At 45.8% G+C, this 72,089-nt stretch overlaps 1 protein-coding gene, 2 non-coding genes and 2 pseudogenes across 3 annotated transcripts; all 5 read left to right on the top strand.

Annotated features, from left to right (window-relative positions):
* The first annotated feature begins 33,565 nt into the window (after positions 1–33,565).
* LOC109741418 (uncharacterized) lies at positions 33,566–34,436 on the top strand. Its single transcript, XM_020300505.1, has 2 exons — positions 33,566–34,189; positions 34,320–34,436. Exons 1-2 carry the CDS (start codon positions 33,566–33,568, stop codon positions 34,434–34,436), a joined length of 741 nt encoding a protein of 246 aa, XP_020156094.1.
* A 5,087-nt stretch (positions 34,437–39,523) lies between these two features.
* On the top strand, positions 39,524–43,331 carry LOC109741419 (protein FAR1-RELATED SEQUENCE 5-like; annotated as a pseudogene).
* A 10,099-nt stretch (positions 43,332–53,430) lies between these two features.
* On the top strand, positions 53,431–53,524 carry LOC120965678 (small nucleolar RNA R64/Z200 family). The gene has a single exon (XR_005758706.1). It is a non-coding gene; the product is annotated as a small nucleolar RNA R64/Z200 family (small nucleolar RNA).
* An 84-nt stretch (positions 53,525–53,608) lies between these two features.
* LOC120965654 (small nucleolar RNA Z199) lies at positions 53,609–53,693 on the top strand. Its single transcript, XR_005758693.1, has one exon. It is a non-coding gene; the product is annotated as a small nucleolar RNA Z199 (small nucleolar RNA).
* Positions 53,694–53,867: 174 nt separating this feature from the next.
* On the top strand, positions 53,868–53,946 carry LOC120965659 (small nucleolar RNA Z199; annotated as a pseudogene).
* Positions 53,947–72,089: the final 18,143 nt, after the last annotated feature.

Genomic DNA, 72,089 nt, shown 5'->3' with positions numbered 1-72,089 from the left:
CTCTCCTTCAATACCATTCTCCTTCATGTGATCTTCCATGTTCCGTATCCAGTGTGCTACCTCCGGTTGTGTCATCAAACTCGGAAATACTCGTCCATCTCCATTCGTCATCTTTTGGGATCCAAGGGTTTTAGGGTGAGATAAGAGAGATCGAGAGGGATGCACACAATACAAACAAAAAATTTGAAAAGACCGATTTTTATTTGTGGCTGTCGGAAAAACATCAAACAAAATGACAGCTCACAATCGTCGCATCTAACGTAGGTATATAACAGGGGTTTGGTCTTCTAAAGGTCAATAAATCTTCAAAGTCGCCAAACTCTTCCAGTCTTGTTCATATCTCCGATGGCTACTTCCGATCGTGCTTGTCCTTCTCAAGTTCTTTTGCCAGATCATCTCTGTTGCCGCGAAGTCTCTCGTGACATCCTTTAATTTCTGGAGTTGCGTTCCAAACTTCTGGGTTTTCAACATCCTTGGCATGAACCATGGTCCTACTGTCCTTCAGTTCCTGATGAATCTCCGGTATCTCGAGGTTTTGCTCCTCCAGCTTGGCTACTTCCAACTTCTGGGTCCTAAGTTCTTCACGAAATGCTTTCTCGTCAAATACGGCTTCCTACAGGTCCATCTTAAAAACTCCTGATGTAATTCTCCAGATCCTGGTGATACACCAGCTAAGGTTAAAACTACATCCTTTGCTGACAGATGCTCCATCGACCTTCTACCATCCAATCCTTCCATGCATAGGCATGCTTAACTAAGCACGGTGACCATAGCATCAGCAGGTGATTACATCACGGATAACCGTGTTTCTGCCCTTGTCATTACCATGAGCTATCATTCCATAATTGACATCTCCTGCCTTGGGGTTTTCTTGACAAAACTGTGAGTTCTAATGCTCCATGTTCCAGTCTTTCTCCGATACACCTTGATCTCGGGTATTGACAACTTCAATAGTCTGGCAAATTCCATAAGATTAACCTTCCTAGGTTTTACCAATCTGGAAATTCTTCGGAGCCTTCACATTCTCCTAGTCTTCGGAGTCTCCAACAGTTGTAGTTTCCATTATTATAAAGCACGGTAAAATCCTCTTCATTCCAAAATGGTCTTAGTTGTCCGATATCTTGTACTTCTTGGAGTGGTCTCATCAGTCGAATCTTCGTGTGGTCAAATGGGGAAAGGGGTATAGTCTCACTTAAAAGCGAAATTTTGAATAAGCTCAGAAGAGAAGAGAGATAAAAGATCTTTTTGAAAATGAAGTTGTAGAGAAAATCTTTCCTATGGGCTTGCTAGTTTCTAGGGGTCACGTCCTACAGTCCACATGTGCTCTGATACCATCTTGTAGCAACCCGACCTCAGACGGTCAAGTCTCTGTGCTTAAGTGTCACTCCTGGATCGGTATGCTGACACACACAGTACTCGAGGATTTATAACAGAGGTAAATCACATGTATAAAGTAACATAAATACTATTACCTAATTCCAAATAGCGGAAGTAACAACAAGGTTGTGGATTCCCATCAACACCAACGGCAAACTTGAGTGTAGAAATCGTAACCTAACGTATCACTTACTCGTCTTAAGAATCCTGCAACATGAGACGTTGCAGCCACAAAGGGTCAGTACATTGAATGTACTGGCAAATTCACACCATAGGATAATGATGAATAATAGCTATCACTACATGCATATATGGCTGGTGGAAAATCTCTATGGTTAATATGTTTTTGCGAAAAGCCAATTTTTCCCTACTGCAAAGGAATATATTTTATTTAACTACAAAGTTTGTCGAAAACATTGAGAAGGTATATCCCCAACTCAATCCCAATTAAAAGGTAATTAGTAACCCAACAAAGTTATTTTAGAGTAATGAGATCAACATGATAATCCAAGGACCAGATACTCAAGATGTCCATAACCGGGGACACGGCTAATCATGACTAGTTTGTACACTGAAGTTTGCACAATTTTCCCCACAAGACTCGATCTCCTCCATTGGATTTCTCGCACTCCAGGGTGTTTGAGAAACGGATGACCGAGACACAGTCTTTCAGAAGCATTAACTCTTTACTCTGGGTGGACAGTTACACCTACTTTCCCTCTACATCTGCTAGCCCACCACTTAAAGAGGTCACACAACATACTCAACTATGCTAGAGCCCATAATGGCTTGTGGCTGCAAACAGAAGTTTCTAGCATGAAATATCTCATGGTATATCCCCGGGATCTCCTAGGACAACACTGGATTCCCCAGGTGCCAAACAAGCAATCCACCCAGATGTGCATTAAGGTTGCCACCTTAAGTTGAACCATTAATTAACTGTCATGGATACACTCAAACCCAATCCACGTCTACGAGCATAGCATAGCAATATAAGCATAACGTAGAAGTAACTCCCAAGGGTTTGATAATAAACAGGGCAATAGGATCTACCTCATCATCTACTTCCCAAACCCACAAGTTAATCACATCCTAATCATGCAATGTGTGAGGGTTGTAACTAATGCATAAAAACTGGGTATGAATAGAGTATGATCAATGTGTTACTTGCCTGTACTATTGATGAAGATGATTCGCACTCAAAACTCTTGATAGTTCTACTCGTCACACTCCGGTCACTCTATTGTAAGCTAGCAATAGTAACCACACATAAGTAATCACTCAAAAGATAGGAAAGAACGAAGAACACAATTCGGAAAACATCAAAACCAAGCAAATAACTGTTGCAACATAAAACAATTTCTAATAGTACCAAAATTATGTGAATTTGGCCTTATCAGAAAGTTTAGGTCAAGAGCTTCGAATAGCAAAAATAATCAACTAAATCGGAGTTATAAAACTCAAGTTATGATTAAACGAAGTTTGAATTCAAATCTGATCTAATCCACATTTTAAAATTTCAAAAAAATGTTTAAGTTGTTTTACTGGATAGAGGGGTTCATAACGAAGAAGTGGGCATTGGTTTCGTCTAATTCCGACTATCGAGCAAAAAGTAGTCACCAATTGAAGTACAGGGACTAATCTATAAATAAAGTATTCAGGATGGGTCCCTGGCCGAAATTAAAAAGAAAAAGGAAAAATCTATCAAGCGAACGCTCGCTACAGAACGCTAACGAACGAAAACCGTTCGCTACGTATACTAACGGACGAACGTCCGCTAATTAAACTAACCAAAAGAAATAAACCGGGTTTTAAAACGAAAACCGAAAACCCTAGAAAAACGGATCGGGGTCGGCGGCTATACCGGTTCGGGTGAGGGAAACCGGCGGCGGGGCGAGGCGAGACGGCGGCTCCGGCGCGGTAGCAGGCGACGGTAGGCGGCGGGGTGCGGCGCGGTGACGGGAGGGCCGCGCGGCGCGGCAGGCGGCGGCGCGGCAAGGGGCGGCTGCAGCGGCGGCGCAGCGGATCTCGCCGGCGGCGGGTGGCGATCTTCAGCGCGGGGCGGCGGCGTGATGCGGGAGGGCGGCGGCGCGAACAAAGAGAGAGGCGGGGCCCGGGGCCGCTTTTTAAGGAGGGGAGGAGGCGCGAGGCGTGGGCGAGGGGGCAGAGGAGGCGGCGGTGCGGCGGACTCCGAGGGAGGAGTCTCCGTCGGAGACGGCAGGGACGGCGGTGGGGAGCTGGGCCGCGGCCTGGCGAGATGCTGGGCTGGCCCAGTCGGCGGCGGGGATCCCTTTTTTAAAAAAAAAGTACAGTCAATAAAATAATAATTCAAAAGAAAATAAAATATTATATAGGTATATAATATATCAAAATTTTCAGAAAATATTTTCTACAATATGGACATTTTCGTCAAGTCAAATAAAATCGAGAAAAATTCAAATAATTCAAAGAGTGCTACTGCCCTACTAAAATCCAATAAAAAATCATTTTAAAAATACCAAAATGATTTCAAATTTATTTATCTCCAATTTTCTGATGTAGGGAATCATGTTACCCTATTTTCCATATATTTTTATTTTGGAGAAAAATAATTTGAATAAAACCAAATAACTCCAAATTGAAGATAATTTCAAAGGGGCTTTAAATTTGAAATCTTTGAAACTTCCAACTCATATTTCATATAATTTGAAGAAGTCATTTTATCTTCTCTCGTGAAAATCATTGAGTTGCATAAAGTTTCTGAGTTTGAAATATTTCCAAATGAAATTCAAATATTTTCAAATACCCTTTCATTTAATTAAATGGAAGAAGTCATATCATCTTCACTCAAGGGTTTTGTATTTGAAAAGAATTTGAATTCACGAAGATCATAAAAGCAAAACGAAAGTTTGGGAAAGTCTTAGGCCTGACCTAGACACCCTACCCAAGGACACTACACAGGAGTCCAAGGCCTAAAAGGTTCTACAGAAGATACCGACTGAAATCCTCATGAAGTGCAATACACTCGACAGAAGATTCCACTCGGGTTTCCCCATTCCACTCGCCCATGACTATTTTCACTCGACCATACAAGAATCCACTCGGAGTACAAAATACCTAGACCCACCCCAGGATGGCAACGGTCAGGCATTCACTCCATCGTCATAAAGACCATTTAATATGGGCGTTACCAGTAACGTTCAGGACTTAACTCTCACTGAACCTGTCGGGGATATACCCGCGGCATGACCCGACCGGAAGTATGACCCGGCCGGACATGGCATTTCACCGATGACCCGGCGGAGGACTAGCGACTCATGGGTCTGGCGGCTCATTGGTCAGACAGCTCATGAACCAGACGACTCATGGATGGCCCCGACGGCGGGTCAGACAGAAGACTAGGCCGAAGGCCCAGAAGGCCGGCTCATGTTATGGTGGGCCGGCTTAAGAGGAAAGCGTAAGGAATATTCCCTTACAAAGAAAGCAAGACTAGGACTCCACTTGTAATTGAGTAATCCTAATCCTACTAGGACTAGTCATGTAACCCGCCCCTTCAACTTATATAAGGAGGGGCAGGGCACCCCAAAGAGGGACGAGTAACAAGAAACAATCTCAAGGGCTAGACACCGAGAGCCGGTTCCCAGCGACTCTCCCGCGATCATAATGAGACCTAGCCTCAAACAGCATGTAGGGTTGTTACCGGATGATGTTTCCTGGGGCCCGAAGCTGTCTAAATCCTTGTCTTATGTTGCGTTTCTCGACTCCGCCCAACCCCTCTCAAGCTACCACATAGATGTGTTGGCCTCGCGACTAAGTCCTGACAATAAGGACATCTGCCGTGATAATTCCACGACAGTTGGCGCCCACCGTGGGGCCTGGCGCACGGTGGTGTTGAGTTTTTTGGAGGGATCTTTCACAACGATCGAGAAGTTTGCGATGAAAAATAGCCTGTTTGGAAGGATCTGTGTAAGTTTTTGCGTCTATTGTTTTTAGATCTTTCCTATCCCAAAACAACCAAAGGAAATCTACAGTTATTGGAAGCGATCCACTGTTATGCTCAAATGATGTATACTAGCACATAGACTAGCACACATCACGTCAAGAGAGAAAGGTCATAATTAGTGGCGATCAGGAAGGTGAATCGGACAACCATCACGTCAAGGCGTGTGCCGATCCCAACACAGAGATCAAGGACTACTACAGATACAGGATCAGATCAACATGGGTCTCCAGACCAGCGACGACCCGGACACGGATTAATTAAACCAACCACGATGTGGAGGAAGACTCGGATTCTGGCTTCTCCGCGGTTTCCGTCCCTACTGCAGCTGTGCCTCGACCCGCTAGGTTCGTCCACACCGTCAACCTGCCGGTGTGCGCTAGCGGTTGGACTCTAGCACTGGCCCGCCCGCGGCCCCCGGCTCGTCTCTGTTTCTGCTGCTCAAGCCGTTGCGCTGCCGAGTCGCCGTCACCGTCATGTATTCTTTGGTTCCAGGTCACGGCCTTGCTCCCGCCTCTGAGTTGCCGTCGCCGTCTGAACGAGTCCGCCTCTGCTGTGGCTGGATTGTGAGCCGTTGCAACCCTTGCGGCCTCCAAGTCGCCCTTGCCGGTGTACCGAGTCGCTGCTACGGTCGGCCCGCTTCAAGTCTTGTGAGCCGCCCGGCCTTGAGGCGCCTCTGTTCCCACCCCATGGGTTTCGCTGCTGTTGCCGGATTACCCCCCATTCAACGACCTTGGCCTCGACACCAAGTCCGCTTCGACCTTCAAGTCGCCAAGCCCCTCGCTGGCTCCGGCTCTTGTACGCCGTCGTATGTTACCTGGCAGACGATCGAATCCGAAAAGAAATCAATTTTGGGCCCGCGTCAGTGCATGTGGCCTTGGTGCATGAGGTCAGCAGTCACCGGCGAATCGGCCAGAAGCCAGTAGCACCAGGATCGCGTGTGCGTGTATTCAAGGCCCACATCTCATCTCCCGAGGAAAAAGAAAAGAAACAACCATGAGAAAACGGTCAGAGTATTCAAAGTCGCTGCCTACGGACGTAATCAGGTGCACTCATCTCCGTTAAATTGCTCTGGGTATTAAATTATTATTATACAAGACAGTGCTATTTTATGATTGCAGATCTATTTAACTCAAGAGTTGATCCCTAGACCTCCTTCAAGGACGGATGGCAGGGACGTTAGCCACTGAGCTACAACTGGTGTTGGCACTGTCCAATGGACACGACTGGAGCCTGTCGGCAAAGAAAAAGGAAAAAAGAAAAAGAAAAGACGTTATATACGGATCATTTATCGTCCAGGCGAATCAGGTGAAATCTGTACAATCAATTTTTATTGATACGTTTTTATTCTTTATAAGAACAAATTACTCTGGCCTGTAATATTTTTATGCAGGACGGCTATTAAAAGAAAAAGGGGTGGTATTACACCACGGAGGCATGTTCGGTTGTGCCGCACAGCTTCACGGACACGTGTATCGCGGTCCGGTTTACATCAAACGCGCCGGCCGACTCGCCCGTCCGCACCACCGTACAACGCCACGGACGACTCGCCCGTCCGCCCTCGCCGCCGGTTCGTGCGTCCGCGCCGGTTTACAACGTGGAGGACAACTTGCTCGTCCACACCGGCTTACAAACGCCGCAGCCGGCTCATCTGTCTGCTCCCGCGGCCGACTCGGCCGTGATTGATTTCAGCTTCACCGTGATGATCATCAACTCCACGGTGGATAATTTCTGGCCTGACATATCAGGTGAAATCAATCCAGTAAATTGTTGTATATTATATATTGTTTTCTTTAAAAAAGAGCAATTACTCTGGCTTGCGATGTTTTTGATGTAGGACAATTGTTCACTACATCGACACGACGTGGTTGACTCGCCCATCCGTGTGGCTTACCGCACCGGCGATTGACTCGCCCGACCACACTGGTTTACAACGTCGTGACCAACTCATCTGTATATACCACCTCTGATGCTACGGTTGTTTTTACCATCTGTCTCTCGCGGCCTGGTCTATATCAACATACCGGGCCACAACCGTCTGCGTGAGCTGATTATTGAGTATGAGCAAGTCACTGCTTGGGAAGCCTGGTTTTTTCTTCCAACAAAATTGGAGGCAAATTATCATGTATTATCAGCCGCCGTCTGCACTGGATGGTTCAAATGGGCAGGCGCACAAGTCGCCGCCACTACAGTTTGGTTAACTTCAAACTGCCAGTTGGAAGGGACCGTTGGCCGAGTTGCTGACACGGCTCATACGGGATCATTTATAACCCGCCGCAGTCACTTCAACCTTCTATGGATTCACATCGCGCTATCAACACCAATGATATACACCTTATGCTATGGTCAATATGGAGAATCTCAAAGCCAACTCCTCGAGTCGTCTTGAGACTCGGGGGCTACAATGATATGACTCGGCAGCATTGGTCGGTTTCAATGCATTCAAGAACTCTGGGTCATTGGAGGGAAAAATAACCCGGTCCCAGAGGCTACCGCCATATTGGTAAAAAGTTTAAAGGCCGTCAGAAAATTTCTGGCTTAAAAAGAAGGATTCTAGTTTAGATCCGGCTCAAGAGACTTGACATCTCCCGCAAAGCACTGAAGCTCTTAAATATCCAGTTTAAAATCCGGTTCAAGGGAAATTTGTCTGCCACAAAGTTTTGAAGCTCTCAAATCCGGTTCAAAATCCGGTTCAAGTTCGAGTTCTTAGGAAAAATTAAAGGGACCAAAAGAGTCTGATACAAAGCACAACCCAAACATAGGTACCCTGCTTTAATGACCATTGGGAGCTGATCGTATTCGAATTTAGCTTAACCCTTTTGGTGTGACCCTGATCGTATTCGAATCAAAGTCGTTAAATATTCTCATGATCACTAGGGGGCTTCCTGTTCAAACATAGGTCGTATTCGAACCAAAGAGAACATAGCTGTCGGTACCCTCTTGATCGGCACACTGCCGAGCTCACTAGGGGGCTTCTTAATCATATTCGAATCATAGCTCAACCCCTTTTGGGAACCGACGTGGATCGTATTCGAATCAGCGTCGTTAAACAACTCTCAAGGTCATTTGGGGGCTTCCTGTTCAAACATAGGTCGTATTCGAACCAAAGAGAACATAGCTGTCGGTACCCTCTTGATCGGCAACGCCAAAGCCACTGGGGGTTATATGATCGTATTCGAGTCTTAGCTTAACCCCTTTGGGATGGTTTTCTGATCGTATTCGAATCAGAAGCCTCAAAATTTTTGAAGTCTCTTTTTGCAAATAGTTTTTGGATTTTTTGAAGCTCTTTTGATCATATCTAAAGTGTATATGAGTGGTTGCTATTTAACCCGGTTTGACTTTGGATGATAAGTCGCCATCATATGACAATCATAAACATTTGGAAGTCTTGATTTCCAAAGATTGGGTTATCACCCTTACTGCACAGGTCATGTAAACCGGCAGTACAAATTCAATATCACAATGGTTATATGTGAGATATTATGACCCACCCTGTGGTAAACCGTCAAGGGATTTTGTGATCTACTTGTGTGCAGGATAAGGCTACATTTGGGTGGTTACCCGTCCTGGCTTTTGACGTTAAGTCGCCAGGGCATATGTTGTTTAATCTCTGTGCAGGATTTATCAATTCTTGATTTTCTCAAAGGTTATAAGCCGCCGGGTTGTACAAATTCCGGCTTACAATGGAGGCGTATTAAATCGCCATCGGCCAAGAGCCGCCGGGTATTTAGACTCCGGATTGACTTATCAGCAGATGAGGTATTCAAAGTCGCTTTGGCTCAATGGCTATTATTTTATCAATGGATATGATTTATTCTACAATGGAAAGAATAGTCCCGAGTCGCTGCAGGCTTATGACCTGGCACTTGGGGCTACATTATTTAAATTGAGATCACATCAAATATGCAAGTCCCATGTCATTGCTAGCATGCACCATGGCACTTGGGGGCTAATGTAAAGACATTTTTTGCTCAGCTTATTAAAGATCCGACTCATCACATTGTAATGAGCCGACCCTTGGGGGCTACCAATTGCTCCTGTCGAAAATTCAAGGTACACAAGCCTTAATCTATTATATTGAAAGATCCACTACTCAGTTGGTAGAGTACACATCTCTTAACCTTGTGGACGTGGGTTCAAGCCCCATGGTGGAGATTACATCATATGATGTTATTATCAAAGAATCATATACAAAGTCCCAGCTCGGTAATTTCTTACTGACCCGGCCCTTGGGGGCTACACGTTGCTGGTCAAGTTTACATGATCATATTTACAAAGTCCCTGCTCATTATTGCATAATGACCCGGCCCTTGGGGGCTACACTGGTTGAAGTTTTTATGAGCATAACACAATTACAAGTCCCAGGTTGCTGCAAGCATGACAACCCGGCACTTGGGGGCTACATATGTGGAATATTCAGTTTATGACTAATGATTGAGATGAATAACCCGGATTTCTTCAAGGTTGCAACACTTATACTGAAGCAAGTCTTAAGTTATCACTATGTTCTCCTCTTAAGACTTGGGGGCTACAGGTGATATGCATATAAGGGAGAAAAAATCTTCAAATTCTCAGTTTGGAGCAGACCAGCTTAACCCGGTGTCTGCAACAATCATAACCCGGCATCATTTATTTATAACCCGACAATTTTGGCAATCATCGGCAAGATCTACATCTTTAAACTGGCTGAATATCAGTTGAAATATTTCAAGACCAATATTTTTGTCAAATCAGAGCGTTGAAGGCCGACTCAAATGGATTATTTCTTATAATATTTCTTTACAAGAGCCAATATCAGCAAATGGATTATGAAGCTGGCCTATTGACCCGGATATTCCAGGAGAAAATGTCAAGGACTTAAGGATGATCAGGTGCCGGTTTACAAGAATATTTAACCCGGAGCACAGCCTGTCAAATTTGTTCTTGATTTTATGTTGCAGGATCAGTTTAACATGGATAAATCCAAATTAAACTGGGGGCTAATGTCGGGGATATACCCCGCGGTATGACCCGGCCGGAAGTATGACCCGGCCGGACTTGGCATTTCACCGATGAACCGGCGGAGGACTAGCGACTCATGGGTCTGGCGGCTCATTGGTCAGACAGCTCATGAACCAGACGACTCATGGATGGCCCCGACGGCGGGTCAGACAGAAGACTAGGCCCAAGGCCCAGAAGGCCGGCTCATGTTATGGTGGGCCGGCTTAAGAGGAAAGCGTAAGGAATATTCCCTTACAAAGAAAGCAAGACTAGGACTCCACTTGTAATTGAGTAATCCTAATCCTACTAGGACTAGTCATGTAACCCGCCCCTTCAACTTATATAAGGAGGGGCAGGGCACCCCAAAGAGGGACGAGTAACAAGAAACAATCTCAAGGGCTAGACACCGAGAGCCGGTTCCCGGCGACTCTCCCATGATCATAATGAGACCTAGCCTCAAACAGCATGTAGGGTTGTTACCGGATGATGTTTCCCGGGGCCCGAAGCTGTCTAAATCCTTGTCTTATGCTGCGTTTCTCGACTCCGCTCAACCCCTCTCAAGCTACCACATAGATGTGTTGGCCTCGCGACTAAGTCCTGACAATAAGGACATCTGTCGTGACAATTCCACGATAGAACCCTTGTGTAACTGAGAGTTGCGAGGGGCCGGCACACTCTATATAAGCCACCCCTCCCCTCTGGCACAAGGGTTTGCACCCCCTGTAACTATTCTACATTCTAATCGACAAGCCACCGCGGCACAGAGACGTAGGGCTGTTACCTCCTCCGAGAGGGGCCTGAACTCGTAAATATGTGCGTACAACCTCGTCGTAGCTAAGACACTGCCCTCTCCTACGTACCCCCTACTTCTACTGTCAGACTCGTTCCCACGACAGCTAGGCAGGCCTCTAGGGCTGCCGCCGGCCACTTGGGGGCGCCCTACGGTCTGCCTCCTCCCCCCCATATATATATATATATATATATATATATATATATATATGTGTGTGTGTGTGGGGGGGGGAGAGGGGCAACACACACCATGATTCCCTAGCCGTGTGCGGTGCCCCTCCCTCTAGTTCATCCTCGATCGTATTTTCGTAGTGCTCGGCGAAGCCCTGCGGAGATAGTTGCATCACCACCGTCACCACACCATCGTGCTGCCAGAACGCATCTACTATTTCGTCCGTCTTGCTGGATCAAGAAGGCGAGGATGTCATCAAGCTGAACGTGGGTTGAACGCGGACGTGTCGTATGTTCGGTACTTGATCGAGCGGATCGTGAAGGCGTATGACTACATCAACCGCGTTGATAAACGCTTCTACTTAACAGTTTACAAGGGTATGTAGACACACTCTCCCCTAACGTAGCTATGCATCTCCATGGATAGGTCTTGTGTGTGCGTAGAATTTTTTTGTTTTCCATGCAACATTCCCCAACAATCGTATGTGGAGAGGCCTTGGTAACGCGGGATCAAAGTTTTGCTCGTTGTAGGCTATTGGACTCGTTGGAGATGTGGTGTGCTTGTTGGCCCGCAGCCACGGCATCCCCGAGATCAGTGACGTGACGCTGCAAATCGGGCCGTCATGCCACCAGATTGACGAGCCGGACAGTGATCGCCGGCCGCGGTGTTGGCCTCCATCGTGGACGAGAGCTTGTCGAGGTAGGTCTTGACAGCCAGATCTATGTGCTCCAGATGTACCTGCACCTGATGAAGATTGCGCGTCTCGATGAACTGCGCCAGAGCGCGAGGCACAGAGGGGTGGTGGTGGCTCCTGATACAAGATGTAGGGTACGACTCACTACTTCGCTCTATTACTCTTCAATAGTGCCAATTACAGAGTAATTACATGAATCGGGAATTGTGTTGGGGAAGAAGAAGATAGTAAAGTAGCTAGGTAGCTTCCAGGTTTTTCCGCCTGATCCTCTAGATACCCTAGACAAGTGAGGTCGCCTGCTTAAGTACTCTTCGCAGCTGGGCCAGCCATGTGCACCCATTTTGGGACGAGGTAACGTGGGTTGCTCCCAGCCACGCGTTCGTTTCCTCCGATCTTCTGACTGGTGGGGTCGTGTGGTCAGGGTCATTAACAGGGTTATGTTAGCTATGTGGGGTGCAAGGCGAAGGAATGGAGGGGCAGAGATGGAGTTGCAAGGAAGACACGACAGGGGGACGAATCTGATCGAATGGCTCTACGCGAGTGCAACTAGCGGTGCGCGTGGCGATAGGCGTCTAGCACCGGCCTTCATCTCTACCTAATATTAAAGGGACTATTGTTTTTCCAGTTTTTTTCGTCATCTTCGTACGTTATCTTTTGTTTTCCGGGTCACCGCGCGGTGGTACGTCGCTAGAGTTGTCCGTTCCCGACTGGGTCCTCTTTTTATTTTTGAGACATACTCGATCGGATCCTCTATTCGTATGTCATCTATCTATAATGGGCTAAGCCGGGCCTTGGCCTGTCACGAGAGTAGGAACAATTCAGGCTCAGAAAAAAGAAAGAGCAAGATGCATAGGAATCGAATCAGGTACGGAATGTATACAGCACGCGTCCTCGTCATACAAACAAACTGGAGTAACGCAGGTTCATTGGTCTCGACTCTCGAGTCGCTCACGGGTCGTCCACTCCGGCGATGTGACAATCACGTCCACACGGCGCACGCGCAGTCCGCCCCCGATCGAGATCCGTCGCCGTCGGGATACTTCGCCCCCTCGTAATCGGTTGATTCCTCGACGCCTCTTAAGGAAGTTTGCCCATGGATCCGCCGCCGCCGATCTCAAGTCCTTCATATCCCGATTGATTGCAAGTTGGGTCCCCAGTCTCCCCATGCCCCGATCGATCGCAAGCCAGGGCGCCGAGGTGAAGGAAGGGCAACGGGAAAGGCAGTTGTTGAGGATATAGACCTTAGAGTCACCCGTCAGGAGGGGCCGGGTTACTCATGTTGGTCATTGTCAGAAGCCCGGCGGCAAGCTTGAAGACGGTGGGCCAAAGATGGGCTTAAGACCCGGATATGGCTTAAGGCCCGTAGTTACAATCATTATTATGGTAGAACTTGTAGTGTAAGGCAAGAATAGTTGAGAGTCCGAGCCGGACACTCTTATGAGCCGGCCGGGACTCTGAGAGCTGCTGGGCGTCAGCCTCCCTGTATAAAGGGACGACCCGGCAGCGGTTTAGAGACAAGAAAGATCTGATCGAGAGCCAGGCATAGGTTTTTAGCTCCCTGGTCATCGAAACCCTAATCAATACCACCTCAAACAGGACGTAGGCTTTTACCTTCACCGTAAGGGGCCGAACCAGTATAAACCCTCGTGTTCCTTGTCCCGCTTAACCCCTTCAAGCTTCCTAGCTGCGATGGCTCCACGACTAAGTCCTAGCTCGAGGACATCTGCCGTGACAATTCCACGACAGTTGGCGCCCACCGTGGGGCCAGCGCACGGTGGATTTGAGTTCTTGAAGGGCAGCTTCGAAGGGCTCAAGGGATACGCTGTGGGCCGGATGACCAAGAGTCGTCGCGGCAAGCTCTACATCGACGAGCAAACTGGGGCCCCGACGCCGGCTCAATTGAGTACGGGTACCGGGTCCCCTTCGGTGGAATTCATGTTTTCACTAGCAAGATTGGTGAGCCGGGCCCTGAGCCAGATCTCTGCACCGACCTCATCGAGACGGCTCAGCGTGCACGACCCGCCCGGTCCCGGCCTGCTTTAAGGCATGCTTTTGTGGGATGTATCCATGGAGGGCTCTCTGATCGATCTGGACCTGGTGATGAGACGGCCGCCGACTCTGACGGCGAGTCGTCCACCGATGAGTCAAACTCGTTGTATCAACTTCAAGATGGCAGGCTCATGGGTTGTTCCGATGGTGACAGTATTCCGGACCCGTTTGAGCCGCCAAGCCGGGTTGGAATCTTTATGGCCGGTGCGCAGCCTGTTCGGAACCTTGCTGCTGGAGCGGGGAAACCCGGTGCCCTCGCCGGCTCAGGTGTTAATGGATCTCACGGATAAGATGACGGCCCTGTTAACCGCCACGGTTGACCCGGCGGATCAAGCTCAGCATGATGCGGAGATGGCACAGTTAAAGTTGGATCTAGTGAAAGCTAAGGAGGATCTGGCAGCAGAAGGGATCAGGATGGCTGCGGAGAGGGCGGCTCTCGATGCCCAAACCCAATTGATCCAGGCGCAGTCTTTCCGGCTCACGATGGATCAGAACGCGTCCAATGAGGTGATGAGGAGGAGGCATCAGAAGGCCCAATCCCGGCTCCCTCCGGTTTACGATCCACGAAACCTCTTCAACACGCCAGGTGCAGGGTCTAGTAGCCCGCCAGGGGTCATAGTGCCCGGGTCAGGGACCCCTATTCAGCCACACGTGATGGGGCCTCCCCAGGTGCCCCCTGCCTCGCCTCAGTATGTACCAATACCACCGGGTCATTATGCTAACCCGCTGGAGAACATGGTCGCCGCAGCAGCACGGCTGGCGGCTCTCCCAATTGACGGCGACTCTCCGACGGCTATCGAAACCCGCCGGGTCAGGGAACTCCTCCAGACAGCACTGGCGCAGCAAGAGGCGTACTCCTACAGCCGGGACAGGATCCACTCGACCCCTCGTCCAGGCAGGAGCCCGAGTTACAGCAGACACATGGTCTCAGCGACCGGCTCAAGTAACGTCCGACGCCATGACCCGCCCCCTGGCCATGGCCCGGCTCATAACGGAGCCTTTCACGCAGCAGACCAAGACAGAGCACGGCAGGAGGCAGAGCAGGTGCCACAGTTGACGGCTTACCAGACTCCCCCGGCTTATCCGATGGCTTCTGTCGACGTGGGTATCCCTACCAGGACTGGGGGTGTCCCTTGTTTAGTGCCAGCTATCCGCAATGAACGTCTGCCCAAGGACTTCAAAGGCCCTAGGAAGGTGCCTAATTACACGGCAGACTTACAACCCGCAGCTTGGATTGAGAGTTATGAGATGGCTATGGAGCTGCTGGAGGTCAGTGAGGCGGCTATGGCCAAGTACTTCACCATGATGTTAGATGGGACTGCCCGCACTTGGTTGAAAGGGCTGCCACCGAATTCCATCGGTTCTTGGGCTGAGCTGAAAGCCCGGTTCATCCAAAACTTCAAGGATACCTGTAGGCAGTCTATGTCAATTATGGATTTGACTAACTGTAAGCAGCAGGAGGGTGAATCCACGACACATTGGGTTCGCCGGGTCAAGGAGATCATACATTCATCAGATGAGATGGATGCCGGCTCTGCAGTCTTAATGTTGGAGCAGAATTGTCGTTTTGTGCCCCTGAAGATGAAACTTGGGCGGCTTAAGCGCGACTGCAATGATATGGGTACACTGATGGCGGCTCTTGTCAAGTACGCCGATTCTGATGGTACCAAGGACCCCGCTTCAGATGATGAAAGGACAGGGAAGGGAAAGAAGAACGGCAATGGCAAGGGTCCTCAGCACCGGGGAACCAAGGAGGAGGCAAGCGCAAGGCCAATGGCAGCCTAGAGTTTGTAGCCAACGCCAGCTCACAAGGTAATAACCAGCGACGCAAGGGGAGGCCCCCTCCCTGAGGCGGCGGGTCAGGTCCGACGCTGGAGCAGCTGTTGAATGAGCCTTGTCCAAGGCATGGCTCTAGAGAGAAGCCAGCGACTCATCTATGGAAGGATTGTGCAATCATGAAGGCCTTTAAGAATTACAATGGCCCGAGCGGCGGCTCAGGCGCCGGTGGCTTTCATGGCCCGGGCGGCGTCTCAAATTCTAATCCTCAGAACGGTCAAGGGGGTTTTAATCAGCAGTCTGGCCAGGGTCATCAACAGCAGCAGGGGGTTATTAGACCAATCCAAAGCAGCTTAGCGGTGGACAGTATCATGTGTTTACCACCAGTCTGTGTAAGCGAGATCGGAAGCTTCATAAGAGGGCTGTGAATGCTGTTGAGCCGGCGGTTCCACGCTACTTGCGGTGGTCTGAGCAGCCTATAGTGTGGAGTAGAGAGGATCACCCTCCCCGGGTGGATAATCCGGGTCACCTGGCCTTGGTGGTGGCTCCTCAGGTGGGAGGATATAAGTTCACTAAGGTGCTCATGGATGGAGGCAGCAGCATCAACATCCTTTATTATGAGACATTTCGTCGTATGGGGTTGATTGATAAGAATCTCAGCCAATCAAACACTATTTTCCATGGTGTGGTACCTGGTAAGTCGGCTTATCCAGTCGGCAAGATCGAGTTGGAAGCGGCCTTTGGAGATGAGAACAACTACAGGGTGGAAAAATTGACCTTTGAGGTGGTCAAGATAAGAAGTCCGTACCATGCCATATTCGGGTGGCCGGCTTACGCCAAGTTCATGGCACGACCGTGTTACGTATATTTACAACTCAAGATGCCGGGTCATAATGGAACCATTACGGTTCACGGCAGCCGGAAGGTGGCCCTGGAGTGTGAGGAAGGCGATGCAGCTTATGCAGAATCTGTTTGTGCAACAGAGGAGTTAAAGTTTTACAAGGACAACGTTGACCCGACAGATATGACCTCTCTGAAAAAGCCGACTACGGAGCATGAGCCGGCAATGAAATTTAAGTCGGCTGATGAGACTAAACTTGTTGATTTCGTTCCAGGAGATTCATCTCAGCAGTTTAGCATCAGTGCCAATCTGGATCCAAAATAGGAAAGCGCGCTCATCGAGTTCATCCGTGAGAATAGGGACATCTTCGCATGGAAACCTTCTGACATGCCAGGTGTACCTAGAGAACTCGCTGAGCACACTCTCAACGTTGATCCGAAATTTAAGCCAGTCAGGCAGTTCCTTCGGCGGTTCAATGAGGAGAGGCGGAAAGCTATTGGTGAAGAGGTGGCCCGGCTCTTGGCGGCCGGGTTTATTGTTGAAGTCTTTCACCCAGAGTGGTTAGCTAACCCAGTGCTCGTACTCAAGAAGAACGGCACTTGGCGGATGTGTGTGGACTACACGGACTTAAACAAGGCGTGTCCGGCTGATCCTTTTGCCCTTCCCCGTATTGATCAAATTATTGATGCTACGGCAGGTTGTGCGCGCTTAAGTTTCTTGGATGCTTATTCCGGATATCATCAGATTAAAATGCCAGTTAAGGACCAGGAGAAGACGGCGTTCATCACTCCCTTTGGAACCTTCTGCTATCTATCTATGCCCTTTGGACTCAAGTGTGCACAGGCGACTTATCAGCGTTGCGTGCAGAACTGTCTTCATAAGCAGATTGGGCGCAATGTTCATGCTTATGTGGACGATATTGTGGTTAAATCCATAAAGGAGGAAACCCTGATAGATGATTTGAGAGAAACCTTTGATAATCTCCGGGTTTACAAGATGATGCTTAACCCGGCCAAGTGCGTTTTTGGTGTTCCTGCAGGCAAACTCTTGGGTTTCTTGGTTTCTGACAGAGGCATTGAAGCTAACCCGGAGAAGATCAAGGCCATCACCTCCCTGGCTAAGCCAGCGTGTATAAACGATGTTCAGCGCTTGGCGGGTCGCATCGCTGCTTTAAGCCGGTTTATAAGCCGTTTGGGTGAGAAGGCCATGCCATTATATCAGTTGATGAAGAAAACTGATAACTTTGTCTGGAATGATGCAGCTAATACTGCCTTCGAGGATTTGAAGAAGCAGCTGGCAGAGCCCCCAGTCCTGGCTGCTCCAGTTGATAAGGAGCCCTTATTACTATATGTGGCGGCGAACACACGAGCTGTCAGTGTGGCTGTGGTGGTGGAGCGCAAGGAAGAGGGTAAGGAGCATCCGGTTCAGCGGCCGGTTTATTATGTCAGCGAAGTGCTCATTGAGTCCAAGGAGTGGTATCCGCATTGGCAGAAGCTTGTTTATGGTGTGTTCATGGCGAGCCGGAAACTTAAGCATTATTTCCAGGGTCATCCCATCACTGTGGTCAGTTCTGCCCCTCTTGGTGATATCATTCAAAACAGAGAGGCCACAGGGAGAGTGGCTAAGTGGGCTATAGAGCTTGGACCTCATGGTCTCAAATACGTGCCACGCACTGCTGTTAAATCTCAGGCCTTGGTGGATTTCATCAATGACTGGACAGAGTCACAAGTGCCCGAGCAAATGCCGGATAACACATATTGGACTATTCACTTTGATGGGTCCAGGCAGTTGGAGGGCTCGGGGGCTGGAGTCGTGTTGGCTTCCTCTAAGGGGGACAAGTTCCGTTATGTGCTACAATTGATGTTTCCTTGTACTAACAATGCGGCTGAGTACGAGGCCTTGCTCCACGGTCTTCGGATGGCTAAGGAGATGAGCTTGAGCCGGGTAAGGTGTTTCGGTGACTCAGACTTGGTGGCTCAACAAGTATCAGGCAAGTGGGACACTAAAGACTCTCTCATGGCGGCTTATCGCCGCGAGGTTGATGCCATTGCGGGGCACTTTCAGGGCTACCAAGTAGAGCACATTGATCGCAGGAAGAACGAGGCGGCTGATGCTCTAAGCCGGCTGGGCTCTCAGCGAAAGCCGGTGCCACCTAATACTTTCTTGGATGTCCTGTATAACCCTTCTGTTAAGTTACCTACAGAGGAAGACTTGGCTGTCCCTGACCCGGAGGCACGACTGGTGGCGGCTCTCCACGTCATACCGGACTGGACAGTACCTTATCTGGCATACATGACCCGGGGAGAGTTGCCTGAGGATGAAACTTTGGCCAGACAAATAACCCGGCGGGCTAAGTCAATGATTGTTATCAATGGCGAGTTGCATCACCGCAGTGTTACGGGAGCGTTTCAGCGTTGTGTTTCCCCTGAGGAAGGTCAAGAGATCTTGCGTGAGATTCATGAGGGGGGTTGTGGCCATCACGCCGGCTCAAAGTCTCTTGTGGCCAAGGCTTTTCGTCATGGTTTTTATTGGCTAACGGCTCATGCTGATGCGGAGGACTTGGTCAGTAAATGTGATGGTTGCCAAAGGTTCTCACGACGGGCTCATGTGCCGGCTCAAGAGCTGAGGATGATCCCAATTACTTGGCCCTTTGCGGTCTGGGGGCTTGATATGGTTGGGCCTTTTAAAAGGTCCAAGGATAAGAAGACACACCTTTTGGTGGCAGTTGACAAATTTACCAAGTGGGTTGAAGCGGAGCCAGTTAGCAAGTGTGATGCAGCCACGGCGGTTCAGTTTATGAAAAAGGTGATCTTTCGCTTTGGTTTTCCACACAGCATTATAACTGACAATGGCACCAATTTATCCAAAGGCGCCATGGAGGAGTTTTGTCAACGAGAGCATATCCGACTTGATGTTTCCTCGGTGGCTCATCCTCAATCCAATGGTCAAGCTGAGAGAGCTAATCAGGAGATTCTGAAGGGCATCAAGCCCCGGCTTTTGGTCCCTTTGCAACGGACGCCGGGTTGTTGGGTGGAGGAGTTGCCCTCCGTGTTATGGAGCATCAACACTACTCCTAACAGGTCTACAGGTTTCACGCCTTTCTTCATGGTTTATGGGGCAGAAGCAGTCCTCCCTAGTGACATCCGTCATGACTCGCCTCGAGTGGCGGCTTACGTTGAGGCGGATAATGAACAGGCGCGCCAAGATGCTCTTGACTTGTTAGACGAACAACGTGATGTGGCAGCAGCTCGCTCAGCAATTTACCAAGAGGACCTCCGCCGTTATCATAGTCGCCGGGTTAAATCCCGGGTCTTCCAGGAAGGCGATCTGGTGCTCCGGCTCATCCAAGATCAAATAGACGTGCACAAGCTCCCCGCCTTGGGAAGGGCCCTCTGTGGTCAGCAAGAATTTGCACAACGGGTCATATTACCTCATTGACATTCGGGAGCACAAAGATTCACGTAAGTCGGAGGAAGAGACCCGTTGGCCGTGGAACATAGCTCAGCTTCGGCCTTACTACACTTGAGCCACCGGCTCTCATGATGTACATATTTCTCTAAGCCATGTATATATTATGATAAGCAATAAAGCAGGACCTCTGTCCTTTTTTCTCCCCCAAATGTGCACGTGTTGTTTTCATTGCAAGATTACATGATAACTTGAAGGAGGATCCGGCTTATGATCGTATTCGAATCTAGCCGTAAGCAATAAGGTCACTTGGGGGCTTCCTGTTCAAACATAGGTCGTATTCGAACCAAAGAGAACATAGCTGTCGATACTCATTTGATTGGCAAAATGCCGAGCTCATTGGGGAGTTTTCTTTGATCATATTTGAATCTTAGTTTAACCCCTTTGGGAACCGACGTGGATCGTATCGAATCAGCGTCGTTAAACAATTCTTAGTCATTTGGGGGCTTCCTGTTCAAACATGGGTCGTATTCAAACCAAAGAGAACATAGCTGTCGGTACCCTCTTGATTGGCATCGCCACACCCACTGGGGGCTATATGATCGCATTCGAATCCTAGCATAACCCCTTTGGGCCGGGTCTCTGGTCGTATTCAAACCGGAAGCCCCTAAGTTCTTCTGCTTTATAGCAAGTTTCTTCTGATTATTTCAAAGTATGTACAGCCAGGTCTCACTTTACCGGCTTAACGTTGATTTACAGTGTTAACTGTTAAGACAGGTAAATCGGAATTAAGGTACCAACCTTATTACCCGGGTTATCTAAACCGGAAGTATGCTTGCAGACCGCTAAGTGTGTTATTGCGGTTGTATTAAGAACATAATTGAGGACCAGTCTTTTTTGATTCATATTCCGGGTTATATATCTAAAAATATGATTCTCAGTGCGGTAAGCCGCCTAGAGACTTGTGATTTGTCCTTTTATGCAGGATAGTTAAAGGCAACTATTTTGAGCTTAAGGAAAATGAATGATCAATTATGACCTGGAAAAATATAAAGGAGACAACTTCAACGGACTTCGGCATTCAACGTATGCATGATGGCACGGCAGAGTTAAATTGTTGGTCCTACTCTATTACAAGACTCATTGAGTCCAAAAGGGTGGAGCATTGTTTATAAGCCGCCTGCAGAATTAAGACGCTTGCTGGGTTGAAGTCTCCGGCTCGTCCTCTCTTCTCCTCCGGCTGTTCCCAAGGCTTGGAAGGTCGACGACTTCCAGTCGATGCCTCTTAGAGCTTCGGATTGAGCCTCCTCGTCAATTAACCCCGCCGGGTCAATCTCCGGGGCGAAGGTGTGCTGACGAGCCGGCGGGATTAAACTGAGGGCTTCATAGCGCGGGGTCGGGATCCTCTGATTTTCCGCATTATAACCCGGTTGGTACTTGGTCAGATCTGTGTCGTTTCCAATGAGGGTGGCCACCGGGCGCACGATCTTCACGCAGGCGGCAAAGTCCCTTTGGTCGAAGGCTGTGTCGTCTTCCTTCAGACTTGGATAGCCGAGAGCGATGTCCGCCGGGTCTAGCTCTGGAAGGAACGCCTTGGCCCGGCTTAGAGCCGCTATGGCTCCGGCTCTTGCAGAGGCCCGTCGCAGCTCTTGAATGCGTTGAGGAAGAACGGCGAGCCGGCGAAGAACCTCAGCCAGGTGAGTCGGCACCTCGTTGGATAGGGCCACCACAGCCAAGGCACGCTGTGACCCGGTGTAGAGCTGCTCCACCAGGGTGTACACGGCCTTCAGCTTGGTTACCACACTCTGGTTGAGGTTGGCACTTCTGGGACCTGTTTAACAGAATCAGATAAGCCGCCGACAAGGATGAGTTATGAGGTATAAAGATTCTAAACATGATGTAAGCCGGTAAAATGGCTTACCGAAGATTGCGGCAACCATCTGGGACACTTGGCGCTTTAACCCGGAGAGTTCGGCGGTCTTCTCTGCCAAAGCCTTCTCCGCCTGTTCAGCCCGGTTCACCAGCGCGGCCTTCTCTTCGGCCCAGGCTTTCCGTTCAGCATCAAATTCCGTCTTCAGCTTTTCTTGAGCGGCAATGTTGGACACGAATTTGGCATTGGCCTTCTGGGTCTCCATTTCTTGTGTCTTCAGCCGGGTCTTCAGGTCGGAGATGTCAGCTTCGAATTTCTTGCAAGCAGCCTGCATAATTTCCGGGTTAAGGATGAACAGTTATTATACAATTTTCAAAGTCCCAAGCACTTTACAAGCAAAGACACTTGGCACTTGGGGGCTAATGCATATTGAACGTTTCTATCTACAAATTGCCGGTTCAATTGGATAAGCCGGAACTTAAAGTCTACAACATATTCAGTTATAAGTCGTCGACTTGGGGGCTAGCATGGTAAAGGTAACTATGCAGTAAGTAAGAAGACAGAAGAATAATACCTCAGACTTCTGCTGAATCTGGTTCACCATCGCAATCTCTGCATCCCGGCTCTTGTGCACCTGGCTGACGAAGCCGGAGACGATCTCTCCGATTTTCAAATTGGCGTAGTCAGTGAGGTCCAGGCTAACCCGGCGGGGCTGTAGCAACTCCCCCTTGGCGGAGCACTTGGCCAGTGCAGTAGGTCTCCCCGGCTCAACAAATTCTGTCCGGGTGATTACCACGTCCGGATCATCTGCTGGTTGAGCCGAGCTGGAGGCCTCCGGGTTAGCAGAAGTTTCTGCTGTTGCTTTGTCGGTTGGAGCAGCGGCCTCAGGAGCAGAGGCAGCTGGCGGTTCTTGAGAGGCTGCCTCTGGCTTAGGCAAGTCCGGCTCATCAACTGGCCTGGTCTTCTTCGCCCTGTTGGTGAGCTTGGCCTGGGCACTGAAAAGACAGAAAGGTTAAGCACAACAATGTAAGTAAAGACAAGTACAACATGAGATGGTCATCATTACCCGGGCACGGTCTTGAAAGCCGGCAGGCTTGACTGCATAGAGTCGCCAGAAGAGGGGGAAGTTTCCTGATAATTTGAGTCAGAAGAGTTGAGCGGTTGACGTATAACACCCGCCAAAGGATGAAAAGGGTACAAATTTGAGATCACCTCGGTCCGGCGTTTCCTCGACGCGTCCGGTAAGCCGGAAGAGAGGTCGGCGTCCTTATTGGTCCGGGTGTGCCGCCGGCTCTCATGAGTCTGTCGCTTCAAAATAAATTGAGGATCTTGATAAGCTAAAGGATTTGAAAAGCTTACTTTCCGGGTTACCCTTCGGATTTTCAGCCTTGGCAAGGGCTCCGAGTCGGAGGAAAGTATCATTACCTCTTCAACCACCGGGTTACTGGCTTCGGTGTCATCCTGTTGATGAACAAGTGTTGGTAAGGCGGACAGAAATAAACAATGAACATAACAAAGAGTTTACAGGTTCAGGGGTTACCTCTGACTCGGAGCTGTCGCTTAGTTGCATCAGCTCCGAAGCAGTAGGCCTACTTCCCTTCTTACGGGGAGCGGCTCTCTTGGCGGCTTTCTTTGCCTTCCTGGCCTTCTTGGCCGCCTCGTGGTCATATTTGACCCGCCAGAATTTGTCAGCAGCTGAAAAATACAATGATGATTTCTTAAAGCTTCAGACGAAAGTTATATACAGAAGAAGATAAGATGATCAGATCAGCGGCTTACCGCTGGGGCTGGGTTGGTCTTGCAGAAGGGGGCTAACCCGGTCCTCCCGCAGTCTGCTAGGCTCTCGTTCAAGAGAGCCTTGGTCATATCCTCTGCAACATCTTCAGGAAGATCGTTGTGGCTATGTCGCTGGGGGTCATCCTTTCGGCCCGTGTACTCGCACATTAAGCCGGGGCGGCGGCTCAATGGGATCACCGGCCAGGAGATCCAGACCCGGACCAGATCGATTCCGTTGAGACCATTGCCCAGGAGAGCCTTGATCTTGTTGATAGTGGGGAGAAGAGGTTGGCGCTCCGCTTGGGTCAGCTTGTCTGACAGTGGGTGTGTTGGTTCCAGACGCGAGGGGCGAAAGCCGGGCAGCGGACTCTCGTCAGCCGGCGACGTGTCTTGGCAATAGAACCACGTCTGGTTCCAGTCTTTGGGGTGGCTCGGCGGCTCTGCGTAAGGGAAAAGGCAGTCCCTCCGCCGCTGAATGGAGATGCCACCGAGCTCCAAGCTTGGCCCATTGGCGCACTCATTCTGCCGGTTCAGGTAGAAGAGCTCTCTGAAGAGCAGCGGGCTGGGCTCCTCTCCAAGGTAGACCTCGCAGAACACTTGGAAGTTGCAGATATTGGACACTGAGTTGGGTCCTATGTCTTGAGGCCGCAGGTCGAAGAAGTTCAGCACGTCTTTGAAGAACTTTGAGCCGGGCGGTGCGAAGCCCCGGCTCATGTGATCCGCAAAAATCACTACCTCCCCGTCCTTTGGCTGTGGTCTCTCCTCTGACGGGTCAGGGGCACGGTAGGACGTGACGTCATTCTTGGGCAGGTAACCCGACTTCATGAAGTCCGTCAGGGTCTCGTCGGTGACGTTGGACCTCATCCAGTTGCAAGTGATGGGTGCTTTGGGAGCTTTGGGAGGCATGGTGAAAGTCGGAAGCCTATCATACAGGGAAAAATGTCCGGTTTAAAAATGAGCCGGAGGAGACTTACAAGTCAAGGTTTAAGGTGGCGGCTCATGGAGGGGCCTAATGATATATATCTGAGTGCATTGGGTTATCTAAGCCGCAGAAAATATGTCAAGAGTAATTCAATTTGTCTACGGCCTTATCACAGATGAGTCGGAAAATTCTATGGCGCATGGTTTCCTTTGAGTCGGAAGGTTCTACGGGGCGTGGTTTCTTTAAGCCGGAAATGTAAACCGCCATGACTCAATGAGTGCAGTTTTTTACTAAGTGTGATGAAAACAGGTTTCACATATTGCGGTAAATATTTTGGATCAAAATGGTCGGGTAAAAGGAAAATTTATAGACCTAAAAATAGACGCAGGGGAATTCTTGAGTTCGAACGAGGCCTTTATCCAGCGAAAAGAGGTCTACTTGCGTATGAAATGGGTGCTAAAACATCTACCGCAGTGGTTCTATACAGGGCTAAGATCAGAAAAGGGCAGTAAAAATAAAAACTACCGGAGCTTGTGGGCGATGGCGAAGAACATGAAGAACACGGACGAACCCTACGGCAGATCTGTTCTACAGGGCAAGCAGGACTTACAGGGGCTGGTGAGTCGCGGAGGTCGTCGCGTTTCTCTGGTCAAATCAGGGTGATGCAGCGGCCTGAGTTGGTGACGGCGAGAAGACCCACGGCGGCGGCAGCAGCAGAGCTCGAGCAGGGGAGCAGTGGCGCGAGGAAGAAGACGAAGAAGAGAGTAGTGGCTGAAGGCCCGTCAGGCTGGCCTATTTATAAGGATGAGCTCATAAGTGGGCGCGAGAAACGAGGAGACCGCGGCGTGGTTATCTCCCCACAAAACGCCTCGATTTTCAGGATAACAGTAAAGATAAGATCCGTTGCGAATCTGGCGGAGTAAAAAACGGACTTAATGGAAGATGACGTCACGGCGGATTACCCGGAGTCCAGAGGATGACGTCACGCCGGGTTATGGCCTTCACAGAATTGTAAGCCGGAGATTTTCTGTCGAAAGGATTGAAGATTGACATGAGGCGGCTCAAATCAATCTGGGGCCTAATGTTGAGGATATAGACCTTAGAGTCACCCGCCAGGAGGGGCCGGGTTACTCATGATGGTCATTGCTAGAAGCCCGGCGGCAAGCTTGAAGACGGTGGGCCAAAGATGGGCTTAAGACCCGGATATGGCTTAAGGCCCGTAGTTACAATCATTATTATGGTAGAACTTGTAGTGTAAGGCAAGAATAGTTGAGAGTCCGACCCGGACACTCTTATGAGCCGGCCGGGACTCTGAGAGCTGCTGGGCGTCAGCCTCCCTATATAAAGGGACGACCCGGCAGCGGTTTAGAGACAAGAAAGATCTGATGGAGAGCCAGGCATAGGTTTTTAGCTCTCCGGTTATCGAAACCCTAATCAATACCACCTCAAACTGGACGTAGGCTTTTACCTTCACCGTAAGGGGCCGAACTAGTATAAACCCTCGTGTTCCTTGTCCCGCTTAACCCCTTCAAGCTTCCTAGCTGCGATGGCTCCACGACTAAGTCCTAGCTCGAGGACATCTGTCGTGACAATTCCACGATAGCAGTCGAGGTCTATGAGAAGGAGCTTGAAGCACGGGCTCGCAGCCTCGCACAGGTCCGCTTGATCCTCCCACGCCGCCCGATCTCCGGCGCAAGTTGTTTCACTGGTCGGACCTCTTGAGAAAGATCGCTTCCACCTCCATCACGTGTGCTTACCGCGAACACCCCGACTTCATGCAGACACTGCACTTTGTGCAGAAAAACCCCGACAATCTCAGCAAGTACCTCTCCGACGGTGCAGGTGCTCAGCCTCATGATGGGCCAGCGCAAGTGTAAAAGATGAGTGGGATGAAGAAGAGTGAAAGGAGAAGAAAGGGGCTTGCACAGAGGAGAATTTTGCATGGTTGTGAAGTTCCACTCTGAGTATATACGTATATGCTCCTATAGAGAGCCTCTCAAGGTCTCCCTAATTCTGTTGGTCTCCAACCTAGCTTTGATTCTCATCCTCTTCCGTCATTTATTTTTAGTTTCTAGCCGGAGGCAGCTGTGCCATCTTCATCATAATCACCTCCGACACATGTTGGTTTAGTCTACTTTTATGTACATACCAGCTACATCTCATGCCTCCAGAGATTGGCATGTACTGCTTTTAGATTTGGGTATTGCATGAAGTTCCACTCTGAGTATATACGTATATGCTCCTGTACAGAGCCTCTCAAGGTCTCCCTAATTCTGTTGGTCTCCAACCTAGCTTTGATTCTCATCCTCTTCCGTCATTTATTTTTAGTTTCTAGCTGGAGGCAGCTGTGCCATCTTCATCATAATCACCTCCGACACATGTTGGTTTAGTCTACTTTTATGTACATACCAGCTACATCTCATGCCTCCAGAGATTGGCATGTACTGCTTGGGTATTGCAAATTCTTCACCTTAATTATACTTATTTTTGCATGAAGCATACGGTCATGAGTGATCTTTTGGAGCCTGAGACTAAATAAAATATGAAATCAGCTATGCAAGGTGTGTATTCAGAGTTTACACTCTGACGGCTGACGGTTGTAGATCGCCTAGACTGTCTAGCCTTAGACTCTTTCTATCTAATAAAAGATCAGCCTATGGCCCTTCGAAATCAGATATGCAAGTTATATTTGAAAAAGCTTCCCACTATATAAGAAGAATCTGAAATTGATTAATTTTGTTTGACAAAATATACTAGATATTGGTATACCCATAATTATTTTCTTTAGGCGTCAAGATATATATGTTCTTTTTTACTTCCATCTTTACTTCGAATGTGTGTTGTATGTTGTGTGTATTCAGTGCCGACATCTTACCTTGCAGGTCTAAGACAAGATTGAACTCTTTAAAAATATATTTTGTTGATTGGCTCAAGAGAAAGTTATGAGTAACTAATGCAAAAATTCTCTGGAGTTTTGTGATTGTAGTGTCTGTCGATAGTAGCAGGAAAAAGGAAAAAAATTACAGGAGTTTCTGTTCCAGACATGTATCATGTTTGTATTCTAAAAAGGCTAATAAGGACTTCTTCAAGATGATCCGTAGAAATCCAGGAGGAACTTTAAATATGATGCAACTTGCAAATCATGCATGAGTTTTAAGAGAAGCCTATTACTTCAGCATAAACACTTTGGTCCAATCTTGGGTCAATGTTATGATCAACACTACATACAGAGGGCCAAATTGACCAGTACACATTCTATTGATGTTTTATAAAATTTGTGTGCCACTCAGTATTCCGCACCGCACGTCCTGTATGTAGTAGGAGATAAAAAAAAGAGGGAGGGTGACACAAAGAGAACAGAGGAACCACAGCGGCAAAGTTCCGAAGTGTTCTCTATCGCTGTTTCGAGTTTCTTTTCCTCAAAGTTCCAATAGTATAAATCAAGATTATGTTACCTAATTATGTTACTAATAAAAAAATCAATTCCATTGCCCAAAATCAAGTAACAAGATGACTGCTAAAAATACATCGTTCATGTACCCACAAATCTTGGTAAACATGACATTTTTCATGAACTCCAAATGTGTTCCCAAGTACAACTCTCAATTAATTTGAATATACATCATTTTTTTGCCGTTGCAACGCACGGGCATTTGTGCTAGTGAAAATATAAAAACGGGAGCTATGGAAGAAAAAGAACCCACGTGAACCAGAACTATTAGTGCAAAACCACACACTCGCGGCGCTTAGTGGGCGCGAGCATCACGGGCAGCTGTGTGGGCTGCTACAATCGGCAAGTAGCAAAGCTGATTGGTTTGATATTAAAATTTGACAAAACAAGAAGTACTACCAAACATTGGCATCAAATCAATCAGCCTCAACATTTGTCAAATAGGAAAGCTAATTAGCCTTCAGAAAAGAAAAAATCAGCCCCAGCATATGCCCTCCACGCCTTTAATAGACCAAAATTAGTGCTACATTCCATACGAATGGCATATATACTGGTCCACAAATGCTGAGGCTTCCGGATTGCTTCCTCATCGGCGGCAAGCGGAAGCAAACGGCATCAACGGCAAGCCGGCAACGTTGCCTGTGAGCAACTTCCTCTCAGTCCACCGCACACCATTTTTTTTTTTTTTGCCATTTTCTTCCTTACTGAACTCGCCATGAATCATGATAGAAATCTGCCCTAATAGACTGTGCCGCGTAACCTACCGTTATGATTTTTGTTTGCCGCATCTCTGCACAATCTGGTGGTTCTTCCCATGGGCTTATTGGTCTAGTCGTAATCATCTAGCTAGCTAGTACATACCTTTAGAGTTTGGGTATTTTGTGGTTTAACGGGGCTGTTAAACTTTGGTGTGCATATATAGGCTAGGGCCAATGATTTATTAAGCTAATACTTGATCGATCGAACACCCTGCTTTGAAAGGTAGGAATATTATGAATTTCAGTATGCATAAACACGTGTTGACACGAAGGAACCCCTCCTCGCTCATGTGCCGTTCGCTGAGCGGCACTGCCGCGACCAGATCCCCTAGCCCATCGCCCCACAATTGGGACTTATAAAATAGAAAATCTAAAAGTTTGAGATAAGCTCTATAAACCGGAAGGGGCAAGCAGTTTGGGAAAACCTAGGTGCCCAGGCACCTTGCTCAGATATCGTTCAATTCTTTCATCGTTCAGATGTTCAGATGGCGAACCGGATTATCGGGTTATACCCGTCAACACATGGATTGAGATTTTGAATTGTTTCCTTATATTTCTTGCATGTGCATACCCAAGGATGACACATGATTACCTTCCAATGATTTGCATGGCGTTGCTTCTATAAAAATGATTAAAGCTTCCTAGTAATTTGTTTGCGTCATTGATTGTCCTGCCTGAGAGAAAATTCCAATTAATAAGAACTGATTGCCCTTTTTGAAATAGGTATGTTTTATTATGCTGGGGAGAAAATAGGATTAGGTATGGACGTAAGGCAAGTAATATATGATAAAATGGGAAGCACCTTTATCAGTAGGTCTCCGAGCATTTGTCATAATTACTCGATATTTATGTGAGGATTTTTCATGATTAAGGTATTGATTTTCTCTAATAATATTTTTCTGAGCGCGATTTAAAGTATGCCCCCAGTGCTCAGTTTAGTGAACATTTTTCTGTAGATGTAATTCATGTTAATTATATCCACACGTCCAGTCGGGTATGCACACACCATTTTATTGTGGACGCTGGACTAATTTTTTTCATTGATCCCCAAGGTATCGTGTATGTCCATCAGTTCTTTATACACAGCGGCGAGTATGTGATTACTTACAATAAAATAAATCATACAAAAATATGGCTATCCAGTAATTAGGTTATAACAACCATTTTGTTATCAGGATAGAATCTAACGTAGATAAAAACACTTGCGAGTCAATGTAAATGTTTTATGAAAAATAGAAAGGTAGCACATACCCACATATGGTTCACACTTTCTCATTTGCTCATAGATTGATCGGTAGCACACACCAACTGATTTTACTCAAATATATTTACAACGAGATGCGAATGGTTCACATACCCCCATGTAAATAATTTCACACGTATATCTATGCAGAAAATGTCTTTATTCATTCCCTAACATTTTAAAATAAAGTGGCATTATTATTTAATCTAGTTATACAAATAATGGGGTTATGACGTACGTATGGGATACTGGAAAAAGTAGCGCGGAGTGAAATTTTGGACATGAGATGCCTCAAAGAGTAGCGGAAAATGATCAGGATATGTGAAACTCAAAGTATCATTATTAATTCTTCAATGAAAATATTAGCGACTTTGCTTTGGAGTAGTGCAAAATGATTAGGAAATGTGAAACATGAATTTCAGTGGATAGTGTATTAGACAAGGCCACATGTCGGTGAATAATAGGGCCATGAATGCTCACAGGTATGGGATACCTGAAAGAGTAGCTTGAATTTTTTTAAACAAGTTTCAATTAGGAGGTTCTTAGAACGTGATGTATGTGTATCTCATACCCGTGGAATATTAAATTCAAATTTTAAATATACAACATATACATGGATAAAGACACTTTCCCTTGACTTGCCCTTATTATTATTACATTAAATTTTAAAAATAGCATGGTAGTGTATTGGTGACATATTAAATTGTGTGGCCAATGAGCATGTTCTTGATTTACATATTGGTCAGTCATGCATACCAACTACGGGCATATATACCTCAATTGAAATGAAATTCAAAAGCCTGAATTTTACTGGTGTGGACATGTGATACCTTGAAATAACATGTATATGCCTTGGGTATGTCTGCATGTAAAGCATTCCTAGTTGTCCCAAATTTTCTAATTCAGTATTAAGTTTATTTCACCAATCAAATTCTTGTGAGATGTGGGAGATTCATCTGTTGAAAGTATATTATTTTTACTCCAAGTCCCCTGGGTATAATAAGTAGAGTTTGGCCATATCGTTTCTAGTTATGCCACACTGTCCAATTCAAGCAAGGTAATTTTTTCTATATCATTTTTTGAGGTGTGCCACTTAGTTTTTTTAGGTATACTAAATTTATTTAATTCACCTGGGTATATAATTATGGTGAACTTTAATAATAGATATGTTTTATTTTTGCTAAAATTATTATTATGATATTCTCATTTTTTTTAGAAAAGGAGGATGACCCCCGGCCTCTGCATTTGGGCGAGGCATACGGCCACTTTATTAATTATTCTCACAAGACCTTACAAAGTCATACAACAGCAAGACTAAAGCCACCGTCTAAGCAACAACTGTCGCTACACCTATCCAATTGATTAAGGGGCACAGATAGTCTGGGCCTAATACCAAACATACATCGCAGCCAAACCTAAACATCTAAGACCTGAGGTCCCAACCAGGATACGTGCCGGGTATGGGGCACCTACCAGTCCGGCGCACTTCTGAACCAGCACGCCTGCTGGATATGAGGCTGCTGCAGCCACCTGCCACCAATCCATCTTCAGAGCTGTACTGTTGCATGTACCCTGCCAGGTCTCTCTGCCATCGACGCCACCACGACACCCGACAGCGTCGTTCTCCTGCGCGAGTCCATGCTCCCACAGCGAACTCCGAATCTGCACTGCACTACGCCATCAAGATCCGTCGCCATCAGTGTGTAGGATGAATCACCGCTCCACCAAAGAATCCGTCCTCTGGTCACTCGATCACGTGTGTACCTCCAAGAATGACGCCCCCAAGGGAGGAACGACACCAGAGCGCCGCCGTCATCTGATCATCCGATCTAGGGTTTCCCCCGGAGGTAGCAGAGAGTGGCCTTGAACTTCTCCACGGCGATGCCTTCAAGAAGGGAACGACGCAGATAGGGCCGCCACCGCCAGCCTAAGCAGACGCCGAAGGAAAGTTTTCACCCAGATCAGTTCGAAGGGATCCAACTCTCGTGCACGGGCCGCCGTCACCACCAGCACCACCAAGCAGAACCCTGGAGCACCGGTAGATCAGCGAGCCGCCAGCACCACCACATCCAGATCGCCGGCCACGCTGGGCCGCCGCCATCCCCCATGCCGTCCGGGTCAGAGACGAAGCCGTCGACCGCGCACAGGGACCACCAACGCCTGGACACGCCGGAGCGCCGCCGAGAGCCCAGCGCCCGCCACCGCTTGCCGAGGGCCGCCGCCGCGCGCCCCGAGCGGACTCCCGCGCACACCAGGAGAAACCGCGAGCGTGAGCCCTGCCGTCGCCCCCAAGCCCGCGCTGGCACGCCCCGCCTCCAGCGCGCCGCCAACAACCGCCACGATCCGCCCGCGCCAGATCCAGCGAGTCGTGGGAGAAGGGATCCCACCGCCGCCGACGTCGACCGGGCTTTGCCCGGCGGCGCGCCCCGGCGACGGCGAGGAGGAGATGTCGGGGGAGGGACGAGGACGCGGCGGCGCTAGGGTTCCCCCCACGGCGACACGGGGTATCATCGGTGCGGCTATAGGTTTAGGCCCCATGTCTGGTGGATTGGAGTTAGAAACATTGGTTATGTCTCTGCTAGCCGTAGAAAAATGTGCATATTCGATACCTCAAATTTTAGGTTCTAGTGTATGAATCAAGGATTTAAAGTGCACATATTGTTTGAATCTCCTTTTTTCATGCAAATTTCATTCAAGTCTGTACATGGGAGGAAACAAATTGTTAAACCAATGCATATCGGATTTTGGGTGCTACAACCCATTAATTGATTCAATGGGAGGACGCTCTAGCTAGATGCGCAGGCACCTAGGTGCCCCAAACATTTTATGGGATAGGGCCTAGGTCCAAGGCAATCTTAATAATTTATTAGACCCATCAAAGACTAGTGTTTCGAAAGATAGGAACATTATGATAGTATAGATAGAGATGTAGATATTTTTCCATACCAATATGGTCAATCTTTGCGAAGTTTAAATTTAGACAATTCTTATATACGGAGTAAAAAGGACCGAAGGGAGTACGATAAGTCTTTGACTAACGATACTCCATTAATAGTGGTTTGTGTGAGGTAAAAGTATTATAATATGCATGTAAACTACTCCATCCGTAAAGAAATATAAGAGTGAGTACTTTTGAAAATTTTAACAGTTTGTGATGGATGTCATAAGTTAGTTGTTAATAGTGTTAGATGTCTAGAACCTACTATTACTTCTTCGAATAAATCATTTGCATTCAGCCAGACCTTCTGCATATCTCCAATAGAAATTCCCTACATAGCTTTGCACTGTTTATTTTGGAAAGCAAACATTTTTTCTTGCTGTACAGAAATATATATTTTCTGCAAGTGTTGCTTATATATATGCAGAAGGTTTCGAGCTATGACAGTGGATAACTATTAAAGTTCATCTGACTTCATATATGTATATATCTTGCTAGTGGCAGGCCAGTTAGCAGGAACCAAAACAAATTGACAAGAATCAATGAAGAATAGGGGGTTGGTCTATAGAAGGGCGAGCGACAAGCTATCGATCACGCTCCTGATCGACACCAAGGCAGCGAAGGTTTGTTTTGCCGAGGCTGGCAACGATGTCGTCGAGTTCCTCTCCGGCCTCCTCTCGCTGCCGTTGGGCACAATTGGCAACCTGCTCACAAAAGAGCGCATGGCCGGCAGCGCCGGTAATTTGCTTGCGAGCGTGCAGATGCGGGATGCCGACTACATGGGCAAGGAGCAGCACCTGAGCCCGGCCGTCCCCTGGGCCACGCTTTGCCGCCTGGAGGAACTGCTAGGCGCCGAGGTGAGCAACTGCCACACCCGCTTCTACACCTGTGAAAATAGGAATACCGGCAGAAGCTGTGGATTTCTCTCGGCCAGCAGTGACAGCGCCTGCCCCGCCTGCAAAGGTAGAATGTTCGACCCTATGCATGTCAGGAGCGAGAATGAGGAGGTCACGGCAGCTAGCAGGGCGTCTGTGTACACCATCAAGGACTACCTCATGGTGAGTCCGGCGCCAAGCTTGCTGTCAGGCATCACCTTGTTTGCGCATTGCGGCGTCACGGACCTCAGCGTGCTAGAGAAGAAGTCTGTCAAGATCGGCAAGGAAGAGGTATAGGTGTTGTGGTGTGCTTCAGTTTCTTCGTGTACTCCCGATTAGATTAGTTGGTGCCTTTGATTTCAATATTAGGTGGTGCAGCTGGTGATTGATTTTTTTTTCTCTGTGTTGAGTTGGGATCTAGGCGTTGGGGATACTCGCTGCTGCCCTCAAGTCCAAGACTGTCCTCACGGATGTCTTCCTGCCAAAGAAGAATGCACGCTGCAAGAGGGAACCTCCTGAGGAAGTCATTTACATGTGATTGCTGCTATCTGGTTATTCACAATTTCCCTTTCAGATACCACATTTTCTTTCTGATATTGTCCTGAGAGAAAGCCATTTGACTTTGATCGTCTGTTGGTACTGGATTTAATCGTGATAAATTAGTCAAACAATTTTCTTGCGCATGCTGCTACCGTGCTGAATCAAAGATTCTGCCAATCGATGTATTGTTGGTTTGTTAGAATGGATTATATAGAACTACAGTAGTTCTCAACCAGTATACAACCTAATATGTTACCAGCAATATTGAAAGTTTGAAGTAGATTCATTTCTACAAGCTCGATGCAAGAGTGAGCTGCTTTCTTGCGGTAATGCTACACCTACGTAATTGCTTATCCCCGTATAGGGGATCTTGGGATGCCGTATAGACAGGCGAGGGAAGGGAGGAAACACGTGATAATCTAATCCATCTTGACGACACAAGTGTTATAGACCATAATAATAGTCTAGAATTAATAATATAGAAGTTGAACACTGATAGGAATAAAAGAAGTTATGTATATATCCTTCTGTGCATTTCTTTCTTATGCAGTTTTTACATACTTCCATCAACATATTTCAGTGGTAGGCTGAAATTAGCTACCACTCTTTGTACCCAAACCAAATCATTTCTGTTTAGTTCACTTGTAACCAGATCGCAGGTGAAATAAGAGTTATGGTTGTTGCTTTCCGAAGTTCACCAAAACAAGATCGGCTAATTATCTACCAATAGTAACAATAAAGTAAATGTGATGTACTCTGTTTTGCAACGACTTAAGTATACATTTAAATTAAAAAATGATTCCATGGACTTTGACGTTAATGATTTAATTGATTCAAAAGATCTAATTGGTATAAATTAACCAAAATAATCTTAAACATAGGTTAGGCTATCAACACGAGAATCAACGAAGTAGTACTTTTATGCTAGCTTAGTAATAAATATAAGAGTTAAGATGACTCTTAAATCTAAGTGTCTCGATAAAAAAATGTACTCCCTCTGTATAAAGAAATATAAGATGGTTTATGTCACTAAAGTAGCAATCTAAATGATCTATGTATTTCTTTAGAGAGGGAGAAGTGTGCAGCAGTAAATCCAAAGCACGTCTTACTATTGCGGTTGATCGATTGGACGCGTGCACTGCTGCCCTGCCTTCCCCTTCCCCTGTTCACCCCGTCACACTAGACGCGCGCACCGCGTCCATGGCCGAAAAATTCATTTTAAGCCCTAAATTCATAGAAGTTGGGTGAAACGAACCCTCAAGTTAAAATCCCGGTCAATTGCATCCTGAACTATGCACTTTCGATCTAAATTGAACACTGGCATCGTTTGAGACATAAAAATGCTGACGTGGTAGGGATTTATCTGGGGCGCCTGCTAGGCGTCATCCGACTGATTTCCAGGGGGAAATCAGTCGGGTGGGCAACCGTCTGATCGTTCTGACCAGGACGCATGGTGGCCGTCTGATTTGGTCAACAGATAGTGGGGGGTTTGTCGTTGCTTCGCTCTACACATCTCAGGCAACACATGAATGAATGATGGGGTGGTGGTGCAGATCGTAGCACAACTGCACAACCAGTGTCCTTGGGAAGCACTGCCGGCGGTGCGCCTAGCCGCTGCCTGCTCCGTCTTCGCTCAAGCGCTCCAACTCTTACGAAGCATGCTACAACGCAGGGTCCACATGACTCCGGCGAGCAGCCGCGCTCGGCCAGCTCGTAGCAAAACGCCATCGAGCTCACCATGACGAGCATGCAACCGCGCCCATCCAGCTTGCAAACACTACAACAGTATCGACCCCTGGCGGTCGCTGGCCTTGTAGCTTGCAGCACAATGGTGGTCGGAGAGCCGGCAATGCTCGTCACAGTACCGGCGTCCGCACATGCTCGATTGTAGCACCGGCGGCCACACAACATCATCGGAGTTGCATTGCCCTCGGTCGCCCCCTCGTGGTCAGCGTCGCCAAGGATGGCCGAATGCGATTCTCCATTGTAACACCGGCGGCGGCGGAACATAATCGGAGTTGCAGCGCCATCGGCCGCCCTGTTGTGGCCACCGTAACCATTGATGGCCGAACACGATGCTCCATCGCAGCACCGGCGGCCGCGCAACATCATCGGGATTGCGGCGCCATCGACCGCCCCGTCATGGTCACCATCGTCGATGATGGCTGGACGCGATGCTCCATTGCACCACCGCAGGCCACGCAACATCATCGGAATTGCAGCGACATCGTCTGCCCCGTCGTGGTCATCGTCGCCGACGATGGCCGAATGCGATGCTCCATTGCAGCACCGGAGGCCACGCAACATCATCGAAATTGCAGCGCCACAGCCGCCCCGTCTTGGTCACCGTCACCGATGATGTCCGAACGCAATGCTCCATTGCAGCACCGGAGGCCGCGCAACATCATTGAAATTGCAGCGCCACAGCCGCCCCGTCTTCGTCACCGTCACCGATGATGGCCGAACGCAATGCTCCATTGCAGCACCGGAGGCCGCGCAACATCATCGAAATTGCAGCGCCACAGCCGCCCCGTCTTCGTCACCGTCACCGATGATGGCCGAACGCAATGCTCCATTGCAGCACCGGAGGCCGCGCAACATCATCGAAATTGCAGCGACCGTCACCGATGATGACCAAACGCAATGCTCCATTGCAACACCGTGATGCTCCATCGTAGCGGCGGCAGCCACGCATGAAAAGCTTCATCGCAGCACCCGTGGCACTCGCCGATGCTTCAGCCAGATGCTCCATCACAACGCCGGCTGCAGCGCCTCTTGCACCCGGGTGAGCCCCGCAGTACCAGTGACCCTTGAAGCACCGAAGAGGACTTGTAGCATGGCTCGCGAGCTCGCCCGGCACCTTTGCATAGTCGGCATCCTTGATTCGCCTCACGCGCAGCCATTGCACCGATGACCTTGCAGCAAAGATCGCCCCATAGCACCCCGGTGGCCGGCTCGCCGCATGCAAGGAGACACAGGTTGGCAACGGCGCTTGTAGCAACGCACCGGTGGTTGCTCTGTGGCAGCGCGGCTGTCGGGTGGTCCGCTTGCAGCAGTAGGCCTTGCAGCATCGGGCAACCTTCATAGCATCTTTGGCTTGTACACCCACCGGTGGCCATGGGTAATGGATCCACGGGGAGACGAAATTCGCAACAGCAGCCTTGGCTTGTATACCTCCAGTGACCATGTGGATTAGATCCGTGGTGAGTTTTCCCCTTGCCTTGGAAGCATCTTGTTGGCTGTTGCAGCAGCAGATTCTCCACCGGTCAACCTGAAGCAATTTGGGAGAACTGTGGGCAGGCAGGGGATTGCGGAAGAAAGAAGACAGTAGGTGGATGAAAAGAGATAAGGTTGGGGAAGAAAGGGAGAGAGGCACGCGGACGCGGGGCCCAATGGACGCGTGTCACGCTCGGGAGGCGGCTTACGCGCTCGGTATTATCAGCCGGAGGATCTGAATCGTTTTCCTTTATCTGGCTGGTGGGCCAAGCCGTCCTGCGCACTGGGCCAGCCCTTTTTTGTATTTTTTGTCTGTTAAAAATGTCTCTTTTTTTCTATCATTACACTGCTACAAAAGGTCGCACACAGACAGGTTTACTCGGCCGGCCGTGGCAAGCGACTATTCAAACGGGAACTGTGGCGCTTTAAAAAAAACATAGCGATTAAAAAAAGGACGCCGATAACTGCCACACGTGTGGCATCTAGTGGGGTTGTGCAGCATGTCCTGTGTGGCACGGAGACGACCCCGCCCGCACGACGGCGTCCGGGCGCAGGCAGCCAAAGCCTACACGTCCGGTGTGTGGCACAATCGCCCACACGTTCGGGCGATCGTCCGCACTGCCCGCACGACCTAACGCGCCCCCTCGTCCCGGCCTGCCTTCCAACCCCAGTCCGACGTACCGCCGTCGTCTCCTACCTCTCGATCCCCTACCTCCATCGCCTTCCTTCTCTAGTTGCCACGGCAACCAGAGCAGATCCCTAGCGCCTCCCCACCACTACCCACCCACCCCCAACCCCGTCCTCCCGAAACGAGGAGCTAACAGGTGGATCTCCGATCTCCTTCTGTTTCTCGTCCTACTTCTGTCCAGAAAATTGAAATTGCAGATTGCCCACGAAGATGGCGACTAGATCCACGCTGTCATGGCAAATACACCACGGATTTGTGTGTATTCACATTTGCCCACCAACATATGGCAGATCTGCCATATTCTATCCTAGAGTTGAGCTAAGCTTCTGGGTTGGCTTGGTGCGAGTAGTTGCTACAGAAGTATGCATAGGAATCACTAAAAATAGGCGAAAAAAGGAGGAATTTGGCATAGGGAGGGAGAAAAAATAATTGCCACTTGTATCTGACGTTAGTTGCCACCTATCTTTGCCGTCAGCTGCAACAATATTATGTTGTTACTTCCCTTCATATTATGTTGGCTTTTGCCATCGGTTCAAAATGATAGTTGGCATCCAGATTTTAGAAAAGAGAATGAATGTGCATGTCCTACTTGCCATGATGTGTTGGTTGTCTACGCAAGAAATGTGATAAGATTGCCGTGTTAGCTTGTATGTGCAAATAGCAAGAATGCATTTTGCGGATATTGATGCGTTCTTGTTCATGCAGTGACTGAAAACATAGTGGGAGAAAAAGCGGAAAAATGAATCATGAAGACGGCATTGATCCTTGGTTTTCTCAAAGGCCGGAAACGCCCCCTTGGGATGCAGCAGAGTACAATCAACTCATTTCTGCAAGGCCGTTGCTGCCACTACTAGAGCAGCGCGCGAGCATCGGTACGGTGCATGATAAAAAGGGACAGTTGCCATGTTTGTGACGAGGAAGATGGCATTCTACTTATGTCCTACAATGTCATTTTTCTCAGGTTCTTATGACCCAACCACACACACGGGGATACCATGGCAAGTTCAGGCACAGGGCGCTAACGCTGACAGATATACGGGCGACCAATTTCAAGTAGCCAATGTGGAAAATCAAGGTAACGCATGCGAAAAAGAAACATACTGGTGTGGCCATGAAATTAAACTTGCAAGGATGGCAAAGACTTACGAGTTATATGGAAAAATGCAAGACCTTCATGCAGCATGTGGCAACAGGCGGCCACCATGTACCTGCCATCAACGTCGTACACAAGTGAGTCTATGAAGTGAAGTTGTGGACAGTGAATTAGGAGAAGGAACATAGGTGACATTGGGGTTTTCATGGTGACTTGACAGCTGCAGTTGCCATGCCTGGACAGCTTCAGTTGCCATCCCTGTACAACTGCAGTTGCCATATATAATCAAATGTGATTGCAATGTCTAAACAACTATGGGTGACAAGTGTGAACAAATCTGTGTGGCGTGGTTGGACCACTACATTTGCCATGTTGTACAAACTACAGTTGCCATGCATTAACCAACAGCTAAATGATCACAGGTTGTTATGGTGGAACCACATCGGCAAACGTCTATGGCAAGCTTCACAGTTGCAGGCCAACGCTATTGCAGATAGAGCACATCAAATTGGAATGACAAACCAGATACGGTCAGCACATGCGACACAACAAGGTAAATGAATGTGAACTCGAAAAATAGTAGTGCATTTGCTTTTGTGCAAATAGCATGGGGGGAAAAGTGGATTTGTCACGGTGGTGGCGGAAAAACAACAAAAAATGCTACAAAGTGGACGCGTGCAAATAGTCATCTATTGTCTTCAGGATTTGTCAATTGTTGTATGCCTGTGTGCAACATTCGTGATTGATTCCATTTGCCTAGTGAGCTCGTACCTAGAATCCAAGGGTTGATGCTAAAGATGCTGGTTGCCATGCCTTGGCAACAATTAATGCCATGTTTGTTGGACTGTAGCTACCATGACTGAAAAACTACAGTTGCCATGCATGGCCACATGCAGATGCCATGACTTGCTCTATGAATGATGTCAAGCCAAATTAGATGCAGTTGCTATATTCCGTTGCGATAAACCTGCCATTGAAGCTATGCTTACACACACACCTATTTTTTTTGCAGGACCTTCAACTATGATCAACAGCGACGCGGGGACATCTACTGCGGGAACCTCTGAGCACACGGAAGAAGCATTCCACCAGCCAGTCAACAATACTGCCACAATCAATGCAAAATCAGTGCCGGAAATGGAAATCGTTCTAGCAATGCCGACAAGCACACCTTTGCACACCAGCACAAGCAACACTCAAGCAGATGAAACAACCGCCGATACCGAAGTGAATGATGAAACTCACGACGAAGCACAAGGGGATGAAGAAGATGGGCAATCAGAAATCATGGTACCCTAGCCACCATATGTTGGGCAGAGATTTGATTCGTTTGAAGATGCCAAGGAATTCTACCAGAGATATGCAATGTTCCATGGGTTTGCGGTCAACACCGAATACTATAGGAAAATTAAAAAAAACTAACGAGTACAGTAGAGGTGAGATGAGGTGCTACAATGCACGAAGGAACAAGAAGGGTAAAGGTGTTGCGCCTGTCGTGCCGGAACGAAAGAGAGGTATCATTGTCAAGACGAAATGCCCTGTCCGGTGTAAGCTAAACGTAGATGGAGCATGATGGGTGGTCACTGAATGTTTCGACGAGCACAACCACGAACTCATAAAGAAGTTTGACCTGGTAAAATTTCTGAGCGCCCACAGAGGATTCAGCCCCCTCGAGAAGAAATTCATAAAGCTGCTACATGATTGTAACGTAGGTCCATCAAGAATGGTCCAGATACTGTCCATGATCCACAGCAAAAATGGGACTCTGAGTAGCATGCCCTACATACCAGCAGACGTCACAAACCTAAAGGCAAAGTACCGTAGAGAGAGTAGATTGGCTGACATAGAAGACACGATAGCCTACTTCGACGAGAAAGCAAAAGCAGATCATGATTTCTTCTAGAGGATAAGATTGGACGATGATGGTGCTGCAAGAAGAGCCTACAAACATTTCCGAGATTGCATTTCGTTCGATGCAACATATCTCACTAATATGTACAAGATGCCCTGCGCTCCATTCATAAGAATAAGTAACCACAATCAGTCATTGAAGTTCGGTTGCGGGCTCGTTCGGAATGAAGATACGGATGGGTACACTTGGCTGTTCAAAACCTTCTTGGAGTGCATGGGTGGACTTGCTCCGATGAACATAATAACAGACCAGGATTTTAGCATGCGTGCAGGCATAGAGGAGGTCTTTCCGTTGGCAGTGCATAGGCACTACATGTGGCATATTATTAAGAAGGATGAGGAGACGCTAGGACCATTCTTTGCTGACCATCCAGATCTGCACAAGGCATTCGAGTTTTGCGTGGACCACAGCTTGACGGTGGAGGAGTTTGAACGGAGCTGGACAGCTATGATTGAAACATGTCAAGTCCAAGACAACAAGACGCTTACTAGCCTATGGGAGAAGCGAATGTACTGGGTGCCGGCCTACTTCATGCAGTGCTTCTTCCCATTTCTGCAGACTACGCAGCGCAGCGAGGGGTTCAATGCTGTTCTGAAGCGGTACGTGAGCCCTGGCAACTCATTGCTGCAGTTTGCCAAGCAATACATAGCTTTGCAACATAAAATACTGGGATCTGAGCTACAACAAGAAGCAAACACCACGCTCAAGCAGCCTAAATTGCTAACATATTTACCGATGGAGAGGCAGATGAGCAAGACATATACCAACAAGATTTTTAACAAGTAAGTCGATGGTGTTACCGTCTTATTTGCACAAGCATGAAGGTAGTAGGTGCCATATAGAATGCAATGCAGCTCCTAGTTTTTTTTAATTGTTCAACTATTGAAAAGTAGCCATTGAGTATAGTGTAGTCATGATCTGTAGTTGCCATGTGATATCAACTGTAGTTGCCATGTTTAATGAATTGTAGTGCCATGTTTAATGAACTGTAGTTGCCATGTGAAAATGATATCTAGTTGACATGTGACCCAAAACTGCATTTGCCATGTTTTATGAACTGCATTCGCCATGTTAAATGAAATGCATTTGCCAATTTAAATGTTATGCATTTGCCATGTGAAAATATCATACAGTTGCTATGTGGAAACAAACAACACAAGAACAGACGTGGGGAAAAAAATCAGGATTTCCATGCCATCATTCATTTTAGATACCTTTGCTACGTGACGGCCTACATCAACATAAGGTGTTACAAACATCATATAAGATTTTAACAAACCACAAAAACATGCAGATTCCAGGAAGAAATAAAGCATGCCAGCATGTACACGGCTTACCAGGTGGACGAACATACGTTCAAGGTGTGTTCTCTCTTAGGCATGTTTGATTCAGAACCTGAAGACCCGGACAAAGGAAGGACTACAAATGCTGCAAATTCGAACGGGACGGGATTGTGTGCTGTCACATACTAAAAGTAATTGACATGCACGCGGTCACGCGATTGCCCCACCATTTCATACGGCGGCGATGGACTTGGGACGCTAACGACGCGTTGGGGCCACAAACATCAAATGCAGGTTTTGCTATGCATGATGAGAGACCAGAGGCAACCATGGAAGCCGTGAGGCACATTGTGTTGACCAAGAACTATGTTGCACTAATAGATGAAGCATGCAAGAGTGATGAGAGAGCGAGGGTGGTAGAAAAACACAGGAAGGCCCTGAAAAGAGAGCTTGATGAGATCAAAAAGAGGAAGGCTGAAGAAGCCTTACACAGGTTCCCCCGCACCTCAAGTGTGCCTTCGTCCACGGGGCCATCATCTGAAAACTCGGAGGTAGGGTCTGGAACAGCAAGCACACAAACCCAGGTCAGGAACCCGCCCCATTCCATCACAAAAGGGCGTCCAAAAGAGGTGAGATACAAATCAGGGTTGGAGATTCAAGCAAAACACAAGAAAACAAAGAAAGGGACGGGCAATCCGTAAGCAACATTGGAGGACTGTAACTTGGGTGTTGGTGACATTTTTGTAAGGTAGATGTTCTAGATTATCAAAAATGGGAAAATGACTATTGATGGGCATCAGAATTTGAAAGAAAATGCCATGAATGAATGACTACAATTACCCCGTGTGTGGTACTAAATCTGCCATGTTATGTCTACTGAATTTGCCATGTTATGTCTACTGAATCTGCCATGTTATTTATACTGAATCTGCCGTCGCGTAGATTTCCGTTTTCAGTCAATGCATTTTATTCCACACATATTGTATTGTGTGCATACTATGAAAAACTAGTTGAAACGATCACGTGCAAGAAAGGTAACGGTTGCTTATGAACAACCATGCTAACCGATACAGTTAGCAATGCAAAAAAACCCAAAAGCCAAACAAACAGAACAAATACTTTCACTAACCGTGTCTGATCAACTATATTTGCCATGTTTTCAGGCATCATAGACGCATTCAAACACCCAACTGGTACTACCAACCACAAACACATAATAGTATTGAAACATAAATGTAGCTGCTGTCACACCTAAGTAGGTTCGCATCCACACATATATTACAAATATTCAATGTCACTCACACGCCACCACTATATACTAGACTACGGGGAGATGCAGTCATAACATAGTACACAGACATAGTTTTAAAAGAACAAGTTGATACCTTACATTCCTCAGCCACAGAATGTAAGGTAGGCGTGCAGTATGGAGCACCATGTGACAGCATCCTCTATGAACTCTCGTGCGTTGGCCCGCGTGTTGAAATCTTCATTCATCAGCCAGTTCCATGTGTATATTTTGCGGAGCTCAACGACCATTGCAGCAGTGACGACAGGGACCCGTCGGCCTTCCCACTTTGCAAGGTATTCCAACGTGTGAAAGCCACAGTCATGCTTATAAAGAAAAGAATCAGGTCAACTAAAGAGAACAGAAAAATCATAAACTTCAATGCAGAGGTGACAAAAAAGGTTTAGGATTGGTGTGGAGGACACATGGAAAAATATAGTAATTACCGGTTTCCTTGCTTCGTAGTCGCGACATACTCGATTGGGAAATGACCGATCTGGACCCTTGAGTTTTCGTAGTGACGGTTCCATGTCTCTTTGAGGTTGTTGATGAAGAATTCAGCATGTGTGGTAAGGTCTGCATCAGCTTCTGAACGCATTGAATCAAGCACCTCAAATCGTTGGTTCTTCAGGTCAAGGCAAATCGCGTAGTGGTGACCACACTTGTCATGTGGGTCATGTGGTGCAAGCTCCTAGAACATGGGGAACAGTACATGCAAGTAAGATAAAGGAAAAAGAAAAAGCAGAGTTCACATAAAAAACAACAATGATGTAATTGAAAAAATGATATGTAAAGATATCGCTGGATGCACTAAGAGGTACATGAATGACGAAGCAGCAAGTGTTCCAAAAATACACCCACAGAGAATGTTTAGTTGCCATGTGTAATTGAAAGAAGTTGCCATCCATGTATGAACAAAGTTGCCCAGTATTTTAATTGAAGTTGCCACATAAGTTGCATTAAAAAGCAGTCAAACTTATTTTACATGGCAGATGTTGCCACATGAAACATCTGTCACAAAATAGTGTGTAGCCCACATGGGAAGTATAGCTACTGACAAAACATAGCATTGGAGGAAAATGTGCAGAAAAGAAGGAACACTCACACATTTCTTCATTGTGAGATTGAATTCACCATGCGCAGCAAAATGCTTCCTCAGGACTTTATGGTGGAAGTCACCATCCCATATTTTGCAGGTCACACTGTACTGCATGATCGTTTTGTCGGGACAAATATCCATATGCCTATTGATGATGTCAATCCCACACGCATCTACATTCTTCGACATTTTACCGAGTGGCCTCACAGACTCGGCAAGATCACCCAGGTCGACGTACGTTGCATCACATTGTATGGTTTTGGTTCTGTCCAAACATGAGTTTTATGAAAATGATATAACATGAAAGAATCATGTCTACTAGGTAAAATAGAAATAAAACATAAACAAAGCATGGCTAGAATAGCAAAAGGAAAATAATAAGAGAATAGCAATTGAGGGGTTATGTGGTGTGGACGTTACGCTTTGAGCTCCTTCATGTACTTACTGTTGGACCTCACATTTCCAAAACGCTTGATAATATCATACAAATGCTTCTGCTCTTTTGTGGCCTTGACTTCGGGCTCATAGTCATCGATGGGTGGTGCGTGAACTACCCTATGCTGCCTCACAAAACCAGGGGTGGCACTTCTAACAGTATCCTCAAATACCGACTCAGCAGGCACGTTAGAACTTGATTGCCCCTGTCCTCGTGAGGACCTCCTCTGCAATGTTGCCTCCTCAATCCCGCAACAAGCTTCATCAAGTGACGGCGTAATCTTCTCAGGGTTGGCTGCAAGTATCAAACGGTGGGTTAGGGTACTTGGGAACAAACAAGTTATTGTAAAAAAAGGATACAAAATATGAAATGTAGGTGCAAAAATAGCGAGTTGCGATGTGGAGACAACTCCAGTTGCCATGTGTACTGCAATGTAGTTGCCATGTGGCAACAACTGCAGTTGCCGAGTACATTGAACGAAAGTTGCCATGTTGCAGCAACTCCAGTTGCCATGTGCATGAAATGAGATTTGCAATCACCAGTGAGAAACCAAAAAAATCTTGTGACAAACGTCAGACTAAAAAAATGTAGAAAGCAAAATGATAAACACACAAAAATGTACCTTTCACTATCAGCTCTGCAAAATTCACAGCCTTCCTGCCATCAGCCATTGGCTGCGCCATCATTGGGGCCATGCCTACCGGGAATGCAAAGGCAACTGGCATAGGATCTTGCACCACTGGTTCATCTTGACTGCGATCGATGCCAAGGCTACTGCTCGGTGGGGTGAAGGCCATTGGGTGACTCTCCTCCCTACCAGCCGGATCGCGAGCAAGTTGCTTCATAGAATCCAGGGGTGACAGATTAACAAACATTTCTGCCTCATCTACTTCAGTATAATCAGGCTTATTATTAGGGCGGGGCGTGCTGCCAGTGGTATCAACCGCAACTTTCTTGCCAATCCTCTTGTTTGGGCTGTATGGGACACCAATGTTGAATGGGAGCTTAGAAGTGCGCATATTTAAGCTGGGGTTCTCCACGGCGGGTAAAGACGCAGTCTGATTCGGACGTTCACCTCCATCAGTCGTGCCCGGCTTGCCACCTGCGTCAGTTGTACTCCGGACTTCCGTTTTGTCCATAACATTGCTTCTGGCAGGTGATGGGAACAGTGTGGACGTAGGCACATAACCAGAGTCATCTCTACTGCTCCTAGCTACATCTGGTGTGTTGGGTATGTCTGCAGATTGCTTGCGGGGGCTACGGCGCCTAGGTGGAAGACCAGCTCGCGCAATGGTCGCTGTAGCAACCTCTGCACCACCAGAAGCTGTAGCTGTTGTGCCAAGAGTCTCACCTATGGATGGCATCTCATTCTCAATTGTCGTCGCAGCCCGTTCTTTTGTGGACGCAAAAGTGCCACCAGCCAAACGCTTGGAATCCGTATCAGATGAGCGGGAATCTTCCTTGCTTAGGCTGATCTCGGTTGCGTCCACTTCAACACTTGCTGATCGGGTGGCATGGGTCGGACCAGCATCCCTCGTTGCAAGCAAAGTGGGCAATATCTCAGCAGTCCTGGCAGATACTGACTCATCACTCCCAGATGTACAGATGCCTGTTGTTGTAGCCTGCACATCTGCAACTGGCGGAGATGGTCGGCCTCTTGCATCAGAGCTAGTGGGAACAATGGACGGTGCAGTAGCAGTTTTGTCGACTGGCGCCTCATGAACATCTGAGTTTCCACTTGTCGACAGGTTTGAATGAATGCGTTCGAGTGGGTCTCTAGGGTTCTGCTTGGTCACGCGTGTAGTAGTCTTCTTCACCCTGCAAGTGGAAGGGGTGTCACCAGCAGTGGGAGCACCCTTATTCAATCGGGTAGAAACACGGGTTGGCGTTGGTGCTTGTTTCTTCGTAACTGCTCGTCCACCAACTGTCGCCTCACTTCACGTAGAAAAAATGGCAAAAAGGGGTACCAAGTGTGGGACACAAAAATCATGCCGCGCTTAGCAAACAATGCAAAAAGGGTAGATCTGTTAAAAATGAGAGACAAACAAAACACTAAATAGATGTCGAACCTCCTCCTAGCAGCTATGGGATCGGTCCTGGACCTCTTGCCCACAGAGCCTTGCCCAACATCCTCTGGAGCTCTGCCCCTCTTTGAGGGCGACACCCCCTTGTCTCTCGCAACTGTCTGTTCAATGACTTTCTCCGGTGGGGGGGACATCTGGTACAGCCTTGTCCTTCTTACCACCTGCACGAACATTGATACATCTCCAATGTATCTATATTTTTTGATTGTTCAATGCTATATTATATTCTGTTTTGGATGTTTAATTGGCTTTATTATACACTTCTATATTATTTTTGGGACTAGCCTATTAACCGGAGGCCGAGCCCGAATTGCTGTTTTTTGCCTATTTCAGTGTTTCGAAGGAAAAGGATATCAAACAGAGTCCAAACAGAATGAAACCTTCGGGAACGTGATTTTCGGAACAAATGTGATCCAGAGGACTTGGAGTGGACGTCAAGCAACCAACGAGGAAGCCACGAGGCAGGGGCCACTACAAGAAATATGTCAACTAGTGACCTTCTGTCAGTGACCATAGATGAATTGGTCATAGATCTATGACCATTTGAGACCAATTGGTCAAAAGCTGTTTGGGGGGCTCCAAACCCTATACTATAACGACCATTTTTGTTAGAAAGGTCGTAATTTCCTTACACGAAATGGTCATAAAACAGACAACACTGATCCGCTACCTTATTTCTGGCTAGTCATGACTAATATAGATGGTCATAACCTTGTAAGTTGTGGTGGATTGCTATGACAAGGCGCCACCTCATCAGTTTTGCCTATGTGTCCTGTCCATGTGTCAATTTTGCTCTAGGTTGTGAAGCAACCTTTATTTCTGTTAGTCCCAAAATTCCAGAAAAAACTCATAAATTCTTTGGATCATATCTTCGTCAAATATGTCAAAAACCTTCCTCGCCTAGTTAAAATATAATTCAACAAAATTCATTTTCCTATTCTGTTCAGAACAGCACTTTGTGAAGGAAGTGCTATTTTTATATTCTCGATTGCCCTAAAATTTTTTTGGCACTCTTTCCTTATCCAAACCATTGCCTCATGAAAAAATTCAGCTCCATTTGCCCGGTAAATCTTCCTCGGCAAATTTCTAAAGTCTTTGCCCACCTAGAAGCATAGTGAAGGAAGTACTATCTATGCACATCCAAATGGCATGAAATTTATACAGTGTCTTCATATGCCCAAATTATCACCCTCCTCCAAATTGCAGCTTAATCAAATCATCTATGTGAGCCCAGCTTCAAATTTTATTTTCTGTCCAGATTGGCACATTGCAAAGCAAGTGCCATCTAAACTCCTCCATTTGAGCTGAAAATTTGCCAAAACAGTCTCCCTAGTAGATGATCATCCTCGGCCAAAACTCAGGCCCATTGGCCTTGTGAATTTCCCATACCGCTAATCAAACACTTGGCTGCTAATTCATGTTTGAGCATAGTTCGGTCTCCTCGTGAGATTCTTCTGTTGTTATTTTCTTCCAAGCATCTACCTGGGGAGTGCCAAACCTACTAGACATACCTGGGCTTCCCAGAACGCAGGGCAACGCCATGGTCACGCGGTGACCACGCGGCGGGCATGCGAGTCTACGCGCTTTGGAGTTGGTGCCCTAGGCCACCGTCCAAACCTCAACATATCACCCCCAAACCATGTATTTATGCTTAAATAGATAGTTATGTACCTAGAAATGATTTTTGGAAAAAATAAAGAGCAAACTATAAGGCAGCTGCAGTTCAAATTTGACCCGCTTCCTGCTGTATCGGCGGAAATTTGTCTTTTTAACCAGAGGTGGATAAAAACTTTTTACACCCAACCATTTTGTCAATTGTGCATTAAACATGGCATAGTATTTTATAAAATTTATTTGGTCCATTTTTGCAACAATTATTTGGTAGTTCCTTAAAAAAAAACCTCATTTCGGGCACTCAAAATTGTGAAAATGATATTTCCGTGCAAAGAAAATGAAAAATCCCTTAGGCAACATTGTTTTGAATTCCAAGATGCACCCTTGTGCAAAATATGAGATCATTTGACAAACTATGCCATGAATGTGGCCATAAGATTGAGCATTTGGGTTGAAAGCCATAAATCTTCACGCGTGATAGCTCATTTCTGAGAACACTTTTTTAAAATAATTGTCGTATTACAAGTTTATTATTTTTCTTGGTAACTTCGTCACATATAATGACACAATGCGATGGTTTTCTAATTTTTTGATTTTTTTGAATTTTTTATGCCCGTTTCAAAATGCCGTCAAAACGGCGGGCTTGACCGTTCCTAGCAAGTGGTTGAATCTTGGAAAACTTTTGATGTTTCTATGATTAAATAGATAGTTATGTACCCAGAAATGATTTTTGGAAAAAATAAAGAGCAAACTTTGAGGCAGGTGTAGTTTAAATTTGACCCGCTTCGTGCTGAATCGGCAGGAATTTGTCTTTTTCACCAGAGGTGGATCAAAACTTTTGACACCCAACCATTTGGTCAATTGTGCATTAAATATGGCCTAGTATTTTAGAAAATTGATTTGGTCCAATTTTGCAACAATTATTTGGTAGGTTCTTCACAAAAAACCCTCATTATTGACACTCGGAAAATGGAAAACGGAAAATGGTTTTTTTGTGCAAAGAAAATGAAAACTTCCTTAGGCCACATTGTTTGGAATTCCAATATTCACCCTTGTGAACAATATGAGATCATTTGAACAAACTATGCCATGAATGTGGCCATAAGATTGATCATCTGGCTTGAAAGCCAGTGATCTCCACACATGATAGCTCGTTTCTGAGAACACTTTTTAAAAAGAATCGCCGTATTACAAGTTTATTATTTTTCCTGATAACTTGGTCACATATAATGACACATTGCGAAGGTTTTCCAAATTTTTTATTTTTTTATTTTTTATGCCCGTTTCAAAATGTTGTCAAAACGACGGGAATGACCGTTCCTAGCTAGTGGCTGAATCCTGGATTTTTTTGGTGTTTCTCTGATTAAGTAGATACTTATGTACCTAGAAATGATTTTTGGAAAAAATAAAGAGCAAACTATGAGGCAGGTGTAGTTCAAATTTGACTCGCTTCCTGCTGAAACGACGAAATTTTGTCTTTTTCACCAGAGGTGTATGAAAACTTTTGACAACCAACCATTTTGTCAATTGAACATTAAATATGGCCTAATATATTATAAAAATGATCTGGTCCCATTTTGCAACAAATATATGGTAGGTCATTTACAAAAAAACTCAATTTAGGCACTCGAAAAATAGAAAATGATTTTTTTGACCAATTTAGATGGTCATAACGTCATAATGTATTCTAATTGGTCTGTGGACGCATCACGCGGATCATGCATCGAACACGTCAGATGATCGTGGATCCAACGACAGTCATCACCCCTTCCACACCGTCCCCGAATCCCTAGCTCTGCCCTGTGGTAATTTTACATCCACCCCCCGCCTCCTTTCTTTCCCTCGCTCTCTTCTCCTCCTCTCCCCTTCCAGATCCGCCCTCGCCGCCACCCGCCCCTCCCCTCGCTCTCCTCGATCTAGATTGCTCCTCCCTCCCTCCCCTCCGGCATTACGGCGCCCCGAAGCGTGCGTGCTCGCCGCGTACTCGACGATAGGATAGTGCTCCCCACCTCTTCTCCACCTCGCGCCTTGCAGTTGTACTACCAACCAACCCGAGCCGACGCAACTTCAGTCACTCCCCGCCTCCCGCGATGGTCGCCACGGCGAAGATCCCGCAGCGGTAGCTCTTCATCGACGACAATTGGCGCGCGCCCGCGTTCGGCCGCCGCCTCCCCGTCATCAACCCCCCACCAAGGCCTCCATTGGTCCGTACCAGATCCATCCATCCTGCTTTCTCTCTGCTTTTCCGTTCGCCCGTGCCGTTGGGTGCTCATCGGTAGGTTTGCGCAGGCGAGATCCCGGCTGGCACCTCGGAGGACGTGGACACGGCGGTGGCTGCCGCGCGGGCGGCCCTCAAGAGGAACCGTGGCCGCGACTGGTCCCGCGCGCCCGGCACCGTCCGGGCCAAGTACCTCCGCGCGATTGCCGCCAAGGTAATACTCTCCTGCTGCTTCCACGCGCAACTACAACAATAGGCCATGTGGTTGCGTATGTAGATATGCTTGGATAGGTGAGATTGGTCGAGTTGTATTTTACCAAATATGGAGTAGCAGCTACCGGCGCGTAGTGGGATCTGGGCATGGGACCGGAACTGAACCCAGTTCCGGAGCCATCACATGGCGTTGTAGTTAGGCTGGCTTCTCCGATGGAACATGCGTTTGCCTAGGTTTGGGTTGGTGAACCTGGTCTTCTTAGCTATGCTTATTTTCTATTTTAATGTCTGTATCAATTCCCCCTGCCATTAAGGGCATCACTAAGAAGTCTGAATCAAGTTCCCCAATGACTGTCCGCTTAGTTTCCATGGACTGGAATTTGAGTTCTGAGCCTCAAATTATCAGGAAAGTTGCAGTCCCTTCTGCAACAACTTTATAAATCCAATATCTTATTACAAATCCATTCGGCCAGTTAGATCTTAAGCCTTTGCAAGCTTGGATGATATGATCTATTATGTCAGAATTTTACTAAATCTTTCTGTTACCTCCATTTGTGTTTTATGATAAACTAGTGTGTAACATTTTGCATAGAAGCAATTATCTTCCTCTCTATTCAATAGTGAATTATATAACTGAGATTTATTTTGGCAGTTCAGTGCTGCTAATGAACGAATGCTAGGAGGGGGAGGTGTTGATGGAGGTATAAACTAGCTTCCGACGAGATGGTGTGTATTGTACATACCCCTCTATGATTTATGCACTTCACATGCATTTTCCCCATCACCCACCAACAGTAACATGCTAGTTGTATGTGCTGCAGCCATTCTTGCACTTGATTTCAAATCCGAGTGTGGTTTGTTTCTCTACAATTTTTTGGAGTGTGGGCTATTCGATCTGACGCGGCTCGTCGACGCAGGGTGATAGAGGAGAGGGGAGAGGCCTGGGCGAGTGGACCGGTCCGATCGGTCAGGGTGGCGACCAAGGAGCTGAGGATGTCGAGGAGGGCGGTGAACCCCGGCGGTCATGGAAAGGCGGCTGGACATGTGTAGGTGCCTCGTCAACCTGTGTAACTCTCACAGGATAATTAATCTGGTTCCCTTTTGATCTCTTCGCATCAATTCTGCTGCACATCCCAGTAATCCTAGATTAATTTGGTTCTTTTGTTTTACTTATTGCAGGTGACACTGCTCTGGCCATATCTGCGGCTTATGGGATGCCTGCTATCACGAGATATCTCCTGGGTCGTGGTGCTCATCCAATTTGGATGCTGGAACAAAGAAACAATGAGTTTCTGTGCGACAACTTTGAGGATTGGATTATAACGTGAATTGGTTTCTGATACTCTGTCGCTCAAGTGTTAATTCTAGTCTTGTTTGCTCACCATTCGATGACTTTTGCTAATATATAGTAGGCGCAATCAGCATGAGTTCTTATGTGTTTCTTTTGCTATTATTATAGTAGGAGGTTGCTATTTTTTATTAGAACAAACATGAAATTGGTTGCTGTATGAGGCAACTCATTTTTTGTGTGCTATTTCCTGGAGCTTCGAGTGAAGAGTAGACTTGCAATGCCTGCCTTTTTTGTGTGCTATTCCCTAGTTTGGGATTTTATCCCAATTCCTAGGCATCTAGTTCCTATACTAATATACTTGTACTGCTCATGCACTGTTGCTAGTGGTCTTGTAGCACAGCACAACACTTCTAGTTCCTATACTATTATACTTGTACTGCTCATCCAACTCTACTGATACATGTTTACACTGTTAATTATTGGTGAATGGTGATGTCTGTGGTCACGAGATCCTCGGTGGCATCTGGTTTCTCAGTGCCGTTTCCGCGGTTTGCAAAATACTGTGATGAATCATGAAATCTACGACGTATGTCAGACTTCAGAGATGCCATTTGTCATTGATGAGAAGATATTTCATATTCTGAGAAATAATGTTTGCATTTCATATCGATAGTTGCCAAACTATAAATTGTTATAGCCTTTTTTCTTGCTGTCGATGCATGCTTATATGTTTGAGGGTCAAGTGATGAGGAATAAACCATCAACAATATGATGGAGCTCTTCTCCTCTGATTCTTAGTATTTAAGTCTCTGATGGTACCTCAACACCCTGATATGTTTGTGGCTTTCTATGCTATCCATATACTGAAGGAAGTCCTGCTATCTTCACAACAAATATAATTTTGCTTGAATGAGTTTATAAATTGAACTATCTCCACAACAAAGATATTTACCATTTGTAGTTCCAATATAAAGTGTTGCTTGATTTCATTTGTGGTTCAAGACATGATGAGAAACTACAACAATATCACAGGAGTTACACTCCTGTGATTTGTAGTTTAAAGTCTGATGATTTCTTATCTTCAAATAACCGTTGTCTTTTGAAATGTAATGCTGCTCACGTTCTTGTTTTCTTACGAATTGCTTGATGCAATTTCTAGGACGGGTTTATTTGACACTGAGGGAGTATTGTCTTAGTACTTGTATATCCATCAGTTGTTACTGTGCCTTTGTGGCGCAGAATCTCTGTAGACCGATTATATCTGAAGAATGAGGCAAGCACAGCATGTCTACAGTTTCAGAACGGAAAACCAATCATGCTATAAATATTAAGCAACTCCATTGCAGTCTAATTTGTTCAGAATGGAGATGAAAACTTTGGTTGGTTTGCATCATACCTTATAGCCATATATATATAAAGCTTCCATTTACCGTCCAAATAATGCATACCTCATTTGAGTTAGACTCTAGTCTTCACTATTTTATGTAGGTGGCAACTGACAAGAGTTTCAGTCTAGCTCATCTGAAGTTTCTCTGTATGCAGGAGGGCGAGCTGGAGGAGCTTGAGAAGGGCGTGGAGCCTGCGTGGGAGCGCTTTGTCCACCCGCTCAAGTGCATCGTCGACAGGCTGAACGTCGTTGAGCACATCAAGGCCGTCAAGGACTCGCCCGACCTCTGTGCCGCCGTCGAGGATGTCCAGGTAGTCTCTTCTTCTGTCACACTGCCTGTGATCTGGACGAACGAAGCCGTTGATTGGTTAGCGCATCATCAGATGATGATGTTGTCTCTGTATTTCTTCTTACTCCATGAATTAATCCTGATGAATGCTGCTTGTTTTGCACAAGCTGACTAGGACACTAGCTAGAGCGCACTGCCGCTCCTCTTCTTGCATGCAACATAATCTGAAATTCATTCAGTTCCACTGTGCGTAAACACTATAGTGTACAACTATCAACTTGTTTCACTATTCAGTTTGTCACCCATTCAGCTTACTTACTGGGGCATCTTTCTTGTAAGAGTTTACTTAAAATAGATTGTAGTTTCTTTCTTGTTTGTTTTGATACCCATATACCTGCCCTGTATTAGCTCTTTCCTTTTGTGCACGTTAATTCAGTGTTTGTGTTGATTTGATGCCAATGTTCAGAAACAAGATTTTGATGGATGGGTTTATGTGTTCTGCTGGTATATGATATGTCTCCGTCGTATCTACTTTCCAAACACTTTTGCCCTTGTTTTGGACTCTAACTTGCATGATTTGAATGGAACTAAACTGGACTGACGCTGTTTTCAGCAAACTTTGCATGGTGTTATTTATGTGCAGAAACAAAAGTCCTCGGAATGACCTGAAACTCCACGGAACATCTATTTGGAAAATAAGAAAAATACCTGAAGAAAAATCAACATCAGGGGGCCCACACCCTGTCCACGAGGGTGGAGGGCGCGCCTGCCCCCCTAGGGCGCGCCCCCTACCTCGTGGCCCCCCTGACGCTCCACCGACCTCAACTCCAACTCCATATATTCACTTTCGGGGAGAAAAAAATCAGGGAGAAGGATTCATCGCGTTTTACAATACGGAGCCGCCGCCAAGCCCTAAAACCTCTAGGGAGGGCTGATCTGGAGTCCGTTTGGGGCTCCGGAGAGGGGGATTCCTCGCCATCGTCATCATCAACCATCCTCCATCACCAATTTCATGATGCTCACCGCCGTGCGTGAGTAATTCCATCGTAGGCTTGCTGGACGGTGATGGGTTGGATGAGATTTATCATGTAATCGAGTTACTTTTGTTAGGGTTTGATCCCTAGTATCCACTATGTTCTGAGATTGATGTTGTTATGACTTTGCTATGATTAATGCTTGTCACTAGGGCCCGAGTGCCATGATTTCAGATCTGAACCTATTATGTTTTTATGAATATATATGAGTTCTTGATCCTATCTTGCAAGTCTATAGTCACCTACTATGTGTTATGATCCGGCAACCCCAAAGTGACAATAATTGGGACCACTCCCGGTGATGACCACAGTTTGATGAGTTCATGTATTCACTATGTGCTCACTATGTGCTAATGCTTTGTTCCGGTACTCTATTAAAAGGAGGCCTTAATATCCCTGAGTTTCCATTAGGACCCCGCTGCCACGGGAGGGTAGGACAAAAGATGTCATGCAAGTTCTTTTCCATAAGCACGTATGACTATATTCGGAATACATGCCTACAATACATTGATGAATTGGAGCTAGTTCTATGTCACCCTATGTAATGATTGTTACATGATGAACCGCATCCGGCATAATTCTCCATCACAGATCCAATGCCTACGAGCTTTTCATATATTGTTCTTCGTTCATTTACTTTTCCGTTGTTACTGTTACAATCACTACAAAACACCAAAATATTACTTTTGCTACCGTTACTTTTGTTACCGTTACCACCACTATCATATTACTTTGCTACTAAACACTTTGCTGCAGATACTAAGTTATCCAGGTGTGGTTGAATTGACAACTCAACTGCTAATACTTGAGAGTATTCTTTGGCTCCCCTTGTGTCAAATCAATAAATTTGGGTTGAATACTCTACCCTCGAAAACTGTTGCGATCCCCTATACTTGTGGGTTATCAAGACTATTTTCTGGCGCCGTTTTCGGGGAGCATAGCTCTATTCTTTGAGTCACTTGGGATTTATATCTGCTGGTCACTATGAAGAACTTGAAAGACGCTAAGACAACAATTTATCCCTCAACTACGAGGGGAGGTAAGGAACTGCCATCTAGCTCTGCACTTGATTCACCTTCTGTTTTGAGTCAGCTTGCGACACCTAAACCTGCTTCTGCTATTCGTTCTGATATGGCGCATGTTATTGATGATGCCACTTATGCTATGCATGATACTTATGATGAAACTACTTCTATGCTTGATACTACTGTGCCACTTGGTGAATTTCTTGATGAACAACTTGCTAGGGTTAGAGAGAATGAAATTATTGATAATATTGATGAAAGTGATGATGAAGACTCTCCCCCTAATAAGTACGAATTGCCTTTTGTGCCTGAGGGCTATGTTATGGATGAAGCAATTGCTAATGAAATTTTTGCCTGCAAAGATAGAAATGATGCTAAGAAATTATTAGCTAAATGGAAGCAGGAATCTCTTAATTCTAGAACGAAACCTGACCCTGCTTTTGCTACTTCACCTATCTGTGTTACTGCTAAGGATTATGAATTCTCTGTTGATCCTGATATAATTACTTTGGTTGAATCTGATCCTTTTCATGGCTACGAATCTGAAACTGTTGTGGCACATCTTACGAAATTAAATGATATAGCCACCCTGTTCACTAATGATGAGAGATCCCGCTACTTCTATATCCTTAAAATATTTCCATTCTCATTAAAGGGTGATGCTAAGATATGGTTTAATTCTCTTGATCCTGGTTGTATGCGTAGTCCCCAGGACATGATTTATTACTTCTCTGCTAAATATTTCCCTGCGCATAAGAAACAAGCTGCTTTAAGGGATATATACAATTTTGTGCAAATTGAAGAAGAAAGTCTCCCACAAGCTTGGGGGAGGCTTCTCAAGTTACTTAATGCTTTGCCTGATCATCCTCTTAAGAAAAATGAGATACTTGATATCTTGTATAATGGACTAACCGATGCTTCCAGAGATTACGTGGATAGTTGTGTTGGTTCTGTTTTCAGGGAAAGAACACCGGATGAAGCTGAAATTCTATTGAATAATATGTTGACAAATGAAAATAATTGGACACTTCCTGAGCCAGCTCCTGAGCCAATTCCTAAACCAACTCCGAAGAAGAGAGGTGTTCTATTTCTTAGTCCTGAAGATATGCAAGAGGCAAAGAAATCTATGAAAGAAAAAGGCATTAAAGCTGAAGATGTTAAGAATTTACCTCCTATTGAAGAAATACATGGTCTTAATTTACCGCCTGTTGAAGAAATATATGATCCTAATCCATTACCTATTAAAGAAACTCATGGTCTTGATAACCTCACACATGTAGTAAAGGTAAATTCCCTCTATAGATATGATAAAGCTGAAATCCCTCCTACTAAAATTGCTTGCCAATGCTTGGATGAGTTTGATAACTTTATTGTTAAGCAAGAAGATTTCAATGCTTATTTTGGTAGACAGTTAAAACAAAATGCTTATATGATTGAACACTTGGGTGATTATATGGCTAATGTTAAAGGTGAACTTAAACTCATTAGTAAACATGCTTCTATGGTTACCACTCAAGTAGAACAAGTACTTAAAGCTCAAAATGATTTGCTCAATGAATTGAATAATAAGTAAAATGATTATGCTGTTAGAGTGGCTACTAGAACTGGTAAAATGACTCAGGAACCTTTGTATCCTGAAGGCCACCCTAGGAGAATTGAGCAAGATTCTCAGAGAAATAATATTGATGCACCTAGTCCTTCTAAAAAGAAGAAAAAGAAAAATGGTAGGACTTTGCATGCTTCTAGTGAACCTATTATTGAACCACCTGAGAATCCAAATGATATATCTATTTCTGATGCTGAAACACAATCTGGTAATGAACATGAAACTAGTGAAAATGTTAATGACAATGTTCATGATGATGCTCAACGTAGTAATGATAATGATGTAGAGATTGAACCTGCTGTTGATCTTGATAACCCACAATCAAAGAATCAACATTATGATAAGGGAGACTATGTTGCTAGGAAACATGGTAAAGAAAGCGAACCATGGGTTCAGAAACCCATGCCTTTTCCTCCCAAACCATCCAAGAAAAAGGATGATGAGGATTTTGAGCGCTTTGCTGAAATGATTAGACATATCTTTTTGCGTATGCCAAAATGAATCCTTATGCTAAGTATATGAAAGATATTGTCACTAATAAGAGAAAGATACCGGAAGCTGAAATTTCCACCATGCTTGCTAATTATACTTTTAAGGGTGGAATTCCAAAGAAACTTGGAGATCCAGGAGTACCCACTATACCACGCTCCATTAAAAGAAACTATGTTAAAACTGCTTTATGTGATCTTGGAGCCGGTGTTAGTGTTATGCCTCTCTCTTTATATCGTAGACTGGACTTGAATAAGTTGACACCTACTGAAATATCTTTGCAAATGGCCGATAAATCAACTGCTATACCTGTCGGTATTTGTGAGGATGTGCCTGTTGTGGTTGCAAACATTACTATTTTGACGGACTTTGTTATTCTTGATATTCCTGAGGACGATAGTATTTCTATTATTCTTGGAAGACCTTTCTTGAATACTGCAGGGGCTGTTATTGATTGCAACAAAGGCAATGTCACTTTTCATGTTAGTGGTAATGGACACACGGTACACTTTTCGAGGAAACAACCTCAAGTTCATAGTATAAATTCTATTGGAAAATTTTCATCGAATATTTTTGGAGGTTTTGAATTTCCTCTTCCTACTATCAAGAAGAAATATGATTTTCTTATTATTGGGGATGTGCATATCCCTGTTGAGGTAACATAGTGTTATTCGAAATTTCTTCGGTTCCATGTTATTCGGAATGAGTTTGTTAACAAGACTTGATCAACCTTGTTAGTGGATTCCTTTTGATGAGCATGAGATGGATGAAACTAGAAGCACAACTTCTGTACCCTCTCTCCACTTTCTGTTATTTAGTTGAAATAAAGTAAAAATAGTATTTTCCTGTCTGTTTTCTGATTTATCTGTGCAATATAAAAATACCGCAAAAATAAAAGTTCTCCAAATGCCCTAAAAATGGAATATGATTTTTCTGGAATTTTTTAGAATATCTGGCACTGAGAACACAACAGGAGGGGCAAGCAACCACACACTTCTTCTTCCTCCCACAAACACCAATATCCAGCTCAAGCACGAGTTCTAGCTCATTTTGCTGCGATTTTCTATCTCCTTGCTCAAAGCACCTCTCACAAAACTGTTTGGGGGGATTGTTCCTTGGTATGTGACTCCTCCATTGGTCCAATTAGTTTTTGTTCTAGTGCTCTATTCATTGCAAATTTGTGCTGCCTAGGTGACCATGTTCTTGAGCTTACATGTCAAATTTATATGGTTCCAAGTAGTTCTAATGCATGATATAGTCTCTAGGCACTTGTAGGGGTAGTTGCTATCAATTTTGTTGAGCTTGGTTCTCTTTTGTTTGAAGTTACTTAAAATTTCAGAATTTTTCAGAAAATAATGAAGAGATTTTTGAGGGGCTCATCGAGCCGAAGCTCGAAGGAAAAGAAAAATGAAGAAGCACAGATGCCCAAATATAATTTGCCTCGCACCGCGGAGGTCCGGCCGTGTGAATGGCCTTTCGATGATTTCTTCAGAGAAGCCTGGATTTATGATGATTTCTATTCATTGGCTGAGAATGCTGGCCTCACCGACTTCCTCCGCGACCAACGTCATCAGTATCTCTTACTCACCAATAATTTTGTGCAAAACTTCTACTATTTTCCTAAGGAATCACCTCCTTCAGTAGAGTTTCATTTATATGATGTTGTTAAGAAGATGCCACTAGATGAATTTTGCAAGGTTTGCAAAATACCCTTCGAGGGTACCTTAGATGAACCACATCGTAAAGATGTGGATGGGTTTATTGACACCATTACTGTGGGGGATACCAGGAAGGTTTCCGATGCAAGAATCACTAGCATACATTTTCCTGTTTTACGCTACTTTGCCATATTTGCTAGTTGTTGCTTGATTGGTCGCGGAAACTATGGAAACCTTAGTGTTCCTGATATTATCATTTTGTTCCATGGTTTATTTTCCGATAACATTGTTAGTATGGGCGGTATTATTGCTAAACGGTTAAGTTTGAACCGTACAAAGGGCCCCATCTTTGGAGGTATTTACGCTTCACGCCTTGCTGCATATTATAATATACCTATTAGGCTCTATGAGAAAGAAGAAAAATTGCTGCCCAATGCTTATTTAGATTGTAAGAGTATGGTAGCGCATGACTTTATTGTTAAGAACAAGGAAGGGGAGCTTAAATACAAATTGTTCTTTGATAAACATCACCCTGAGACTATTACCTTGCCTGCTCCTTCCTTGTTTAATTTATCTGCAGGACAGTATCTCGTTCCGTGGGCGGCCATTTACGCCTATAGGAACCCTACACCAGCCCCTGAGCCGGAACCACAATTTGAGCCTCCACGACAGTCTGATCATTTTTGGGATTCGGAGATGACTGCTAGCCAGTGGCAGTCAGAGTCTTCATCTCAGTACGACCCCGGCTACAACTATGGATATCCGCCAGGCCATCCGTGGCAATAAACCAACTTAGGCCAAAAGCCTAAGCTTGGGGGAGTACGTATCTCTCACCGACATTACATTCATGTTCACACACACTCATTGCTAGATGTCGGTGCTCATACTCTTTCACTGCAATATCCATGCTAGTTTATTTTCTTTTCTCGCTTTCTTCTTGTGTGTTTGTTAAACCTTAAGAAAACCAAAAAAAATAGTAGTAGCTTTTAGTTAGTTTATTTTTCTTGCTGTAGTAGTAATAATTAAAAAGAAAACCCAAATAGATTCCCCGTTCTTCTTTTGCTTGTTGGGAGCTTTCCCATGTAAATAGTTTTATTTATTTTCTTTTCTTTGGGGGTCGATAGGAGAAGACCATAATTGAATTGTTGAAGTGGCTCATATATGCATTATTGTTGATTTAACCAAGAGCCCATATTACCTTGTCTTCTCCTATTTATTGAATGCTCGCAGATTCCAGCTTAGTCCAATGCACGTGCACTCTTATTATTATTCACTTTGTTCGGTCGTGTAAGTGAACGGCAATAATGACAGTATATGATGGACTGACTGAGATGAGAGAAGCTGGTATGAACTCGACCTCTCTTGTTTTTGCAAATATGATGAGTTCATCACTCCTGATTCAGCCTATTATGAATAAACATGTTTGCAATGATAGTTAGAGATCATAGTTGCTTGTGACATGCTTGATTAGCTATGAGTTATAATGGTTTACCTTGCGTGCCAACATGCTATTAAAATGGTTGTGATGTGGTATAGTAGGGTGGTATCCTCCTTTGAATGATTTAAGTGACTCGACTTGGCACATGTTTACACATGTAGTTGAAACAAAATCAACATAGCCTTCAAGATATTTATGTTCATGGTAGATTATATCCTACTCATGCTCGTACTCAATGTCTATTAATTTTAATGCATGTTCACGACTGTTGTTGCTCTCTAGTTGGTCGCTTCCCAGTCTTTTGCTAGCCTTCACTTGTACTAAGCGGGAATACTGCTTGTGCATCCAATCTCTTAAACCCCAAAGTTATGCCATATGAGTCCACCATACCTTCCTATATGCGGTATTTACCTGCCGTTCCAAGTAAATTTGTATGTGCCAAACTCTAAACCTTCAAATGAAATTCTGTTTTATATGCTCGAATAGCTCATGTATCAACTAGGGCTGTCCATATCTTCCATGCTAGGCGGGTTATTCTCAAGAGGAGTGGACTCCGCTCTTCATTCACGAGAAAATGGTTGGTCATCGGGATGCCAAGTTCCATGCTTTATGCAAACTAAATCAAAATAATTGCAAACAAAACTCCCCCTGGGACTGTTGCTAGTTGGAGACACTCATTGTTTCGAGCAAGTCAAGGATTGATGCTTGTTGGTGGAGGGGGAGTATAAACTTTACCATTCTGTTTGGGAACCGCCTATAATGTGTGTAACGTGGAAGATATCGCCATCTCTTGGTTGTTATGTTGACAATGAAAGTATGCCGCTCAAAATATTATTTATCTCTATTTCAAAACCGAGCTCTGGCACCACTACAAATCCCTGCTTCCCTCTACGAAGGGCCTATCTATTGACTTTTATGTTGAGTCATCACCCTCTTATTAAAAGCACTAGCTGGAGAGCACAACTGTCATTTGCATCCATTACTATTAATTTATATTGGGTATGACTATGATTGGATCTCTTTTACCATGAATTACAATGTCTAGTCAGTCCTTGATCTTTAAAGGTACTCTGCATTTATGTTTTGCGGTCTCAGAAAGGGCTAGCGACATACCATCTTGTTATATCATATCATGATTATTTTGAGAAAGTGTTGTCATCCGAGTTTTATTATTATCGCTTGCTAGTTGATTATGCCATTGACATGAGTAAACATGAGACTTAAGAGTAATTGTGAATGTGGTTAGTCATAATCTCTGCTGAAAACTTGAATGCTGGCTTTACATATTTACAACAACAAGAACAAACAGAGTTCGTAAAAGTTTTTCTTTATCACTTTCAGTTTATCAACTGAATTGCTTGAGGACAAGCAAAGGTTTAAGGTTGGGGGAGTTGATACGTCTCCATCGTATCTACTTTTCCGAACACTTTTGCCCTTGTTCTGGACTCTAACTTGCATGATTTGAATGGAACTAACCCGGGCTGACGCTATTTTCAGCAGACTTTCCATGGTGTTATTTATGTGCAGAAACAAAAGTTCTCGGAATGACCTGAAACTCCACGGAACATCTATTTGGAAAATAAGAAAAATACCTGAAGAAAAATCCACGTCATGGAGCCCACACCGTGTCCACGAGGGTGGAGGGCGCGCCTGCCCCCCTAGGGCTCGCCCCCTACCTCATGGGCCCCATGACGCTCCACCGACCTCAACTCCAACTCCAGATATTCACTTTCGGGGAGAAAAAAATCAGAGAGAAGGATTCATCGCGTTTTACGATACGGAGCCGCCGCCAAGCCCTAAAACCACGCGGGAGGGATGATCTGGAGTCCGTTCGGGGCTCCGTAGAGGGGGATTCGTCGCCATCGTCATCATCAACCATCCTCCATCACCAATTTCATGATGCTCACCGTCGTGCATGAGTAATTCCATCGTAGGCTTGCTGGACGGTGATGGGTTGGATGAGATTTATCATGTAATCGAGTTAGTTTTGTTAGGGTTTGATCCCTAGTATCCACTATGTTCTGAGATTGATGTTGTTATGACTTTGCTATGCTTAGTGCATGTCACTATGGCCCGAGTGCCATGATTTCAGATCTGAACCTATTATGTTTTCATGAATATATGTGAGTTCTTGATCCTATGTTGCAAGTCTATAGTCACACACTATGTGTTATGATCCGGCAACCCCGAAGTGACAATAATCGGGACCACTCCCGGTGATGAACATAGTTTGAGGAGTTCATGTATTCACTATGTGCTAATGCTTTGTTCCGGTACTCTATTAAAAGGAGGCCTTAATATCCCTAAGTTTCCATTAGGACCCCGCTGCCACGGGAGGGTAGGACAAAAGATGTCATGCAAGTTCTTTTCCATAAGCACGTATGACTATATTCGGAATACATGCCTACATTACATTGATGAATTGGAGCTAGTTCTGTGTCACCCTATGTTATGATTGTTACATGATGAACCCCATCCGGCATAATTCTCCATCACCGATCCAATGCCTACAAGCTTTTCATATATTGTTCTTCGTTCATTTACTTTTCCGTTGCTACTGTTACAATCGCTACAAAACACCAAAAATATTACTTTTGCTACCGTTACTTTTGTTACCGTTACCACCACTATCATATTACTTTGCAACTAAACGCTTTGCTGCGGATACTAAGTTATCCAGGTGTGGTTGAATTGACAACTCAACTGCTAATACTTGAGAATATTCTGTGCCTCCCTTGTGTCGAATCAATAAATTTGGTTGAATACTCTACCCTCTAAAACTGTTGTGATCCCCTATACTTGTGGGTTATCAGTATATATGCACGCTAGTATATATGCACACGGATTGGCCTTCATTATTTTGTATCTACTGTTAGATATATGTTGTTAGATTTGCTTTTATTTAGTACCTAACCATTTTGTTCTATAACGTGCAGATGCTGGCGTTTCATGTTTCGTCGCAAGCATCAAGATGATGAAGTCGGAAGAAGCATAGTTCAAGCTCATCGGAGCTAGTTCAAGGAGTAATGAAGCCCTTGATGCTGATCCGTATTGGAACAAATTGAAGCACGAACTGTGACATATAGAGCTTGTTATACTGTAGAGCTTGATACTCATCGACTCATGTGACATATTGTACACCTGTAGAGCTTGTTATACTGGGATCACATTTGTATGTGTTGATGTAACAGATTGTTGCTTCTTGTTATTTGAAGTATTATACCTGTTTTCTGTCTATTTTGATTCAAATATTGGTTGTTTAATTATTGGCATATTGAAATTTGAGGAACATGACCATGACAACAAGGACCCACAAACCAGAATCGGACATTTGGGACCCGCTTATCAGAATCTGACAATTGGGACCCATTTGAAAAAGGAAAAAAAGGGCCACAACCCAAAAATAAAAAGGCCGAATTATAGGGCCTGGCCTATGTAGCTTTCCCAAATTGAAAGAGAAAAAACAACAAATGGGCTGAATTAATGGGCTCAGCCCATATAAACACCCAATTGGACCGGGCCGATTCTAATTTTTGACCTTTTCAATTGGTCGCAATTTTGCCACGTCAGATTGCCACATCAGATCCGACGTGGCCTGGGCAAAGAGCTAGCGACCAAAATAGAAGGTCATGGAATGAACGACCTTCTGTTTTGGTCGGGGAATTCCACGACTTTCTCATAGAGAAGGTCGTTAATTTTAGTTTACGGCGCTAGCTTTTGACCTTCTGTTTTTGGTCACAAAAAGGTCACAAATGAAAAACAATGACCTTTCAGTGACCAATAGTGATGGTCGCAAGTTGACATATTTCTTGTAGTGGGCGCGCCTACCCCCCCTAGGCGCGCCCTCCACCCTCGCGGGCCCCTCGTGGCTCCCCTGACGTACTTCTTTCGCCTATATATTCCCATATAGCCTAAAACCTTCGGGGAACAGGATAGATCGGGAGTTCCGCCGCCGCAAGCCTATGTAGCCACCAAAAACCAATCGGGACCCTAATCCGGCACCCTGCCGGAGGGGGGAACCCTCACCGGTGGCCATCTTCATCATCCCGGCGCTCTCCATGATGAGGAGGGAGTAGTTCACCATCGGAGCTTGGAGCGTCATTTTATTTTTATTCACCACATGATATGTGTTTTGCTTGGAGCGTCATTTTATTTTCTTTAGCTTTGCTTGCTGTTTGAATAAAATACCAAGGTCTGAAATTCTTAAATGAGAGAGAGTCTTCACATAGCTACATAATTATTTAACTACTCATTGATCTTCACTTATATCTCTTTGGAGTAGTTTGTCATTTACTCGTGTGCTTCACTTATATCCTATGAGTAAATGGTTGAATGATTTGAATGTCATAAATCTAAAATTATATATGCTTCTTATGTTTATCCTATGGGGAGTAATGACTTCACATATAAGCAGTAGAGGTGGTAAATTTTTTGAAGGATAGCAAACATTGTATTGGTCACTTGAATAATTCATTAAAGGATATTGAAGGAAGAGAGATTTCACATATAACACTATCTTGGACATCTTCTATGATTGTGAGCCCCATTAATTATTTTCAAACCTGAGCAAATGAGTTGAAGTTGGACAAGGAAGACAACATAATGAGTTATGCTTGGGTATATTTGTATAGAAGTTATATTGTTATGGATCCTCTAACATGTGGTGCTTGCTATTTAGAATCCTTTGCTAGCCAAAATATTGTACTAAGCGGGAATACTGCTTGTGCATCCAAATTCCTTGAACCAAGTTTCTTCCATGAGTGTCCACCATATCTACCTATATGCGGTATTTACCTGCCGTTCCAAGTAAATTTGCTTGTGCCAAACTCTAAACCTTCAAATAATAATCTGTTTTGTATGCCCGAATCGCTCATGTAGCGACTACGGGTTAGCAGTATCTTGCATTCTAGGTGGGTTATTCTCACGATGAGTGGACTCCGCTCATCATTCACGAGAAAATGGCCGGTAACTGGGATGCCCAGTCCCATGATCAAAAGATCAAAATCAAATCAAGAATAATTGCGAACAAAAGTCCCCTAGGTTTGATCTTAGTTGGAGGCACCCGTTGTTTCGGGCAAGCCATGGATTGATGATTGTTGGTGGAGGGGGAGTAAAAATCTTTACCTTTCTGTTTGGGAACCGCCTATAATGTATGTAGTATGGAAGATATTGGGAACTCTTGGTCGTTATCTTGACAATTTAAGCATACATCTCAAAATTATTTTAATCTCTGTTTTTGCTGCGAGCTCTGGCACCTCTGCAAATCCCTCCTTCCCTCTGCGATGGGCCTATCTTTTACATTTATGCAAGAGTCAGTAGTATTCCTTCTCATTCCAACCTACTCTTTAGTTGTAAAGCATCATATGGTGGAAAGATCTAAGCATGTATGGCCATTAAATATATTTGAGCATGAATTATTACTGTTGACATTACCCCTGAGGTAAAAGGTTGGGAGGCGAAACATTAAGCCCCTATGTTTCTCTGTGTTCGATGAATACTATTTGTTCTAAAAATATGCTTTGAGTGGTAGCAATCATGGAAGACTAAATGATAGTTGAGTATGTGAAGTTTGCTGAATCAACGCTCTGACATAGACTCTTCCTGAAAATAAGATGAATTGTAATTGTTTGATGACTAATAACACGGTTTGTTAGTTTTCAAGAAAGTTTATGATCTATACTTTAACATGTGAATAGCTTGTTACTTGATCATGAAAAGTTCTATGAGTTGAGCTACTGTTATGACATATGATGATGCTAGAAAAGGTGATTGAAATTATCATTGATCAAACTTGTGCACCTGCTAGCATTCACACTTCATAAATTATTTCTTTTATCATTTACCTACTCGAGGACGAGCAGGAATTAAGCTTGGGGATGCTGATACGTCTCCAACGTATCTATAATTTATGAAGTATTCATGCTATTATATTATCAATCTTGGATGTTTTATGGGCTTTACTATGCACTTTTATATTACTTTTGGGACTAACCTATTGACCCAGAGCCCAGTGCCAGTTTCTGTTTTTCCCTTGTTTCAGTGTTTCGCAGAAAAGGAATATCAAACGGAGTCCAAGCGGAATGAAACCTTCGGAAAAGTTATTTTTGGAAAGAAAGCAATACGGGAGACTTGGAGTGCATGTCAGGGAATCAACGAGAAAGGCACGAGGGAGGGGGGCGCGCCCACCCCCTGGGCCCCTCGTGGCTCCCCTAACGTACTTCTTTCACCTATATATTCCCATATACCCTAAAACCTTCGGGGAATAGGATATCGGGAGTTCCGCCGCCGCAAGCCTCTATAGCCACCAAAAACCAATCAGGACCCTGTTTCGGCACCCTGTCGGAGGGGGAACCCTCACCGGTGGCCATCTTCATCATCCCGCTGCTCTCCATGACGAGGAGGGAGTAGCTCACCCTCGGGGCCGAGGGTATGTACCAGTAGCTATGTGTTTGATCTCTCTCTCTCTCTCGTGTTCTTGAGGTGATACGATCTTGATGTATCGCGAGATTTTCTATTATAGTTGGATCTTATGATGTTTCTCCCCCTCTACTCTCTTGTAATGGATTGAGTTTTCCCTTTGAAGTTATCTTATCGGATTGAGTCTTTAATGATTTGAGAACACTTGATGTATGTCTTGCGTGGGATAACCGTGCTGACAATGGGTTATTCTATTGATTCACTCGATGCATGTTTTGGTGATCAACTTGCGAGTTCCGCCCATGAACCTATGAATAGGGGTTGGCACATGTTTTCGTCTTGACTCTCCGGTAGAAACTTTGGGGCACTCTTTGAGGTTCTATGTGTTGGTTGAATAGATGAATCTGAGATTGTGTGATGCATATCGTATAATCATACCCACGGATACTTGAGGTGACATTGGAGTATCTAGGTGACATTAGGGTTTTGGTTGATGTGTGTCTTAAGGTGTTATTTTACTACGAACTCTAGGGCTGTTTGTGACACTTATTGGAATAGCCCAATGGATTGATCGGAAAGAATAACTTTGAGGTGGTTTCGTACCCTACCATGATCTCTCCGTTTGTTCTCCGCTATTAGTGACTTTGGAGTGACTCCTTGTTTGCATGTTGATGGATAGTTATATGATCCAATTATGTTATTATTGTTGAGAGAACTTGCACTAGTGAAAGTATGAACCCTAGGCCTTGTTTCCTAGCATTGCAATACCGTTTATGCTCACTTTTATCGCTTGCTACCTTGCTGTTTTTATATTTTCATATTACAAAAACCTATATCTACCATCCATATTGCACTTGTATCACCATCTCTTCGCCGAACTAGTGCACCTATACAATTTACCATTGTATTGGGTGTGTTGGGGACACAAGAGACTCTTTGTTATTTGGTTGCAGGGTTATTTCAGAGAGACCATCTTCATCCTACACCTCCCACGGATTGATAAACCTTAGGTCATCCACTTGAGGGAAATTTGCTACTGTCCTACAAACCTCCGCACTTGGAGGCCCAACAACGTCTACAAGAAGAAGGTTGCGTAGTAGACATCAGTTTGTCGAGATCGGATGAATTGTGGGTTTATGATCAAGATTATCTATGAACAATATTTGAATCTCCTCTGAATTCTTCTATGTATGATTGGTTATCTTTGCAAGTCTCTTCGAATTATCAGTTTGGTTTGGCCTACTAGATTGATCTTTCTTCACTACAAGAAATATGTCAACTTGTGACCTTCTGTTAGTGACCCTAGAAGAATTGGTCATAAATTTATGACCATTTTAAACCAATTTATGACCATTTATAACGTGGAAGAATTGGTTAAATCTATTCGGGGGGCTCCAAACCCTAACCCATAACGACCATTCTGGTCAGAAAGGTCGTAATTTCATTAGAGAAAATGGTCGTAAAGCGGGAAGCACTGTCCACTGCCTCACGCCTAGCTGATAACGACCAATATAGAATGGTCACTACACTTGAGTTTGAATGAATTAGGATGATTGGGCAGCCACCTCAGCAACCTCGCTTATGTGTCACTGTCTAGGTGTCATTTTTGCTTAAATGTTAATATTCAACAGACAGACGGGGCACACACTGACACGAAGGACCCATTTGACAGGTGGGGCCGAGCGCGAGGCGGGAATCGAACCCACGCCCTCGTGCTTGCTTCGCTCGCTTGCTACCGCTGGGCTAGAGAGGGACAGTTGCTCATGTATGGGAATTTATCTATACATTATATAAAACTACGGCTCTCTCGTATCATTGACTAGTGGGACCTTTCGATCAGGTGGCATCGAACAGAGCAACAATTAGCAACACTAATAGGTGGGACCCGTTTGACAGGTGGGTGAGCGAGCGTTTAATTCCCTAAAAAATGTGCGCTAGCAGGGACTCGAACCCACGACCTGGCGCTGTGTTCGCTCGTTCGGTATGGTTGGGCTAGAGAGGGATTGTTGCTAATGTGTGGGTAGTTTTCTATATAGTATATAAAACCACGGCTCTTTCGTATCTGTGACAAGTGGGACCTTCCGACCAGGTGGCGGCGTGTGGCATCGAACCGAGCAACACTTAGCGTTTTTCTAGGTCTTCCGACCAGGTGGCGGCGGGCGGCGGCGGTGGCGGCGGCGACCAGCAGAGGCCGCTCCGATGAGGGCGGGGCCGGCGGCCAAAGCAACCAGCAGGGGCCGCTCGCCTTGGCCACGACCTCGCCGCAGGTGACCTCGCCCACGGCCTCGCGGCGGAAGCAACCAGCAGGGGCGGAGGCGGGGGCGGGTGAGGAAGTCGTGGACTAAGGGGTCCTCGGGCATCCGGCCTGTTATCCATGGGCCGAACTGATGGGCTGTGAGGACGTGAGGGCCGAAGACCGTACCCGTATCCGGATTGGACTCTCCTTGGAGTGGAAGGCAAGCTTGGCGATCAACTATGCAGATTCCTTTCTATGTAACCGACTCTATGTAACCCTAGATCCCTCCGGTGTCTATATAAACCGGAGGGTTAGGTCTATAGGACCGTACTCATTACCATAGTCATACATGCTAGGCTTCTAGGGTCTAGCCATTACGATCTCGTGGTAGATCAACTCTTGTAATACTCATATTCATCAAGATCAACCAAGCAGGAAGTAGGGTATTACCTCCACAGAGAGGGCCCGAACCTGGGTAAACATCATGTCCCCCGTCTCCTGTTACCATCGACCTTAGACGCACAGTTCGGGACCCCCTACCCGAGATCCGCCGGTTTTGACACCGACAATGGTGCTTTCATTGAGAGTTCCACTGTGCCGTCAACGAAGGGTTCGATGGCCCCTTCAATCGTCAATAGTGACACTTTCCAAGGAGAAACCTTCCTCCCCGGACAGATTTTTGTGTTCGGCGGCTTCGTACTGCGGGCCAACTCGCTTGGCCATCTGGAGCAGATCGATAGTTGCGCCCCTAGCCATTCGGTCAGATTCGGAAGCTTGAACTACGTCGCGGACATCCGCGGAGACTTGATCTTTGACGGATTCGAGACCGCGACGATTACTCCCCCTCACTCCGATGAACATGACTTAAATCTGTCATCGGGCCACATCCAAGAGATGGTTCCTATTGCTGCAACGGCCTTAGAGCCGGAGCAGATCGTGCCATCCGAGGCCACAGAATCCACGGCGTTGGAGCCAGACTTGACACTCTGCAATATTTGCGTCAACGGAACTCCGGACTCGTCTCCAGCTATAAGTTCCGGACCATGTACGCCTGCGGACACCGAGCTGGATCGGTTATCGATTCTCGAATTTAGCGTCGCAGACATCTTCCAGCACACACCTTTGAGTGATGTTCTAAACTCTTTAAAGAATTTGTCCTCGGAGAAGGACTCACAGCCGAACTATGTTCAATTCGAGCTAGAAGCTGATGATGGGGAATTTTGCTTCCAACCCGCCACCCACTTCATAGCCACTGTTGATGACTTAACCGACGTGCTTGATTATGGCTCCGATGGCATCGACGGTATGGATGACGATGCCGATAAGGAGCAAGGCCAAGACCCGGCATTCACTGGACGTTGGACGGCTACCTCTTCGTACGATGTGTACATGGTTGACACACCTAAAAAAGCTAGCGACGATGACAAAGAAGATCCAGTTGCGAATAAACCTTCTGAGACACAATCCAAGTGTCGGCCCCCTAAACGCCGTTCTAAGCCTCATCGCTCAAAAGATGGAAAAACTGGAACCGGAGAAAATAGTACTCCGGGCGACGCCGAAAACAATGAAGACCCTGTTGGAGCTTCATCCGAACAGGAGGAATAAGACAACGGTAGCTATCCCTGATAATCAGACCA

The sequence above is a fragment of the Aegilops tauschii genome, chromosome 5 (genome assembly GCF_002575655.3).
Source record: "Aegilops tauschii subsp. strangulata cultivar AL8/78 chromosome 5, Aet v6.0, whole genome shotgun sequence".
Lineage (NCBI taxonomy): Eukaryota > Viridiplantae > Streptophyta > Magnoliopsida > Poales > Poaceae > Aegilops > Aegilops tauschii.
This window is presented reverse-complemented; position numbering and strand designations above follow the sequence as displayed.

Bases quoted from the DNA above. Each gene is read 5' to 3' on its own strand.
- LOC109741418 (XM_020300505.1), top strand. From the start codon at position 33,566: ATGAAGAATAGGGGGTTGGTCTATAGAAGGGCGAGCGACAAGCTATCG. The intron at 34,190-34,319 runs GTATAGGTGTTG...GTTGGGATCTAG, and splicing joins TCAAGATCGGCAAGGAAGAG to GCGTTGGGGATACTCGCTGC.